Here is a 66,534-nt window from a genome sequence, read left to right on the forward strand (position 1 = left end):
ATATTGCACTTTCATTTGTCAGGTGGCCAGAAACACAACTCCAAATCAATGCTAATGCTAATGTTGCTCTGTATCTGTTGAATGTATAAATTGCCGACGGTTTGCTAACACTTCTCAATGTGATCATAATATGTCAGCTTGTCGGGCAGCCCCCAAGTGGCCAAAAAGGGAATTAATGCAGCTTTACATTTCCAGTCTCATTTACTAATAAGTAGACGTACTTCTGTTATTTATGATTTGGCAAATTTGTAACTGGACTCTTGGGAAGCATCTCACTGTTGAATGTATGTCAAAAAGGCAGTGCTGCTTACACAATCATGGGTCTGTATTTAACTGTCCAACAAATAGAATATACAGTAAAATTACCCTCACAGGGGCCAATTTTCCGCAAGACAGTATTTTTACTTTTAATAGTATATTAAACTGATAATACTTCTACTTATGAAAAATTTCAAATGCATTGCTTCTTTATCAATTATAACAAGAGTAACACACTTGTGACCTCTATGAAGAGTCATGGGTGGTCTGTTACGTTTCGTGTTTAAACAGGATTACCTCACTTCAGGGGAGGTTCCAAACCACTAAGTGTAAACCTTGCATGCCCAGTGTTGCCAGCAGCACAGACTGTCATGGTAACCCCACGGGAGCTGAAAAGGAAAGGTTAGCAGTACAGCAAAACTGCCATCTTAAACATAAGCAACATGTAAAGATCTGTGACCAAAAAACTGAGACATCTTTATACTTAAGGCCGAAACCTGTCTGCAAAGAAAGAAAGAAAGAAAGATTTCGTCTCTTGCATCATCTGGCTTACTGAACGTTGCACAATTAAAAATTCACTTAAAGAGGGATTTCCTCTTTTTGTCTTTCTCTCTTTCAGTGAAAGCTGCAGAAAATGATAATAGTTGGACTCTTTTGGCTAAAGTAGGTCATGGGAGCCAACTGTCAGAAGCAGGAAGAGGGAGATGCGGAGCTGTAATATTCCAGCTACAGTAGGTCCCCTCAGGTCAGAGCTATTCCCAACACAGAGCAGCCACTGACGCACATACTACAGCACTTGTCTGTGTGTTGTATCGCTGTGGACAGAGACGACATCTGTGGCCATACAGCGGAGGTGTATGTGTGGGTGGACTGTCATTGTATTAATGATCAAGGCACAGGACAACGCCTGTGTGTTTGTAGCAGGGCAAATAGATTTGGTCGGTTTTAGATCATTCTTCAACCACTTGCAGTGACCTCTTTGGCTCTAACCCTGACCATCCTGTCCTACATGCCCACTGCAGCTTTGATATCAGACATACACTTTCACTGAATCACATTATGACCTACAAAATGATAACATCACAGACAAGCCTAAGTAGAGCTTAAGTTGACAGACAGCAATAAACATTGACTGAATTGTTGCTTGGCCAGACCACCACACTGCTGGACTGCACCCAATGTTTTGCTGCAGGGAGAGCTCTTTATAAGTTTGGCATAATCTCGGCATATATTTGAATTGTAGCTCATACGGTATATTGCTGAAAAAAGTAGAGTCATGTTCAGTGATATAAGAATTTGCATGCTAAGCCTCAGTGTAGATGAGCCTATTTGATATTGAAGTTATCTTCATGGAGAGTAACAATAACTTCAGATCAAACCAAGAGAGATGTTTCTTTTAAACTCTCTAAACTATTTGTCTTAGCAATTATGTTTGGTGGCTGAAAACCCAATAAAAAATACTTTATCACATTACCAAATCATACTTCCTTACCAGGAAATACAAATCAAAAGGAATCACCTACTGTATGTAAACAGAAAGTCACTGTAGCATCACACACTGTGACATAACTTCCAAATATAATTTTATTAGGCGCAAGCTACATTAAACTTGTACAAAATCTTTTGTAAGCCTGGGCATGACGTATTTATATATGCATACAGACAAAAATATGTAAGTAACAGCTTAGCAGTGTTCATTGAGAAAGGGGAGAATTATCCGATTATGCTAACCTAAAGGCATTACCTGCCATTTAGTCTAATTTTATTGGCTTATTGGCTATTATATATATTAATGGTGTTTTGACTTCAGGTAGAAAAACATTCCCCACAACGCAAAATTCTTCAAATGTTGGATCAAGATGCCTTCTCAAAGTTAATTAGATAATTTCAGAAATGCATGATTATCAAAAGTCCCTGAAAAGCTCACATTATTGCAATACAACATTTTCAACCCAAACGGTGGGAAATGCCTTTTCAGTATCTCTAATATCTATTAATTAATTGCAGTAAAACAGTGTTTAAAGTTTTTTCTCATACTTCTGTATATAAATACTAAGCTGCCAGATGACTCCCTGTGCAGATGAATTATCTCAGCTTTCCAGTCGGTGGAGCAGGACTCTGTGATCCTGAGCCTCAGTGGGCACCATGCTGGCTCAGAGGGGGATACTGTTTCCTGGGGTTTGCCACACAAGGCATGTACAGACAAGAGACTGAAAGAGAAATGGATTTGTGAAATCTGACCTGGCTTCTAGTCCTGCAGCCTTTTCCTCGAGCTCTGTATATCATGCTAGTGCCCTGTGTGAGTGCGAGTGTGTGTGGTGGGGGTGTGTCCTCTGTTTCACCCTCTAGGCAAGAGTTGAAAGCTTGTACTGTAGAACTGAGATAGACTTCATGTCATCAGTACGATAATATTATGAGATCTCGTCAGAGCTCATATATGAGTATTTGATTTGATTACAACAAACTTCATAAAATTAAATACAGGTGTAACTGTGTGGCTGCAGTGTACAATCCTCTGACTTTAATATACACCCAAATTAATTTTTTTTTTCTTAGCATGAGCAATTCAGCATAAGGTAGATGTGTTAATTGTATAATGCTCCAACCTGTCAGATGTCAGTCAAATGTCAGTTAAGTGCGAACTAATGCTAACTGTCGACTGAAAATTTAATGTTCCCACTAGTGTTAAAACAAATCAAATAAACTATGTTGGTCACCAAGCAGCATGTGGTAAGTATAGTCATTTAGTAACAGCTCCAGAGTTTGGCTAATGTTAATGCTGGTAAGCTAGCAATACTGGATGCTACTTGGGTTACCCCTTACTTTTACTAACTTTTATATGTGTAACGTTACTCAAAGTTACTAAAATGAGGTGTATTCAACTTACACTGCTTAAAGACATGCAACTTAAAAAGTTAAAGCCCATTAATGCCGCGTAAAGAAAGACCGGTCAATATAGCTATTAGCCAAAGGTTGACCAAACTAACACTCCAGGTAATGTATTTGGCTCAGTTTTAGTCCTTGTTTCTTAGATTACCAAAGGAATGCTCTTCTACTGGTATCACACTGTCTCATGCCTCCTTTAAAATAAGCCCACGTGCTGTTTCATGCCTTTACATATTCTGGTTTATTTGTTCACTCCTTAAATCTCAGGTGTTGTTACGATGAGAACATCAAAGAAAAGCCGTTTGGCAAAGTCTGGAGTGAAGGCTCAAAGAGACAACATCAAAGCTTTAAGACCATTCAGGGATATTGTGTCACCTCACACAATTACACAACTCCCTGCCTTTAGGATTTATTCAAATATGCATCTAAACCTAATGTTGGTAGCTTAAAAGGTCTCAAAATCTGTGAAAGCACATGAGCAAGAAACTCCCATAAAATCTAAGTGACTGACATCTCATTGCCCCAGAGTAAATTTTCAAGATCCCAACCAAAAAAACAAACAATAGCTGGTGAGCCCAGCAATTAGTGGCTTTTTCATGTAATTGGTAGTCGGGCTCTTTGTATTGCACAAGGAAAAGGAACAATATGAGAGCAGATAAACTTTTCCAAAAGCAGCACAACAAACTATCAGATGACAGGGATTTAGTCCAGTTAAACACACATGAAACTGCGAAGCACTGACACATAACACATCTAAAAGACCCTCAAGGCTGACACGTCGAAGGAAGAGTTATTTCTACAGGGGTTGCGAGCGTAAATATAATTCAAGGTGCTGCGAGGAATTCTGACAGCCGAGTCCTGTGGTGTTAATGATCAAGGCATTTCCAGGAGCTCCTCACTTGTGACTCAAAGCAGCTCTTTATGCTCTCTGACCTGACCCAGTTAGTCAAACACTGGTTTATTTAGACACCAAACATCGACCCTTCATTCCAACCACGGCACCATCGATCTCACACTCAACTGTATTTTTACTTTCATTAAAGTCTGCGGCTCTCCTGCGGGACACACTATTCTCTCTTACTTGTTTTAGCACAGTGCTTGCTACTTTGCTTATGACCCACATGGGTAAACTAGTAGAGCAAAAATCGGGCCCTTTTATTGACTCATAGGGAGGAAGAGGGAGTTAAAGAAGACATTGTGTTTATTTTGGTCTCTTTTTTATTTCATTTGGTTTAGCCATTTTTTTTTCTTTCAGTAAAGGGGGCTGTGCATGTGTGTGTGTGGTAAAGTGTGATAATGGGAAGAAAACAGAGTTGTGTATGGGCTAACGTGTGTAAAACCAATTAAGGGCTCTGACTGTAGTTTCTGTGAACTCTGAATAAAACTGTTCAGGTCAGGTGGGGCTTCGTGCAGAGGTTATTTTGCAGGGACCCGGGGGTAATCATCAGGGATGGGCTGAGACTTCACAGAGCATCAAACCCTCTGAGTTGAGTGATTGACAGTTATTTCTAGCTCCTTTTTTCAATGAAAAATCTGTGTTTCTATTCAAGCTTATGTTGACACAAAACCGACCTGTTGCAAACGATAAATTGTCAATAGCCATTAAATGCAAGCGAACAATCAGTAGTGCACATCTCTCACTGTCTTGTCAAAACCCTCAGACTCATATTTTTCTGGTTTTCATATTTCAGCCTCTCCTGTACCTCGATGATTAAGTCTCTAAGATTATGACCTTTAAGTTTGTGAAAATCCTCCAAAACCCACTGGAATCAATAACAAATGCACGCCGGTCAAAGCTGCCTTTATATTATCTCATAAAAAATACCGTTTTTATCTGATAACAATGATCTGCAGCAACTGTAGCAGCAGCCAGTAGGCCTGGTTATCCCAATGACCTGAAAAGCCAAAATTTTCATCGAAGCATCTTTAAAGGGTCAGTTGACCCAAATAACAAAAGCTAACAAACAAAAATACGTATTTTCTCACCTACTTCTGGTGGTTGAGAATCCTCCCTCCAGAGCCCTATCGTGATAATCTGACTGAACTGCCATTTCATTTCGCTTTATTCATTCAGCCTGACACTGTCTTCATGTTAGCATTTTTCATGTTCATATACTTCTGATGAGGGAGTAGATGTCCTGCATTTTCAGTCAGCACAGACAGTCAAGTTTGATATTTTTCACAATGATGAAAGAAATATGTCAGTTTAAGAGTTGTTATTCCTCTACATGGAGTTACAGTAGCACAAGTACTTTAAGTACCATCACATCCACACTTTTTTTCATTCTCTGTCACTATTTTTATAGTGACAGAAATATAGTCTAGTTTGACAGGTAGCTTGCTATGAAGGAAGATGACATCCCCATTCATAATCTTGCCCTCTCAACTTTGTTTGGTCGACTCCAACCAGGGAAAACATACGAACTACTGAACAAGTGTAAGATGTGGGCAGCGATACAGAAGTCTGGAACATGGTGTTTACTCTGGATATTCCACAGACCTCATAGCGAACATAGCTAGAACCTTGAACAAAATGAAACCAAAAATATGGCTAAGTACTAGTAAAGGTGAGTTAGAGAATATATTTTTGTATTCTGGGTTAACAGCACCTTTAATCCAGATTCAAATCAGCCTACCTACTATTTACGGACTACCTCAGTATACTCTGTGGTGACCTCTGTGGTGAAATGTGTATATGTACACGTGAACCACATTCCTAAATACAGAGGGTACAATCGGTTCAGCGTGTGCCCCAAATTTCATGGCTTGAAAATATTGTTTCTGCAAAGCAACTGCTTTTTGCTTTGACTATAATGAGGGTGCACTGACTGAGGCGGGGATAGTTTAAACACATTGTTCCCACAGAGTAAAGCTTACCAAGGCTTTTTGCTAATTTATACGACCTGAACAGGAGTCACTGGGTGAGGAGGAGAGGCAGAGAAAGGGAGGGAGAAAGTGTGCTTGTTGCTGGCTATCTACTCTGTTCAAGCACTCTTACATTTCTGCAGCCAAGCTGAAACCAGTACTCCTTTAGTCATAATTTCATTTGCTACTGAAAGCAGCATATGAATGTCAAGCTAACCATGCCATATCAAACTTATTGTCACTGTGAGTGCAGAGCTGAGAGCTAATACCTCTGATCTCCCTTTTTAGTACAGTAACTCTTAGGTCCAGTGCCACATGGAGGTTATGCTTGTAGCTATGGTAATATAAAGTTCGGTGCTTGCTTCAAGGCCTCTACCCTTTATCTCTACACTCAATGTATTATTCTGTGTGTTTTTACAGCTATTTTTTACACTACCATAAAAAAACAATATTACATGACTTAAGACCAGTGATTCCCAACATTTTCTTAGCCTTTCTTGCATCTTGGCTCAATAGGCATGTCAATGTCGGACAGTCGGTCCAGATTGAAATATCTCAACAGCTACTGGATGGATTGCCATGGAAGTTGGTACAGAGAGTCAGGACGAATTGTAATAACTTTGGTGATCCTCTAACCTTTCATCTAGTGCCACCATAAGGTCAAATCTTTAATTTGTCTGATACTTTGGTTCATGACCAATTCAGAAAAAGTAATAACATTCCTGTCATCCTCAGCTCTACCTGTGTTTAGTGCTAATGATCAAATGTTAGCATCATAACAGGCTAAACTAAGAATGTGAACACGGTAAACATTAGATCTGCTAAACATCGGCATAGTAGCATTGTCACTGTGAATATATTAGCATGCTGACGATAGCATTAACTCAAAGCTAGCTGCTATTGAGCTGTAGACTCTTATTTTTTTCTTGACATCCCTTAATGCAAAGCCCTGTCTGCTTGTGACAGCTTGTTAGAGGCTGCATGTCCATGACTTGAATTTCAATTGAAGATTTTCCCCTCTTGTGTTGAATCATGTTGTTTGAATATATAATTTTGAATTTTTAGTATTTCACAAGAATTACTAGGAGATTTGGAAATCATCAGCATGATTTTCTGTATTTTCCGCACCAGGAATCATCTGGAGGCATCTTAATTTCATCTCACGACTCCTTGTGGGGTCCAGACCCCCTAGTGGGAACCACTGCATGAGACTATTGCAAAATCACACATCCCGTACTTCAAACTGAGCTCATTCAGTGCTAAATTCTAATTTACTGGGTAGAAAACCTCAAAGATTTGCAGATCCACTACTAATGATGAAACTAATGATTTAGAAAGAAAATAGGCCAGTGGTGGTAAATTTGCATTTAGCACCACTAAGAATGAAACACTTAAATATTCAACACAATACGCACGGTCTATTTTCCATGACTAATCCAAACGCTAATAGGAACAGAAAATATAAGTGATCCATATTCTGCGACCTTCAGCTGCATGTATGAATAAATACACTGATGCCTGCTGGCCAGCGTCTGCACGAATCCGTGCACTGTGATAGGCTGGTTTGTTGCAGGGAGTCATCTGGCTGCGTACCTCCTGGCTGTGTTGTTTAAAGAGAACATCAGATCTCAGTCAGAAGTGGGTCAGTGGAGGCATTAACATACATTACACACCAAATGATGCAATATCTGGGAATATCCTCCTGCTCACTGTCCACTCATCATCTGAGGAGCTGCTGCAGAGCACCCAAAGCCTGTATGGAGCTTTGATATACTATATCTTAAAATGTATTAACACCATAGTGTTGTAATGTGTGCAGTGCAAGCAGATGATGTGCAATTAAACACTTCTCTGAGCAGGTTAAAAGATAATACATGGCAGAGCACTTATAAAGCTCTGAGTGTGTGTGGTTGAGTGCTGAAGAGAGTGTGAATTTGAGAGGAACCATTTACACTGAATAGAAACTGTGAAACTGGTTATTACATCAAAGTTAAAGGAAGAGTTAGAAATTTTGGGACATTATTGAATGATAACAAAATCTGCCATTTCCGAAATGACAAAGAACATTTTGCCATTTTACAAGGGGTTACATGTCGGACTATTTCTCAGCCCAAATAATGGCAAAATGTTACTTTCTACGCTTTGATTTTTGAACAAATTAAACAAAAACAAAAAAAATTAATTAATAGTTAATTTCTGAGCTCTAGAGGTAAATGGATTTTGTTACTAATGGACAGAGCCAGGCTAGCGGTTTCCCCCTGCTTGTAGTCTTTATGCTAACTTAACTGGCTGCTGGCTGTAGCTTCGTATTTATCATACAGGTATGAGAGTGGTATTAATCTTCTCTTCTAAATCCAATGCCAGAAAGCAAATAAGCATATTTCCGAAAATTTCAAACCTTTTTCTTTAAGTTGAGGGAGCTTAAACACATTGTCATTTGATACGCAGAATGTCATGATAAGTGCTGAGCGGATCTATGAAGCATCATTATCCATAATGGTTTTGCCACAATCTTGGTCAGAGATTAGTTTTAAAATGGCTGCACAAAATAAACAATATTCAATTATTACACAACCTGACAGCATTTCCCCCTTTTTGTCTGCCTGTGAATAATCATAAATCAGGTCCTGCTGGCCGATGGTTCTACTGCTCATCATTCTTACCAGGTCCAACTGACCGCAGGTTATGATTACAGCTGGTTTTAAAATAACAAACACTCACACAATGTTCATGTTCAAAAGATTTTCTTGTGGTGCATAATGCTTGGTTAAAAACATCTGCCGGTTACACAAGAACGCCCACACTGCAGAGGGCATGGCTCCTCTCAGCTTTCTGAAAAGGGTAAAAGTTGAAAAATCCATGTCCGAAATCTGCACAGAGCTCCTGCAAAGGGGGAACTGGAGACCAAAAGCGTGAAGTTCTAATCACAAAAATTCATCAAACTGACTAATTGTTACAACCACTGCAAGTATTTTCTACTGCACAATGACTTTCACTCGTGGTATTCATTTCTGTCTTCCTCTACAGTAAGAAAAATCAATTATTGGGGATTTTTTTAAGCATCAGTTTGTGTATCAGAGCCTACTCAACCACACAGCAAACAACCCCACCTACACAGCTCCAGAGATCCCTCTGGGCCTCACTTCAACCATCACTTTTTCCCTCTTCTTAACCCTGATCACAACCACAAGTCACAAACCAACCAGCCTGACTGTGCTTTAATCCTCGAGCAGCTGTCTTGGCCCTGCAGCCCACCTGTAAACCCACGCCTGCTCTCACACTTCACAACTGACCCTTGGCAAGCCTACCGTCCTCGTAGAAGACATCCTCCGCTTCTTCACGCATCGTCTCATCCAGGTCATCCTCTGCAATGTCGGTCTTAGCCATCGCTATTCCTCTTCTTCTTCTTCTCCTTCTCTCCCCCTCTTCTCCCTCGGCTGACTTGTCGGAGCTTTGCAGAGAGTGACTGGGCTGTAAAATTGAATCAACACCGGCCCGGCCTCTTCGCTTCAGGCGACAGTCCGATCACCGGCTGGCTCCCTGCTCGAGCAGGAGAGGACTGGGACTGAGCTGAGCTTCAGTTCCCTTTACGAGGATGTGTGTGTGAGTGTGTAAGTTCCAGGTGAAGTGTGTGTGTATGTGTGTGTGTGTGGGTGAGAGAGAGGACTCCCAGCGACCTCCACTAAGTTTCAGCAGCAGTGCTGATTTCATAACATCCTGTACAAAGCTGAAGTGAGACTGTGCTGTTTGGAGAGCACTTGTATGCATAAGTATGCGCATGTGTGTGTGTGTGTGTAAAATATAGGGAGGGTCAGTAGTGTGTGTGTGTGTGTGTGTGTGTGTGTGTGTGTGTGTGTGTGTGTGTGTGTGTGTGTGTGTGTGTATACATGTGTGTGTGTATACATGCGTGTGTATGTCCATATGCACAATATTGCTCTCTGAAATGAGTCACCTCAAGTGCCTGGTGATTACAGGAATAATTAAATTTTTTATTTTGAGCCAGTGAGGACAGGCAAAAAGAGTGTGAAAATGTGTGTGTGTGCGTGTGTGTGAGTGTGTTTGTGTGTACATGGCATGCCATGTGCGATGTGAGGCTGGCTCTACTTGTCATTCCTTCACAGCTCACTAGGAATCATGGGACCACACTGATTGCTCACTTGTTTTTTTCACTTGGCCCACATTGAGGAGGCCCCGGGGTCGCTGATAACGTCTGGTGTCGTCTGCTGCTGCTGAAAGTCCCCATGGTGCTGCTCAGGATGCAGTGAATAAACACACTTACCTGCTCCGATTCAGACACTGCGGGAGTACCTCTCACATAATCATAGTTTTTACATTTGAGATGTTTGCTTTAGACCACATTTTAGGCACATCTGTGTTTCTGAAACATAACGATATGCCAAACCCTGAGCTGCAAAAAATTTCTAGAAACCTCAAAGAATCTTCTATCATTTTGGACTGAAACATATTCAGTCTGTACCACATTTTTTTTAAACCCATTTCCCAATTTGCAAGTTTTCTCTTTAGGCAAACAAAAATGGAAGCCAGAAGTCCCATATGTCCTTGCTTGCCTTGTATGATGCATCACCAAAATTAAAAGTTTTATTATCAGGTTCATTTAGCAACGTATGTTAATTATATTTTCCATAATTGCATACATAATAATGCATTTATATTTTTTAGTGTCATACAAAACAAATAGGAATGTGTCACCTCCAGCTGTGACTTGAACGCAATCATCAAGTCAAGAGTCTAATATGTAAAAATGATGATTAAATGAAGGGCACAGACTGGACAATTTCGAAAGAAACGCTGTTATAACTGTGCTACATAAAGTATACTGTATCTAGGACCAGAAGGGCCTACGCTTAGTAAGATCACTGAGGCCTTCTTGGTACAACGACTCCAAAAAAAAAAAAAAAAAATGGGTGCAACTTGTGAATAAAACTCCAAACTCTTGTCGTGTGTAAATGCCAATTATGGGCAGGGGGACTCTACTTTTTACTTTGAAATAAATTTCAGCTTTTTAAGAGGTTTGTGCCAACCCCCGGAGGCCCTTACCAGTCTCTCTAAAGCATTTCATGTCCAGTCCCAAATTACTGGTAACATTTGGTCCTGTCTCTTTTTGACCTTTATTTTATTCTTAGATTAAAAAAACAAACAAAAACGGAGCCAGACACAGAACTTTCTTCCTCTTTTTCACATTGTGCCTCCATCTGTCTTTACTGTGTAGTTTCTCTGACTAACATTCCATTTAGACAAACCAATTCCCACCAAAATAGAAACTAGGCCTCAAGTCAATTCATTATCACTTTTCCTTCAGACTTCCTCTCCCTTGCCACTGCCTCCCTTTAAGGCCGAAACTCAAGGGAACGAACCTGGAGACAAACTCATTTTCGCTGAGGCTAGTCCAGACAATTCAGACACATCACATCTATCAGGAGGTGGGATGTGGGTCTGAACACGTGTAAAGAACATATACTCTGGACTGAAAGTTGTTTTGGGCAGTTTGCTGGGTTAACAGCTCACAAATTCATAGATGAGAGAGTTTCCTATATGTCTCAGATTATTAAGGAGGACTGTGTGAGACACAGATTAGAGTTAGGTGTTATATTGGTGGTTATATTGGTTAGACAGAGTGTGTGTGTGCATCTGTCTAAAGCAAGAACCAAAACTGTGACGATGGCTAAAACTGGAACCAAAACTGCTTTTAAAAAAGGACTTGGAACTGCTTTGGCTACCACACCCCAAAACACTCAACAAATAGGTGAATTTACTGATTTCTAATGTCCCCTTTGAACATCTTTTACTGGATTACTTACAATTTTCTAAAATATGGTTGCAGCATGCCCCAAGACACACTGCTGCTTCTAAACATGAAGAACAGTAAAAAAACATTTGCACGTGCACTAATGTGTGTGTGCATATGAACGTGTGCATTATGCTGTTCAGAGGTGGAATTGTGCTTCTCCAAGGACAAATATAAACGCCTCTGTGAACCTACAGAATTTCACAGGGAAGGGTGTTTATGAGCAGTAGCTACAGTAGCATGCAGAGGTTTGCAGAGGAGCCAACCTGATGGATTACTGCAACTCCTTTCGGGAAGTGGGTTTGAAACAGAAACGAAAAAAAAAAAAAACTGATACAAGTTGTACTTAAGTTGTACAGAAGAAACAGCCACATGAGCGTCTCCGTCACCTACTTGGAGAAGCATAATTCCAGCTGTGTCCTACACTGGTATAAGAGCCTCTTGACATGACAGTATCCAGAAGAAGAATCATGCAAACTAGAGCTTAAACAATTAGTCTCTTAATCAAGAAAACTGTCAGCTATTCTGATAATCATTTAATCGTCATTCATTTATCATGCAAAAAGACCAAAAATACACTGCTTTCAGGTTCCAGAACTCTCTCAATATGCTGCTTTTCTGGTTTATATCGTTGTAAACTGAATATTTAGGGGGTTTGGACAGTTGGTCAGACAAAACAAACAATCTTAAAATGTCAATTTTGGCTCTGAGAAATTAAAATTTTCTGACATTTAATTAAATGATGATTCAATTAATCAGAGTTAATCAACAGATTCCTTCACAATGAAAATAACTGTTGGCTGCAATCCTAATGGAACTCACACACAAACACACACACACACACACACACACACACACACACACACACATCGCAGCTCTCTTTGACTGTGTTTCCACAGAGCAGGGTGAGACAAGTAAACACCCAGCTGACAGTATGAAAAGAAACAGCATTCACACATGTCACTAATCCGAAAGGAGTAGTGGCAGACTACAGAATACAGTGTACATTAAAAACCAGTGATGGAAGAAGTTTGCGGCTTTAGAAATCAAAAGGGATTCATCATACATCTAGAAACTTCCTGATCAAAGTGAAGCAGCAACTTTCCCAGCGGCAACAGGAAATAAAAGACAGTGGTGAAATACACTGTACAGAAGAAGAATCTAGAAGCAAACAGATGCTGTGATCCCTTCAAGTGAAGCAAAATTATTCCCGTAAATTACTGCCATATAATATTTCTCCAAATGTTCTACTTGCAAACAGAGCTATACTAAAAGATGGTTAAGGATGCTTATTTAAACAGTTACAATAAATGCTCACTACCAATCTAGTGGTTCACAGCAGACAGCAGGGACTTAGTGCTCTGATCCTAGAAACATGATGCTGGGAAGGAGAACCACTGGTCATACAGACAAGTAAACAGAAAACACATTCAGAACACTCACACAGGCAAAGCAAAGCCCACTGTCTTATGCAGATACGTCCCACTCCCATCTGTTCACTGATATAATCATCACATGTTCCATGTTTATCATGATTTATGTGCAAAACATCTCTTCAATTAAACCCAGAATTACATTATTCACAGCAAAAACAGTGGACGCAGTTATGAAAAGTCCAAGTATTCACAGACATTTCAACAACTTTTTAATTTTTTTTCCTCCTCAGTGGCAGGTCCTCACCATGGGCTATTTTACAGGCAGCAGTGCCAGAAAACGGGGTCAGGTTTGGGCTGCATTTGCCCTGCTGCATTTCAATGACTGGGTACATTGTTGTCACCAGCAGAGAAAACCCCCTGCTTCGGGAAATGCAAACGCATGCTGCTGAGATGCTAACACAATGGCACACACACACACACACACACACACACACACACACACACAAACACACACACAAACAGACACTCACACGTCCATAGAATAATACTGAACATTCACATACAATTCCACCAAAACACGACACAGACAAACAGACAAGTACATACACACACTCAAACACACACCACACACACAGTTGTTACTCCAGCATTGCAAAGAGTAGCACAATCAGACCCGCTCAGTACAATGGTGTTGTTTGAATGGGGTCAAACAATGGAGCTCTTTGGCATCTGAATCGAGCCAGATGATGAGTATCCCAGGAGGCTGAATAGGTGGCTTCAGCCTCCTACACGCTCACTCTTCTGGCCCTGACAATATGCATCAGTGCGCCGCCTGTTACTGTGGACTAAAATATCAGTCATTAGCATGGAAGGAGCAACTCATTAGCATCCAGGCTAATTCTATGCACTGATGCGCCAATGGCCATAAAATACTAGAAAATTAGAGAAAGTAATTAGCATCAAACAACTGAATTCCTGTATTTAGATACTAACATTATCTATGGTCTTTCTGTTTTTTTGATTGGCTGGAAGACTCCTACAAACACAACATCTCTACGTACACCAAATTACACAGAACATCCAATCAAGTTAACCTCTTGCAATTTACAGTAAGTTTCGCAGCTAATTCAGATCATAAAGTTTGATATGTAAATCCTTCCCCGATTAAACATCAAAAGCAATTATATGTTAGTTTGTCAGATCAATTGGTAAAAAACAAGTTAGGCCTGCTGTGTACGGTTGTGTTCGAACTGACATCATGTCCAAAAATAAAATTATCGACGTTCACAAAAAGACGTGTTATTTTCTGCTTTCTAGGGCTGCAGCTAAATTTGAGGTCATTGATTTCATGTCCTTTTTTTTCTGGTAATTTGACACTTTTAACAACAAGGAAGGTGTTTAAATTCTACCAATAAAAAGTAACACTTGCTGGATATTTAATAGGCTGATTCAAGAATTTTTTTTTTCAACTCTGTATATTAAAGTTTGAGTAGTTTCAGGCCAACAAAAAAATCAATAAATGGAGGCAATTTCTCATTAGAATTTAATTTCTCGCAGCGTTAGTTGAGATTTAGATCAAAATTATTGATATTTGTCATGTTGAAAAACATTTACAGTCTATATTTTCAAGAGGTCAGATTTCTGAGATTACCAAAATGTGACTTTAAGCCAATGTATAATACTTGCTTATATAATAATAACATGATAAACTTTTCTGTAAAGCACTTGTCAGTAAAAGAACTGCAGAACATGTATACATAAAGAAACAATCAAAGAAGCAACGATAATATAAAAACTACAAGCCTGAATAAAGAGAGGGGAATACATCCAAAAACACAGATATTGTTGCTACACAAAAAAACAATTCATACATCCTGTGGAAACTGGATTTCCTAGTACAGGGAACTTGAGTAAGTACATGTTGCAACAGCATGTCACCCGAGGCCCAGACAGCTCAGAGATATCAATTACATAAAGAGCTGGGTACGAGAGAGGAAGTTTAAGGAGGAGACAGATGAGAAAGCTACTCGAAAAGTTCTTGATGTCAGCGTGACTTCCTCTGCCAATCTTTCACTGATAGGGTCAGATGGATCTGAGGCGATGGGAAAGGAGGGAGGACAGAAGTATAATGACCTTTTTGGAACATGGTGCAAGGACTCTTTAGGTCACCTCACCTTTGATAATTCCCACAGACTGATGTGAGTGAGAGTCAGAGAGGATGAAGGCTGGACAACATAAGAAAAATAGAGGCAGGTAAAAAGAGATGTCTCTGGACATCTTCTCTCTTCGCCCATCGTTCCCGCTTCGCTCCCTCCACCCAGGCCACTGCCTCTTTTTCTCTCCCTCTAAGAAGGATGACAAAATGGGATGATTGTGAAGGGGTGCCTGGTTACCCTGGTAACAATAATGAGGGCATTGCGTGGTAAATCCAATTTGCCATGGCACTGTCTGACTCATTCGAGGTGCACGTGTGTGAGTTAGTGTGTGTGCGTGTGTGTGTGTGTGTGCGTGTGTGTGTGTGTTTGCGTGCGACACGCTGTGGCTTCGTGTGTCTGATGGAAGATGACCATAATGTATCTGTAGCCCACCTCAAACATACTCATGCATGAAGACACACAAGCACACACACATACAAAGGCCCACACATGCGCTCCAGCTCCCTGCAATGTTTTTACAATGAAGAAAAACCAGAGATTACTGTGGATCTTGATGCTACTTGCCTAAAATCTGGAACGGTACAGTACAGTCAGTCATAGTCATATGGAAGAAACATGCAGGAAAAACCCCTTTTATCCAAATTTCAGAGCTGAGAGTGGCTAGAATGAATAAAACTGAAAGCTGCTGCATAAAACACAGTGCAATCAGTGCAAAGCACTGATTGAAATGCCTCATGAATACGCAGAGTCAAAGGTATTTAACCAGAAAATTAGTCTGTGCAAACAAGACAGCATCAGAATGTATTAACTTACAAATGAGCCCTGTACTATTTCAGTTCAAACTTCCCAGTTTCTTAGCAGCATCCACTCTCACATTATTCAGGCAAACCATGTAAACGGAGCTCCACCTGGGCACACATGCAGCTTGTGATTGTTTGAATATACTGTTTGGTTTAGCGTGCCGGAGGAAGCATGGTGAGATAAACGCCAAAGTCATGTTAATAAAATGCCAAAAGTAAAGCTTCAGGAGACAAACTGGTAGATATACCTACTGGAAACATATCGATATCTTTTCATCTTTGTGTGGTTGTAAGTCCTGACTCTGCGGTACATTATGTTAAAGGGTAGTCCAAGCAGATGCCTCCTTGTCGGTGTGAAGCCTACAACTCCTTCTGTGCTGCCACCAATTTCTATTTTTGTGTTCTCTCCCTGTCTCTCCCTGCCGCTATTGTATTTTGTCTTTCTCTGTTCCACAATTGGATCCTTTTCTCTCGCTCGTTCACTCTTTGCCTTTCTGTCTCTGTACCAGAGTGCACAGAGGGCATCAGACAATGGCAACAATACAGCCGCTGCACTCCAGCTGTGCAGACTGGCACGACACAGACGGCAGTGCCCATGTTGTGCCCTCCTTCTCCCGGGTACACCTGGAGGGAAGAGATATCAGGGAGCTGGGGCTCTCTATCAAAGGAATCATCAGACCACAGCCATATCTGTGGCTCAGTATCAAATTTAAACTAATATTCTCAAGACAACAGAGGATGAGCGCAGAAAAACAGCTTCATTCACCGATTTGTCTCAGGTGGTTTAACCGACTGTTTGCTAATGCTCTGCCCCACACAGCAATCGTCAAGCTTTACTTGTCAGGAGTTTGGAAGGTTGTGTCTTTTTTTTTTAGTCTTTCCAAAACCAAAAAAGCAAGAACAAAATTATAAGGAATCTATTACGTGTGTTTATCTGCTCTAAGCAAGCTGCAACTGTTAGCTTGTCCGGCTAACTAGTATACTACCTAGTAACCGAGCATTACTTCCAAAGCCAAGGAACAGATGATCTGCCCACGTTAGTTTGGGACGGGTTACAGGTTACATTCAAAATAAAGCCCCTTTCACAACTAGTACATATTCTTTGTCTTTCCCAACTCTGTGAAACCCAGTCTTCAGAGTTGAGGCTGATGTCAGCAGCTCTGCCCTGCTCTTTATTAGATCAGGGGAAGGATAAACTCCAGCAACCCCAGCCAGTGTTGACTACCCAAGATAGCGTGATTTTTGCCAAAAGCATCATTTAGTTCTCATCCTTAAAGCCTTTTCTCCTGTAGCATTAAAAGTGAAAACATACTGTTTTGAAAATACATACAAATATATAAGTCAAGCTGCCAAAAAGGGTTAAAGAAAAAATACTGTAACAGTCTTATATTACATCTTTCCTTATCATACATATAATACTAATACTACACCGTACAGTACAATACAAGAACTATTTATTTCCTCTGCATGGCTCAACCGGTCAGGATGACTTTTCACCTCTTGATGTGCAGCTTTAGCTTTGCCATTTAGCACCATTTTATGTATGTAGCCATCAAATGCATGTTTAACACCCCTTTTTACAGGCTCCCTTGTTTTCTAAATAAGTCAGCTGGAGACATTAAAAGTCAACCAGACACAGCGTTTTCAACCAACTCGTTACGCTAACGTTAGCTTAATGAGCTAGCTAGCTACAGCTGATAGAATCTGCCAACAACAGTTGTCATTTCAGTCAGCGGTGTACTTCTGTCTGAAGATCCATTGTTTAACAATTACAAAGAAGTCCGAGTGGTAAATCTGCCATTATTATTACTGCAAACTGCATATCATTAAGTATTACATAATCTTTCACTATTTTTGACAAAGAGCTGTCTTTCTGATAGGAATATTCAAAAACTAAATTTGGGTTGCTGGCAGGGTGGGGCAACAGGGTGGAAAGAGCTCTGAAAACCACAGTTTCCTCTCCCACGCCGCCCAGCACATCACTGAGTCCTCTAGCTTACATTACAGCCAACACCTGCTAGCTGCAGAATGGGGAAGTCAACTTTCAAAACCAGAAAAACACAGGCAACTGATGCAACGTGCCGCAGATGGACAGTATTACCCATGGTTATGACCTTAGTATTTGAGCTATAAAACTCGTGGCAGGTTGCATTCGCCTTATACACAAAAATCTGGATCCGATAGATAAAGTCAGCAGTGAGGGGTGGGATGCATTTATTGATTTAAACATATTCTACCAAGTGGATAGGAAAGGAGGATATCACAACACAGCTTCTGAGAAATAGGGTGGGGACTTGGAAGGAAGGTTGGGCAACAGTGTGTAAAATAACATTGAGTGCCTATTGCAGCTGCATTTCTCTGAGAGTACAACAGAGTGCACACATGCCACAGTAACCATAAGGGGTGTCACAGTTAGAAAGAGGGTGGGGGGTTTATTCATAATCGGAGGATGACAGAACTGGTCACTGTAAGTGTTTCATGTGTAGCCTTTCTGCCAAGATGGTCAGAGGAACAGGGGCAGCAGGAGCAGGGCTGGAAACTGTAGTGACAGCTCATTGTAGCGCATGAGGGCATTTAAAAAAAAAAAACTAAAAAATCTCTGTATGTGTGTATGTAAGCGTGTGTTTTCCTGTCTGGATTTGCATCAAGTCACTTCAGAATGATGACATCTGCCGTGGCTTCACATCTGTCCTTCTCCCTGCAGTACTGAAATGTACCAACCATGTGTGACCTACATAGATCTACATTTTTGTCAATGAGCAGTTGGTTCCTGAGATTGGATTTTTTTATATTAAAAACCACCTATAGTCACAACTTTTTCAGATATTCCATGCAAATCCTTACACGAATTAGTGATGCATCATGCTTTGATAAAAACAGCAAAAAATATATAAGTTAGATGCTGATGCTGGGTATCATTTAAAATTTTTAGAAAGCTCCTCCAGAGCGACAGACGACATAAAACTCTTTTCACAGACAGAGTGGTGCTCCCAATGACAAGTTAACTGACCTTTACGCATGTGTAAAATAGTTTGAATGGCCCTTTAACAAAATAAACCTTCTCAAAACTTCTCAAATATACAAACCAGCCATAAAAGAACCTTATGTGGATAAAATAAGTCTGACTCAAATGAAGACATTTCAATCTGACCAAGGATAGCCAGCTTTCAGCAGAGTTTATACCCTACACTACAGACACAGTTTAAAAAGTATTAAGGCTTGACACCCAGCTCTATTCACAACAAATATATTTAAATTTTGTTAAAAGAAATATACTTTAGCTGAGTGAGAGCGAGACAGAGAGTCTCCCAAAACACTGGAGAGTCGAATCAAGGCCTTCTTTCCGGTTCATCAGCATTTGAATGTTTCTTCTCATTGGTGAAGCCAGCATGGGTTTAACCAAGGCTGCCATCTCACTCTATTGCACACTAGTACACACACACACACACACACACACACACACAATTATCTTAGTCTGGCATCCTTCTGAGGGGAATGGACACTCAATAAAGCCACATCCTGGCCACCATGAAAACCCAGGAGTTCTACTGAGAAGCACAAAGAAGAAACTGGCAACCCAGTCCAAACCCAGTGACATGGGAACCATGAGCTCATGAGCAAGTGTTGCCATATACTCAGAGGATGCCAAATCTTCCAGCCTTGGCTTGAATCACTGAAACTGGCATAAAGTTTGACCAGTCAGCCTTATGCTATTCAGCAAGAAGTTTTCTTTTTGTGTCTTAATGAAAAGATCGAAATGATGCGATGGTGGGACGCTTTTTTGTTGTCTACGCAGTGTGTTTAGTCTTTGATAGCAGCGTCTCTGAAAACCCAAAAGACTCTAAATGACGATCTGGCAACTAGACTATAAATTCTGAGATGAGAACCTGGACCTCCTTTGAGAAAGGGAAGAGACAGAGCCAACAGATGTCGAGAGAAGAAAAAGGACATTGGATCAATTTCTGTTATGGAATATTCAATTTTGTAACATAGACTTTCCCTCAAACTAATTCATCCTGCTGCAGAGAGATATTAAAATAAACTCTTCCAGGAAAAATGAAACTGCATTCATCACAGCACTACATTCTTTTCTGGCATTGAGTTTGTTGTGTTTTTAATCATGAAGTTGCTTTGAAAGTGTTTTTTCTTTCAAACATTGTACCTTTTGAGTCTGAGTAATCACGAGCAAGGCTTGCACAATGCAAAAGCCAATGGGTACAAGGTCATCCTGAACTTTTGTGTCATTTCCTCTGGATTTTAACAACAACAACATGACACTTCATCGATTCTATTTGCTCAGTCCATTATATGGAGAGGTCAGAGGTCAGGCTCGGTTACAGCACAGCCCCCACGAGGCTGGTTGGTATTAGTGTCGTACTCAGTGTTGCTTTCGGCAGTGTTGGTTATGGGGAGTTGATTCTGAGACCTCTCAACATTAACTGTGTTTCCAACCATCTGTTTTTGTGCGCATTTTCATTTTGGTGCATAAAAAAACAAAGTAAAAACATTTTTTTTAAAAGATGGAAAAAGTCGAAATATCGCAAATTTTTTTACACTTGTTTAGGTTGAATAGTTGGTATATCAATAAAAAAAAAAAATGCAACAAACTGCAGTGGAAACAGACTAATGCATAAATAATGATGTACATGAAGCATGCAACTTAAACATCACTCGAGGGCAGTGGCAGATGAAAACATCCGATCTGTGTGGAGGGATGAGGAGACTGTAACATTCCCCACATTAATACATAAAACAAATATTAATACCATATTTCTATCACGTTTTCCACATCGTTTTCTATCATTTGAGGTTTAACTGGTGCTCTTTCAGTTCAGTCGTGTCACTGCAATGGTTTAACTGGGCCTGACAGAGGCTCTAGCTCCAACAACTGACTATCTTGATGTGCCCAACTTCTATTATTTGCAACAGCAACAGTAGTGGATGGAAACACACATTAATACACAATTTCTTTTGCTGATTTTCTGGAAGTTGGGTTAAAATTTGCTTCATATTTGGTGGTTTTCAGCTCAAAAGCTCAAAAAACTCACTGTACACTTCCTGCTTAGACCCAAATAACAGACAAAGTTAGTGCCCAGCTGGTGAACATAGTGGAGCATTTAGCAGATAAAATGCCAAATGTTTCCCTCAGAACAGAACTCAAATGAGATACAATATTGGACTTAAATTCACGAGGTAGCCAGACACAGTACTTCAAATTAATGTTGATGTTTCCCTGTTTCTGTTGGAGGTGTAAATATACCCTAACAAGCCAACCGCAGGACACATAAATATTAGTATTAATTAATCCTGAAATCCAATGAAACACTTCCATCCAAAAGGACTTGGCTGGGTCTATTTTTATTTTTTTTTAAATCTGAAGGGAGTTAAATGAGCTCTGTGAAGGATTTCAATTGTATAACTCTGCGTCTGACTTGGAAATTACTGTAGATTCCGTCGAGATTCTTTCCCACTCTGCAGACGTGAGTGAAACCCCTAAGTCGTGCCCCCATTGGGACTGAGTCTCAATATTGAGATTTGGAAAGGAGTGAATCAACATCTTATACAAACCGGAGACAGTACTTCTGTCTAATGCCAAAGATCTGGATTGTTTATCTGTCTCATGATTATAGTTAAAATATTCTTTGGGAAGTTTTGGAAAGAGGAGACATATCTCAAAACCTGATCAAATGAAACAAAAACGATCAGCGTGGTCAGATACTTCTGGGGATAAATGTAATTTGGATGAACTAACCACTTAATAGTTGTTTTTTTTTACTGTTATACAGTATTTTGACAGATAGAGTATAACACAATTGTCAAAGGAGTAACTTTTACATGTCGGAGTTTATAAATATTGTGATCAGTGACTGAAAATACTAGCATATATGGAAGACATGCATTCAAACACAAATGGAAATGAGAGATACACCAGTGATAAATAACTGCAACATGTGCCCACTTTCTTTGGGAAATGCAGGCAGCTTGTTATTTTGTTCTCCGTCTCTCACTCTTTCCTTGTCTCTCTCTTTCCATTAGTTCTCTCTGTGTTCATAAGCAGCCCACGCAGCAGCCCTGCTTGTTGATTTTATTGTGTGAAATTACAGCGAAAAGGCCAACATGATTCCACACTCACATGTGCCCTGACAGCATGTGAATTGGATTGTTTGCCGGGCGAAGAGAGAGGGATGGAGAAACGAGCAGATAAACAGAAGACAAAAAAGACAGAGAGAGAAAAAAAATACGTGTGTGACAGAAATAAAAGAAAGGGATATGAAGAAGGGAATAAAGTACGGGTGAGCAGTGAGCGAGCATCATTACAGCTGACAACTGGAAAATGAGCCGAGGCAATATGTAATCTCCTCTGATGTAGTTTTACATCTCAACACCGCCTCCTGCTTCAGTGGCAGCAGAGGCTACAGCAGTGAGGAGGCGCGTTGCTATGGAGTGGGAAGATTTTCAGAGTGAGCACCACTACAAATCTGGGTGGAGAGAGGAGAGGAGAGGAGAGGAGGCAGGGAGGGGGATAATGAAGATCTGAGGGGAGGGAGGGGAGAAATAAGGGGAATGGGAGCGAGAGGGAGGTCGCAGGGCTGGAGGACGATAAGCGAGAAGAGGGGCTGAGGGAGACACGAGAAAGAAAGAAGGCAATAAAGCAAATGCAAGGAGGGCAGAGGTGAGGGACAGAGAGGTGCAGAAAAGAGTGGATGACAACAAGAGAATAAAGGAGAAGAGAAATGTGCATGAGTCAGGCAGGTCACAGAAAAAGAAGAACACAATCCGATAAAGTGTTTTATTTTTAATCACCTCCATTATGGCTTAAGGAAAAAAAAAAGAAAAAAAAGGCAGCCTGACAGATTATTAGTGTGAGACAGTTTTGACTGTGCATGTGGTTTATGCATCTCATTAGAAGAAAGTAAGTATTTCTCGTTTTCAGCTTCTGCATTATTCATAAAATCAGTCGGAAGATCCTATAAGTAGCATTTCTCCCTCAGCTTGGTGCCAGAAAGAGGAAGACTACATTGCAATCGGAGGAGAGGAACAGGCAGAGAGCTGTTTTTTCCTCATCTTAGCCACACTACGACATTGTTAAGTAGAAGAGAAGTGCAGTCATGAATATTGCTTCACTTCCCTCTGAGCTCGGTAGAGGAACATACAGTATATGTGTGTGTACGGTATGTTTTTGGTGAGCTGAAGGGAAGACAGTAAATTACATTATCACACTGAGGAGGCCCCCTACTGGTTAATACTGGGAATACAAAGGTTTAGTCAGGATGAAAACAGACACGACACTGTCAACACTTTAATTTCTGGAGAGAGGAATTTTAAAATACATAATTTTAAAAAAGGTATATTGAACTTATTTGACAGTTTTGATGCATTTCACAACTACCTGCAACACAGGCGTGGTGGCCAAGTGGTAAGGCGTTGGTCTCGTAAACCAAAGATCATGGGTTCAAACCCCATCCATGCCTTTAAAATGCCCAGGTTGAGTCATGTGCATTGCAAGTCTGGACTTAAGTCCAAGCACTACACAAGCTTAGAGAGGAACCTTAGACCAAAATGTAGAAACACATGAAAAAAAAAAAACTCAAAAACAAGTATCTGAAAGTAATACACCATCTTTGGATGGATAAATTATCCATTTGATAATAAAAAACCCTTTGAGAATAGGAATTATGAGAGAAGCATGCGAGAATCAGTTTCATCTTAAAAGAGTTCAAAAGTGTTAGTATAAGATATTCACTAAGTCAAGCATGAAGCGACTACTAAAACAATGACTCTACTGACGAAACGGCCTTTTCTGTAATGTTGGTAACGGTAACAAAATGAATATATGCAGTGTTACATTGCATTGGATTTATTCAGCAGAGGATTTTTGTCCGCAGCAACTTACGTTTTTCTGGAGGGATTTGCGGGAGTTCTGGGTGGTGAACCTCTAACAGCCACTCGAAACTACAGCTCAACATGACATTCATTTGGCAGACACCGTTCTTAAAAGCAGTTTACATTTTCTCCCGTACATATGCATCAGGAGCAGTTCGGACCTCAGTGACTCGCTTAAAGACAAATCGACATTTAATGGCCACCCGACTATAACGACTGAGCTCCAGCCTCCACAGTCTCCCATCTTTCTCTTACAGCTTATATTCCTAGGTTCCAGTCGCCCTCAGTTGTGACTGGAATCCGCTGAACTGCCCGTTAGATTCGCTGCACCATTTTACAGGAATGTGTAAGATGGTCATTTCTGATGATAGATATTAAATTCTCCAATTTATTCCCTTACTGTATATATCATACTCCAGCGGATAACAACCACCATAGTAGAGTAGGCCTGTAGGCATTAACAAAGGACAAGTGGGCCGTCGCAGTGACTCAACTCTGAGAAATACCTGTAGATACGAACAACTTTCTAAATTTAAGTGAGTGGTTGCCAAGGCTACTGCAAATTAATGCACGTGGGGGATGAAACGTACTTTAATAATACATACACAAGTCAACAGAATAATTTAAAATTTTAAACTTCAGAAATATGTACGAAAACACTGATACTAATTCCCCTAAACTTACAGAGAGATTATTCAACACTTTTAGCTATGAAATGCATTGACTTTAAGGCGAAACAGACTCCGGTAAGATGAACACGTAAAATACACAATCGGGGTTATTGATCCTGAAGGAAGTAAATGATGTAGCCACTTTGAAAATGAGATACAGAACAATAAAAACATTGACTGACTAGATAGTCTGTGTCGTCATGGTGCATGCAGTGTAACTGCAGTTTACCTGCACAAACGCAATAAGAGGCTTTATGAAGGAGAGTAAAGATCAACCTCATGTTGTTCACCGGGACACAAAAGACAATGTAATCCACCCGGAGAAGATTGTTGTGTCCTGTTAGCTGGTCAAAGTGCCATTAAGGTTATAATTAAGGGTACCATTAACTGGATGGAGCCTTTTTCAACCTCCTGTTTTAGTTAGTTACTATTTTAGCCTCCATTTGACTGGCAAAAAGCTGATGAAAGCCTAAAATGCTGTTTTTAGCAGTAGTTTGGTGGTAATACAACTTTGATACATGTATCCTATCTGTTGTGCTGTACAGGTACAAAGTCATAGCTTAGGTGTTTGTATCTTTGTTCAGAAGTGCTGTGCAAATAGAAAATGCAGTTACTATGCGTTCAGGTTCTCGGCTCTGTGGTCACTTTGGGTAAAACCCCGCAACCTGGGTCCATTTATTCATAAATACTTAGCTAAGCAGCGGTGGACAAAGCCACCAAAGACTTCTCCTGAAGAAGTAATCAGTAACCTTCAATTCGGTGCATCCTCTTTAAAGTGCAGGCTTAAAAGGGGCACTGCTGCCATAAAAAGGTCTGGATGGGAACATTTTCTCTTACAGAAAATTGAAACTGCAAGAAATTCAATTACGGATATCAATTATAAGGGAGTTTTGTTGTTGTTGTTGTTGGTTTAGGCCTAATTTAAGCGGCTTTCCATTTTTTCCCTCAAAGGTTTAATGGCAACAACATAATTACATCATTTAAACAAGAGCAGTGTTTTAACTAACAATAAAGAAATTTATTGCATTAGTTGGTGCCCTAGTCTGAATAAAATTAACTACATTTACCAAAAATAGCATAACATCAAACATACAGGGTCCGTGGTTTATTGTAGAGTGTAAATGTGAGTAGCTATGGATTAATATGAATTTAAAATGACAATTAATGCTACTAAATCATTTTCAAGCTGGACTTTTGCACATCCGGATGTATTTTCAGTGTTACCACATATTTCTTTTAATTTGAAAATACAAAAAAGATGAAGCTGCTTATTCAGCATTAACTACAACAGTGACAGCCTATTAGTAATATTTGATGTCTTTGTACATATCGTGTTTTTCAGAGAGTAGCCTGATTTTGTTATTCTGTTACCACTGGCAAGAGCAGAGGAAATATCCTGAGGGCCAGAGGTGATTTTAGGAGTTTATTTTTAGCCATTTGTGTGCAATGGGGAGAAACTGTTTAATAATGCATCATCTGGTGCAGCAGAATATCTCAGTGCTGTTTGTTACTTTTCAATTTCACTACATTTTTATATAATTTCTATTCAAATTACAACATGTTCTCTCATTTATGTGCTGGCAGTCCGCCGGTAGTTATCAGAACTCACCTGTGAAACTGTAATGGGTTTCACTGCCTCCATTAAACAGCCTTGATCAAAATACCTTCCAGAAAAATTGAATTCTTACAAAAGGATGTGCTCTCTTAAAAGCATCAGCGTCTCAAGTCTTTTCCTTGACCTAACCACCGGATGTGGGCTGAGGACAGAAGTTGTACTTGCTAAATCCTTTCATCTCAGACAACTGTAGCCAGTGTGCACTCAATCGATCCACACGCCTAATGTACCGTGGTGGTTTGCATGTAACATTACACACACGTTCTCCCCCGTGTACATGTCCGTGGTTCGTATACACGGGGTCAGCAAAAATCTTTTAAAGAAAAGGCACAGAAAATGTCTTTTTCCTCCTCAGGAAATTACAGTTTGTAAATGAGGCCACAAACCAAATAAACCACCACTAGACCCACGTGAGGGCTGTAATCCATTCTCCCTACAACCTGATCCTACACAATCAACACAGATGCTATTTCAATTACACATTCGCTGATCAAGTCTGACCAAATGGACTGCAGTGTCAACTGACCAGCATCTCTGTGTGCGAGTCCATGGAGGGATTACTGAACAGGCCTACCGGGTACTCGCTCAGGAGCACAAAGGGTCAGCGGGCCCCTGGGCCGGAATGAGTGTTATCATTTCTCGCTGGAAAGTCGGTTAAACAACTACCAAGAGACTTCAAATTGACCGGAGACACAAAATGACCGCAGAGAGGCATAAAACAACCACAGAGACCCAAAACAACCCGGATGAAAAAACTACAGAGAGATGCAAAATGACCTCAAATAGATACAAACCGACTACAGAGATGGAAAGAGGTGTGAAACAGCTACACAGAGACCTGTCATCTGTAGTCGTTTTCTTGTTTCTTTCAGTTTGGCTGTCTTGCTCATATATAGCAGGTGTGAGGAGCCTTTTATGTGTCTGTGCCCGGGGGCCCGTTGTCTCATAATGCGTCCAGATTTTATGATGCTTGCAGACAGAAGCCGTGGGAGTTCATGTCACAAATCTGCATGCAGCCTGAGACGTAATTTTACTCCAAGGCTGATGCGTTTCCAGGACAGTGTCTCGCTTAACTTCACTCTTATCTGACACCTTGTACACTGTGGGACGGGGTGTACAGTAAGTGGCGTCTTCTTGGTGGAAAAAGAGGCAGAACCACTCACTTAGTCACATTATGAATTTGAAACACAGCACCTGGAGGATTGTGCAATATATTTACTGGTTAAAATCATTAAGCACCGTTAGAAACAACAGGTAAATGTGTCTGTTATCTGCGGCATGGAGCACATGAGGATTATCTCAGAGCAGCAGCAGAAGCAGATAGTCTGGAGGAGTTACTAGCACTTCACCTGACATGACTTCACGGAGAGCTTCTCGGGTTCACAGCGACACTTAGGACAATTAAAAGCGGACCCAGAAGACAGATATTTTAAAAGGAACACAAAATATGAGGACGGAGAAAAAGCAACTAATACAACTCAAGATTACAATACTCTGGACTTACTCACATACACCTGAAAAATATTCTATAACATCCACTAATTCCGATTCATAGCACGGCCGCTTGCTGCACTTACGATTGAACTCCCTGCGGCAGACGTGAGGCCTCCAGGGTCGGTTTCGTATCCAGTTCAGGCGTCGGGGCAGCTCCATGATGCCGAGCAGGTGACAGCGTGTAACGGCCACTCACCCATCGAAGAGCAGCACCTCAGTTTTTCTGCCCATCCCCAGGACAGATACTCCCTCCGGAGCATCAGTGGTTCCTAGTACACACCTAGCAGCCTGGACCTTTTAAAGAGAATACTTCACTTTGACTACAGCCTGTCGTTCACTCTGTAGGAGAGAGCCCTTACAGTAGCTGTTGTGGTGCTCGGCTACATTCCCCTTCCACTGCTTTATCTTTTATGCATGAGTCAGTGGAACCCTACTCCCTCGGTTCTGGGGAGGGACAGAGTCAGGCCTCTACCTAGGAACGAGCACCTATCGACGTTCAGTACCTCAAATGCGGATTGCACACCCTGGTGAAATGTGACGCCTCTGTACCGAGCCCACGGGAGGCAAGGTGAGTGGACGGACAGGCGGTGGGGCTTTGCCAGCCACCTGAGGAGGCCGGACGGTAGACGGTCAGTCAAAGTACACCAAAAAAATACACACTATCAAACCTTTATTAAAGCACTAAAAAGCTAATGACGCAGAGAAAAATAATTGGAGATTTCCGAAACTACAAAGCAAACACTACTCTATAAAAGTATTAGAATAAAGTCTACTGCAAATATTCAAAATTTGACAGTAATATCAGATATTTGTTTCACTGAATGTTGCTATGATTTAAAAACTAATTTTCTTTAAGCATCGTTTTACATTCAATGCTACAAAAAAAGCTCACAAAGAACGAGGGATAAATGTAAAATCTACACTATTCTGAATGAATGCATTTATAAAGATTTCTCCTTGTGGCAGTTGGTAATGTGCACTGCATAGCTAACTGCATGTTGTTATCTTTATTGACAAAATCATTTTACTGCTGCAATTCTGATAGTTTCATTATTAGATTCTGGTCAGGAAATCTAGACTGAAATACTGATTCACCGACAGAGCCATGTTTGGTTTTTTTGTTTTTTTATTAAAAAGAACTGTGATTCAAACCCTTGAGATGCACTTAAAAAAAAAAAAAATTAAAAATGAATCTTTCAGATGTTTTACTGCATTAATCTGCTGTTGCAGCAACAGATCATCAAGCTGCAGTTTTGACAGGTTTAAGTGTTAGGAGACCATGACCTCTAGTGGCTGTCAGCTGCCCAATGCAACCACAGAGGTTTGAGACATTTGTGTTGAGTTCAGACAGAGAACAGTACATAAGGTCAAAGTCAAAGTCACATAAGTGTTTACAATGCACATTCTGCACTTGCCTTTATTTAGATAAAAACACACAGCACACTGCTGCCTCAGCTTGGACAAAGGACTTCCTCCACTCAAAAGCTTTCCATTCGTGCTGTCCATGTCCAAAACATAATAAATAAAAACAGTGAACAAAGCAAGCACCTCAGACACAATTCTACAAATACACAGAACACAACTTTGTCAACAAACACAACCCAACCAGAACACAGACATTTGGTACCTAATGGAACACAACAGATTTGTGTTACACTAACATTCAAGTCCTGTGTTTTCTTAGTATTTAACAGTAATATGACCGTATATGGAAATAAATGGAGAATATTCTTTAGCGCAGATATATGACGATTGACTAGTTTGGTTTAAATGATGATGTTTACCCCAGAGAAATTAACATTAAACAAATATCTGTGTGCCTGTTCTGGCTGGAGTTGTGGAAGTGCTCAAGTAAAGACACTAAATAGGGTTCAAGCTAAGGCCCTATTATTTCCAGCTGTCAGTTAACAGAACTCAACTACAACATCTCCCGGGGGGGCGATCAACAGATGACGACAACCTGAAGAACTTTTGGCAAACCTTACAGCAATGTGTGTCAGTATGATTGTGATCAAGACACTGTACGCAAAGGCTACATTACAATATCAAAAGCAGACCATATTCACAGAAGGCACGTACAGTTAATGAGGACTACAGTACAACACAAAAATCAAAGTTTGACTTGTTTCTACCTGTAGTTCAACATCATACAGTTATCATTCTCACACTAAAGATCAGAGATACGTTGCTACAGGCTCACTACTCTGTGAGCACATAGATGGTTTGACTCTCAGGCTTTGTAAGACCTTTGGTTATGCACCGTGAATAAATGGGGTCCAAGTTGGTGATCTATTCAAAAAGGCAATATTTCTTTAAATATCCTGCCTCCAATACAAACTCTTAAGACAAAGTGGGTAAAAAAAAAAAAAGATAATAAATATCAGCAAAGATGATGATTTGTGCACATCAGCATGGTTGATCCTGAGGCTTTCATCTACAAAGACCCCATTCTGAAAAAAATCATAACCTGGAGGAGTCTTCATCAGGTACATTTGCTTAATCTAGAAACAGTCACAACAGTATATGAGTTTAAACTTTTAAAACCTTTTTTGATATCAGTGACACTTGAGACACATTACTCTCAAATGTGTGTTTGTAAATGTATGAAAATAGAGAATGAGGTGGCAAATGACAGAAACAGAATAAACAAAAAACACACAAGTTATAGATCAACTCTTGACTGACACAAAAAAACTTGTCACTCGACCATGGAAGTTAATATTAGCTACCACTAGGAGGCACCAGAAATCAAATATAGCCCTTAAGATGCAAACAAAGAATTTGGCTGAAACAAGAAAACATTTCACATGGTTTACTTAGGTGGAATAAATACAGGATATACGTGGTGACACATTTATCATCATATAAGATTATCACTCCTTAAATAAAACCCCTAAGAGTCAACGGACACATTACAACAAGCTTAAACAAACTGCAGGAAACAACAGCACTTTGTAAATAATCTCTTTCTCCTTAACTAGCCAATTTTTGCAAAACCTCTACACCTGATCATTTGGTCCTTCAGTTCAGTAATAGAGCAGAATTAAACGTTCTATAAACAAGGTAGTTTTACAACAAAACAGAATATGTGCAAAATTGTCACTGTTCATAGCGCTCTCTGGACTTATTTTCCGGCTGTCATACCGACTGCATACCATTGATGTTTAAACTTGTACATAAAAAGATTAGCACCACCCACCCACACCCACACCCCCAACCCCACACACACACACACACACACACACACACACACACACAAACACACACACACGTAAATTACAGATCTGATCTTAATGCAAACCTATCAAGACCATCACAAGCTTGAGGTCCACACCTTTTTAATAATTCTTTAAAACCATGGTTCCCAACCCCTTTTCTGTTTCCTATTTGAGGTTTTTTTGCTCGTGAGTTAATGAGTTATTTTATGATCTGATTTTATGATAAGGGCCCTGAAAGTGCTCAAACAAGGAAAACTGATCTGCTGACATTTTGAACCATGTGACGAGGGGTCACAAGCTTCAGTTCAATTCATCAACATGAGAGTCATGATACAACACATGAGACATGTAACAGGACGTTTTTGAACCCCACTTGTGTATCGTCTGTAACTCTGTCCTGTTTATGAATAAATCATCTCTCTGCTGAGTCAACTCATTCTGGACCAGGCTGTTTATTTCCATACGTTTTTAGTGTCACCCTAAGGCTTTCAGCTCGCCTGTGTGCTTTTGTGAGTTGCAGTGTATGGGCACGTGTGGAGGGAATTGCACAACCGACACAGCATCATCTAACACCATGTGAATGTGAACAAGAGTTAATCTGTACAGTGCTATTTGTTGGAAGGTTATCATGTACAAAAATTAAATTCATTCTAAGTAAAATCCTGTTCCATTATTCATAGGGCTCACGTTTGAGAGGAGGAGGAGGAAGAGGAATAGAGGTGTGTTGAACTCATTTGTTCTGTTTCTCCTCTTCCTTTAAATCAATCAAGCCTTACTCATCAAAATCCTGATTGTCTGCAGCTTCAATTATTTATTCATCATCTTGGCATCTCTCCATACTCTGTATTTTGGAGTCCTTTGTTGCTCTGTCATTCCATCTTTTCTGGGTCTATGTTGTCGAGATCAATATCAGGCGAGGTCACACAACACATGCACAGTTTTTGGGTGTAAAGAGAGATCTTATCTGCAATGACAGAGGAAAGAAAGGAAAAAAAAAAAAAAATCAAGGGTTGCACTCAAAAGATCATCTTGGAAACAGGAGAAAATACAGTCAACTAATTTTTTAACAGATACTGGTGTTAGTTTTAGAACAGACAGCTGACAGGGCATTAATAGTTTTGTTATGTAGTTCAAGTAATTGAGAGAGGGTATTCCTTAACTACAGGGGTTTTATATTTACTGTAGGAATACACTGCATTACACTCTTTGCACTACAGAACCCTTTACAGTATGTGGGGTCTACACAGTAGTACAGTGAACTTTGAAACACTAATCCTAATCCCTCTTCAGCTCTTAAACACTAAGGAGGCTTTTTTTTTGGTTTGGAAAAAAAAAAAAACACGTCTACAGAAGCTGGTCTATATGCGCAACTTCAGACTACTAAGCTACTTTAAAATGGTTATTTGTAATAAAGTCACAGGGAAACACTACGGCTTACCTCCCATGACTTCAGATGTTATTGTGTATTGTGTTATTGTACTTACTTTGTACAATAACTTCATACTTGCAATTATGTTGTTTCAAATAAAAATACACAGGTGGGCTCCTTTTCTCTCCCCTTAGGAATTTCACTTCAAGCTAGACAGATAGTTTGGTCAGGCTGATATATTGGCCTAATGAACATATACAGTATCTGTATTGATGTGTATGTCAACCGATAAGTGACAAGAAATTGCAGTACAGAAATGCTAAACTATGTTTGAGGCAATTTAGAAACAATGTCAATGTTACTTTACTTTTTAAAGTAGTTAAATGCTGACAGAGGAGTTACACCTTTCAAACACAAACTTAACCTTCCATAACATGAGAGAAAAAAAAAAAAAAAAAAAAAAATCAACTTCCAGCCTCCATGGTCAGTTATGTGACAGGTTACCTGCCATGTTTTTTTTTCTTGGATATCAGCAAAAAATGGTCTGGTTCAAAATGTTGTTTGTACATTAAGTGATAGAATTATAACCTATAGATAATCAGATAAATACACTCAATAAAACACTCTTTTGAAAAGTTGTTCCATCAAAGACTATCAAAAGTGGTTTTGAGTTTCCTGAAACAAACATGACTACTATGCTGACAAAACTACTGCTAGGACATGCAATACAGTGTCATTTCAAAGCCTCTTACTGAGTATTTTTCCGAGGAAGGCAGGTCTGGAGCTGGGTGGCAAGTGGATGCAAAAGTAGTAGACTGGTGCCCCAGACAAAGCCACTGCAATTCCTACCAGAGAGTTGATGGTGTCGCTGTAGAGGGGCACCACCACCAGGAATATGCTGCACAAGCAGTAAACGATTGGGAAGAACAAAGACAGCTGCAGGAAGTGGAGAGAGGACAGGAGGAGGGGGATGACAATGCCAAAATTAAAAAAATAAATAAATAAATAAAAATTAAAAATTTAAAAAAAGAAAAAAAAAGGGGGTAAAAATAGAAGGGTCGGGGTAGCAAAACATTGGAGAGAGAAAAGTAGGAGAATTTAAATAATTACATAAATAAATAAATACATATATTATTAGTTTAAACTGCTCAGTCCATTAACTTTTCTGGTTACTAAGAGAATTAAATAAAACCCAGTTATCAGATCATGGAAAATCATGGACTTAACATTGTCATAACTAAAGCCAGTGCTGAGGGTGGTCAGTCCTACAATGGAGGTACGGTTGATGGTTAAATGTAAATCAAAAAAGGCTCAAAATGCTTAAAAGAGCATTGACAGCACTTTGTCTATGTGACCCTATCTGTTTACAGGACAGACAGCAGCCATTTTGCATCCTGTTAATTTTTATGTTCACTGTTTATTTAGGTTCTTGTTAACCCATGTTATGAGGCTTGTGAACTGTGGATGTTATGAGGAGGAGTTACCTGGAGATTGTATGAGGTGTGAAAGGATGTCATGATACGAAGACTTAGGCCAATCAGGTAGCATGCATCTATTGACAGCGTATCTGTCTTCTATTTTTCCTGTTGTCTAGAGCCTTTGAAGACCAATGGCTAGATATATAGTTTCTTAACATATTTCATGCAAACACAGTCGGTTGAAATGGGAATTAATGCCTTAAACATTTCTGTGTAATTATAATCTATGGTTGACAGTATTGAATGCTGCCTAACTTTTGGGCGTGGCTAGAGCGCTCTTTTGGCACTAGCACTAGTTTACTACAATTTTCATCCATCCAATCAGTCTGCTTTTTTTGGTTAGTTATGACGTGCAGTTGCAAGCAGGGAATGTTTTAAAGGACTGGATTCACTGGAAATGCGATCAAGTTACGTAGGAAATTGTGACATCTAAGACTGGTCAATCTGCTGCCAAACAACAATTTTATAATAAGAGAAAAAAAAATTGGCAATAGCCTGTTGTCCTTTTTACAACAGCAATGTTTGTTGATTAGGGCTGGGTGATAAGAGGACCTAGCAACCTCACTGTGACAGTAACAGTTGCTGTTAATGGTGATAAATTTTTTGTGTTCGTATCTGATATGGTTTTGTTTCAGTTTTCTTGCACTGGTACAGTTGCAAGAAAAAAAATACAGGGTGACTAACTGAACACTGGCAAAGAAAAGAAATTAATTTAAAAGAACCAAAATGACAGTTAATTCTCACTCTACAAAGATGATGAAACTTGTTGAAAAAAAAAAAAAAAGAAAAAAAAAAAAAGAAAAAGAAAAAAAAAGGATATAACTACGACAATTATATGACGAATGTCTAAACAGCCCTGCCCTCAATTGCGTTACCACAGAAATGTAACTTAGAAAAAACACTCAAAAAGGGGCTATGTGTAAGCTTTCTCTGCTGCCGAACGTGGTTCCTTGCCAAAGGGGGGTGGTGGTGGTGATAATAGTCGCTTGCTATGAGCTTGAGCCATTGTTGCGTCTACAAGACAAGGGGTTAGAATATGCCCTCTGTGCAGTGCTACTTCTTCATCCTTTCATGTTGGACTGAGGGCAGACTGGACGCTACAGTAACTCACTATTGGAAAGTGGTATTACAGGACGGGCTCGGGCTAGCTGGATAGCATGCTAACTTCGAAGGAAGAAGAGAAATGATAGAAATATAAGCAAAACAAGAGTTAACATTGGCATTATTTTCCACCGCTGGAGACAGCTCTTGGCTAGTAAAGGAATGAAGTTTGTTGCTGAACTTGCAGGTTTTTTTCTAGACTTGTAAGGTTGGCTATGTATGGAAAGCAAAAACTTACATATAGCACCTTTAAGCATTGTGAATGCTCACTGTGGTTACCTGTCTGAACTAAATTTCATGTCTCTGCACATTTCATTCCACACTGATGTAAAGGGAAAACCATGTCTGCCTGGAAGGCCGAGTCCATGTTGTCCTTTAAAATTCACTTCACAATTTCACTACCTTAACAGGTCGGTGTAGATCAGGGGCTTTGAAACGAAGGTAGATCTGGCTGGCTATTGACAGGCCGATAAACAACCAGTAGTTAAAACTGAAGTAGTTGATCAACTGGAAAACATCAGGCACGGACAGGTAGAACAGAGACATGGCACCCTGGGAAGAGAAGAGAAGACCACACACACACACACACACACACACACACACACACACACACACACACACACACACACACACACACACACACACACACACACACACACACACACACACACACACACACACACACACACACACACACACACACACACACACACACACACACACACACACACACACACAAAATCAGTTTGATGATAACCATTCAAAGACAGCCATCCAGAGGTGACCAAAACTACCAAAAACACACTTTCATTTCAAAACCTGCTAAAATATGTGACACTAACATTGAAAAGCAGGGCAGGAATTGGAGTGAAACGCTGAATGTGGATCATGCACAGGATATTAGGTAGGTGGCCTTCTCTGGAACCAACAAAAAACAACCTGCAGGAGAAAACAAATGGTGCAAGGGTGAAAACAGATCACCATGTTGCTGATAGGTTTTCAGATATTTTAACACTCAAAAACATCACTAGCAGAAATAATCTGCTGTGGAATACTGTGTGAAATATGGAGGTAAATCTGCACTTAAGGAAAAGCTGATATGGATCAGATTAGTGTCAGGTGTGCTTACAGACCTGGAAGCAGCAATGATGGAGGAGTTGAGGCCTCCGTAGCAGGAAATGGCCACAGACAGAGGGATCAGCCAGCGAGCCCAGCCCAGCACCTCATCTGCAAATGTCTGAATAGACATTGAACAAAGTGTTTAATGCTCACATTCATTTACTGGTAAGATCGGTGGCCTTCAATGTTCAAATGCAGGATTACAGAGATAGCAACCAGTAAAAACTATTCATTACTCTATATCTTGTGATACATATGTAAAACACATTTCTATCTTTAGGTGTAGTAATAATCGGACTTGTAAGTGCATTCTGATGTGTGCCAGTTGTTAAAAGGTATTTTAACCTATCTGAATAACTTGCTATTCTCATATAAAATAAAAAATATAAAATAAAAAATATATATAATAATATATAAAAAAAAAAAAACCCACATGTTCCGTGCAATTTGCCTTCTGAGGTACAGAAATATTTCTGACTATAAAGGTCAGTGTCACTCCTAAGAAACCCACTGACATTCCACTTCTTTTTAATAACCTTTTTTTTCTGCTGGACACCCCTAACTTTGGCTTTTAATCTTCTACAGTTATGAATTAAGGAAATACATGGAATCACAAAATAAATAAATAAATAAATAAAGTCAATTTCGTAACAAAAAGATCAATACAGCAGCCCAGGATAATACTATAAATTATAGTAGCTTTAAAATGGGGGTAGGCCCATAAATAATTTTTTAGTGAAAAAAGAAAAACAGCAGCAAAATGGTGCAAATAGTAACATTTGGGAACTCTCTGTCTTTGGCAGAGACAAAAATGCTGTGAAGCAGGGTTTGTTACCAAGCATTATACAAAATAAATATAGATGACATAATTTAATAATTCAACAAGTGCTATCGGGTTGTCTACACATGCTAAGCAGTCTGAGCTGGAATCAGTCAGTGCCAAAAGCTCAACTCAGTGCTGATATGTCATCATACACTTCAATTAACAACTAAAAGCTGATACACAGTTGTAAATTAGACCAATATCCCTGAAAACTCAAAGAAACTTTCTTGCTGCATGCACTTCTAAGTCAGGACTCTTAGTCGGAATGCACTTTAAAAAGGTCTTTGCCAAACAGGGTTTAAGTTAAGAAAATATCAACCTTCAGTGCGATGTTGAGGTATAAAGTCTAATTAGTGTGAAATGCCCAAAGGACGAGGTTTGACATCATCGCTCTCTCCAAAACCTCACAAATTCAGACATGGAAACATAAAAATATTTGCTATATCTCTCAGCTTAAATTCAAGAGAGCACGGAGCCCATGGCTTGTTGACAGAACATTAATGAACCATTAAACTAAATACTTTAATAAAAAGATGATCAAATACCATTGACAACAAGCCTGAATATAACTCTTCCTCTACCAATGCAATAATCCCATCATCAACTTCCCCATGTTCCTGTGCGGGGCGCTAACCTCTTTAGCTGAATTAGGTTCCTGTCATTATCTCAACTCCTACACAGATAACCAAAAGGGAGTACTGAACCAGACACTAGTGCCAGCAGCTGCCAGGCACACTGAAAGATGACAGCAGAAGACAGGAAGTAAAGATCAAAACCTGCTGCCCTTTGAGGCTGAGCAGATGCTGTCAATTTGGTTAAGGCCTTCAGAGGTACTAATAAGCTTTCTGGGCAGATATTAGTACTCTATGCGGAGGGTCTGACTGCTGAGTTGGTTACTGCCTATATACAGCTTCCTTAGTGCACAAGAAGACTGCACTAAGTTGATGATCTTCAGATACTCACCACGGCAACAGCTTCACTGTTGAGCACTTTATCTGCATCCATGACGACGTAATAGGCTACGTTGGTCAAGATGTAGATCACTGTGACAATGGGCATGGAAATAGCGATGGATAAGGGCAGATTCCTACAACAGAAAATGAGAAAGGTGGTTTACGTTCACTTAAAGCACTCATTTGTAGCTTTGATGCAAACCATTTCTACTGAGTGCGATGAAGGCTTTATGAGTTGTGAAATTCAAACATAGGATTACTGAGTTTTAAGATTTAAGCAATTACAGATTTACAGTAAGTAAAGTTATGTAGCCAAGTAAAAGAAAGATCATTAGGAATGAAAAACAATCCTACTTATTGTGAAATCTCTCTGAAATGTCCCACTTCGTACCTCTGTGGGTTCTTGATCTCCTCTGTGATAAAGTTGAGCGTGTCCCAGCCTGAGTAGGAGTAGAGTGCTGAATAAAGGGCTAGGGCCATGTCACCAGGGTCCAACTTGGACCCTTTGAATGAGTTCTTGAAGTTCTGGTCAAAACCTACGGCAACATAGGGTTGGTACATTAACACAGAAAGAAGAGTTCAAATTTTGCCCTCATCATCCCTGACACAATCAATAAAAAAGTATATAAACGCTCCAAGCTCCATCAAAAATTGGATTGGAGTTGTAGCAGTTATTGCCAAACATTTGAAATATTTACCTTTGCCCTGTTTAAAACAAGTTGATATTGGCTGTTTGGGCAGACTGCCATTATTAGCATTCTATTAAATCATTCAATGAAACTGATTTAAATAATATAGTAGTGCCTTATCCCTTCTTTTTTTTTTTTTTTTTGCAAAGTCAGAGCAGCAGTGTTAAAGTGGCATGTTTGACAGAAAGAGTTCCTTTGACATCCTACCTTGTGCCAACTTCACCAGACCAGTAATGATGATGACGATGAGAGCCATGACCTTGGCTACAGTGGAGATGACCTGAAGAATAGCACCCCATTTCACTTTCATACAGTTCACACAAGTCAACAGACCTGACAGAGAGAAAGGGTGATAAAACAGTGGTTAACCAATGTAAACTCCACAGAGTTTAAATTGAATGATGGATACAAGCAAAGATGAACATAAGCAGGGATTAAAATGTGAATTTAAGAACTTTAAGAAAATTTAAGAAAATATGTCTTACTTTATTTAAGATCTGGGACGTGAATACAAATTCATTTCTGCAATCTTTTCAATTTAGTTTTGGAAATACAAAGATATACTGAATATTTGACATGCTGACACAATAGAAGTAGGACAAGGGGGGGAATAAGTAAAGTAAGACCACAATCTCTACTGATCCAAGTCATATCTAAGCCTTTAAGATTTAGCTGAAGTGCTTCTACTTTCAAATCATAGAGTGGTTTGTCCTGTTGGTCTGGTGACAACTGATGCCCTTCTCATGCCAATTCCTTTGCTACAGACTTGACACGTAAGATTAGATTGTGCCAAAACAAACACAAAAACACCAAAAAAACAAGCATGTTTTAGGTTGAAAAAGATCTAGGCTTGCCATTTACTAAGTACAGTAGTAAGGTGGAGTTGAGAGGAAAATGAACAGGTATAAAGTGTAGTTACACATATATCCTTCAAAGTGCAAAGTAAACAAAGACAAGATTAAGCAACTTTGTTTGGAACAGTCACCAATGCACACCACATAAAAGTTTGCCATCCAATCAAATGCAGCCTGCAAGGTTTGACATCCACCAGTAGTGTTGCCAAAAAGAACTACAGAGACATTTCAACACAGTGCTTCCTGAATATACGCGAGGCTCGTCTTTCAGAAATTGTGAGAGCCTGTCCTCCAGTGTTCCTCATACATGCAACAATCTACAGTTGACTTTATCAGTTGTCCAACGAGGTTAACAGGAGCTAGCAATAGCTAGGAGAAAACATGAGCTTAAATCGAACTGTCACTGTACAGGGCACAACACTGCACAAGTGCAGGGTGCAAAACAAAAAGTAATTTTGAAATCTATAGCGTATACAGTCTAACAGTAGAATAAGTTGAAGTAGAATGATTTTACTTGATCCTGTGGCTTTCATAGCATCTTAAGACAACTATACTCTACTATTTTTGCATTTACACCATCTCGTGTTCAGCAAACATGGACCTGTGACAGACCATGGTGTAATGACACAAGCCAGCAAATTAAGACATTTATGGTAAATGATTGCAATTTAAAAGATACAATATGGAAATCAGGCTAGCACTGGCATAAGACTCAAAAGCAAACCACTCAGCTTCTCCAACCCCTCCCCTCACCCTGCTCCGTCATGCTCTACCCAACCCGTGACCTACTTCCTCGTCGTGTATGCTGTCTCAGCTAATGGAGGAATCCGGAGCTTGCTAACGTATGTGTCAGCTATATCAAGTCTAATACTAGCTTGAAGCCTCTGTGCCAGAGGAGTAGTAGACTAACCTGACTTTTGCCTTCTCTGACTGGTTAGAAGGGTGAGGTTCATTCAAAAACTTTAGAAGAGAATATCTCTGCACTGCTGCCAGGCTATTCAATAACTATAAGCAATCTATTTTTGTACCCTACTCTGGGTACAACCTTGAAAAATTCTCCGTTGCACCCCATTACAACAACAGTTTTCTAATGCACCTTGCTGCCAGCGAGTGATGAGAACACAGACCATTTGTGTTACAAAAACTGCTGCACTGCACCTACTTGATGCACTGTGCCTTTTAGAGCGCTGCTGATGGTTAAACTGCGTTCGAACATCACTATTTTGTTCATACAGGGGATGAAAAAAGGTTGTCCTTATTGTGTCCTAACTTTGTGGCCACAACAGATCCACAGTGAAATACAGCTATCTATGTATACTGCAAAAAACATTATTCGCCATACCTGTCAAACATATACACACAGACAAACAAACACCCCCCGAGCCTGTCATGTAAACACATGCTGTAAACATCAGGTTAAGTAGAGCATGCAACTGCGTTTAGTACAGGTAGAGACTTACATATGATGACGGCAGCGATGAGACGGACGGCTTCATAGGGGGCAGAACAGGTGGGGTAGAAAGGCTGGACCAGGTAGTTGGAAAAGGTCAGGGCTATCACTGCCTGACAGGCTGGCTCTACTATCAACAATGACGTCCACAGGCTACAGAGGTATTGATACACATTTGTAATTTTAAGACATAAACATAACATTTAGTTACATTTTAGTAAAAGAACAATGAATAATGCTGAACTTGATATACAGTACTTTTACCATATAGGAAAAGGCCTTTCCCATTTTTAATCCTAGTACTTCACTTGTGTAGAAACTGAATACAACCCATGAATCCTCTGATGTTAGTGGACTGCCTGAACTAATGCCATAATAAACTGACGCTTCGAGAAAGCACCTTTACATATCAAAGGTAACACAGGTCTCACATGGTCCAGACTATAATTCATGTTTGGCAGACTCAAAAGAAAGAACCTGCTGTGTAAGTACTGAGTTTCTATTGTGTGTTGTTTGTGGGATAATGTGTTAAAAGAAAATGTCACCAGACAGAAAGAGTAAAACAACTACATACCGAATAAAAGCCAAGAAGCCTCCAAAGGCCTCCAGGATGTAGGCGTAGGAAGCTCCAGATTTACGGATTGTGGTTCCCAGCTCAGCATAGCATAATGCTCCAAACACAGAAAATATCCCTCCAATGGCCCATACTACCAGGGACAGGCCAAATGAGCCCGTGTACATCAGAACCCCCTGCAGGATAACAAATGAGAGTATTAGTATACCTACAGTTGCATATTTAAAAACTCTACATACAAGAAACTACACACGACAAAAAAAAAGAAACAAAATGCATTAAGATTTAAATTACACATCAGTATGTTCTTGTTTCTGGTTAGGTGCTTTCACACCTAAATTGTTTGGTGCGGTTCAAAACAACTCTAGTGCATTTGCGTGTTTGCGCCGGTTTGTTTAGGTTCATGTGAAAGTTGTAACTTGAACTGTGGTGCAGACCAAACAATGGCACCAAGACAAGCAGTCTGACACAATGGCAATCTGAAAAAAATATATGATTGGCAACCCAAGTGTGAACACTAAATGGGACCACAACAGCTGTAAAAAACAAACAAACAAAAACAAAAAAATTACATTACTCAATAACTACTTATTTCAGATTTAATCGTGTCTGAATAATAGTATACATTTTACAATCAAAACCAAAAGAGCAAGAGACTATGATCATTTTGTCGATCTAGAAAGAAACTGAAATTAGGACAGATAAATTCTTCGGCTTAACAAAGCAGAGCCTCCTACCTTAGGAGAGACGAAGATGCCAGAGCCGATCATATTTCCAACGATGAGACAGACCCCATGGAGGAGAGAAATCTCCTGCTTCAGCCGCACACCACTTCCCTGAGATGCTGTGTCTACCTCAGCAACCATTCTGAAGGATTTACAGCCCTCAGCTTCAACTCAGGTGACAGGGGAGTTATAAAGAGGACAGACTGATTCCTGGCAGCACCAGAAACTGAGATGAGGTGAAAGAACAAGACGATTAAATACTGGGCGAGCTCATAGGCGTAGCGTGGAACAAGCAAAAGAGAAAGGGAGGTGGGAGTGTCACTGGAGGGCTACGACTCTGCCTGTCTCAAACAGCCATTGTTGAAGCAGAAGAGTACTTCTCTGTTGGACTAATCTGTAAGAAAAACAAGGACACAGTATTACATATCTCAGTAGTTCAAGTACGAGTAAGTAATCCTTATTCAGTGTCATTGGTATACACCCCTCTTTCACCTTATGGACACTAAGGGGCCAATAGTGTAACTGCAAATGAGTAAATGAATGAGTGAGTGGACGGATTAAATTAATGCCTTTATGGATTTATGAGGTGCTTTGCATTTAAGAAGCAGTAAGAAGGGGACAAGCCTGCTACAGTTAACACAAACCTTCCACAGAGCTGCCTAACTAAACTGCTGTTTGACGGAAGCCCACTTTAACAAACAGAGAGACCAAATAGAAACATTGCAAAAATGTATCCGACTATTACTAATTACATAATCATAATTTTGTCTACTACTTAATTCAACTGATCAGTTACGATTATTGACTGTGGTCAAAATGCCTAACGCGATGCATTAAGCACAGTGCTTCCGATTCACAGCTTAACTGTCTGAGCAGCCAGAGGAGTCCATTTGAGCACGCTTTGAGCGCTCGCTGCTTCTCGAACACAGTTGTGACTGCAGGTGAGAGAGTTTTCCAATTCATAGCCAACCAGCAGCCAAGTGAAATACAGGTTAACTACATTTACTGTTTATTGATAGTTTTTCCTGTCTGCACACTGGTATTAATTATAACATATTTACTATCACGATTTCACAATTATGATGTTCTATCATCAACCTAAAAAAATTCATTCGGCAGTTCAACTTAAGCCATCTTTGAGTCATGTACCTTCACAAAACCTAACATTGATAACCGCAAATAACCTGCCTTACAAAGTTGGTTATCAAGAGGTGCTATTGCCCCAGGATTTCCCAAAAATGTAAGCACACTCACATGAAAGAGTTGGGGTTTGCTACAAAGAACCAATCAAATGAACCGCCAAAAGATCGAGGGCAGTTTTATTGAACGACCTAGACAAAATTAGGCTACCGATAACTCTGGGGACTTTAAAATTCTTGACATCAAACCCAGCAAACCAAACATCGTGCCTTCCTTATTGTGACTGCTCACTTCATGAGGGCTGGCACTGACAAGGTAGGACTGACCTGAGACACTGACCTAATCTCAATTTAAGTAGAACTAACATAGCTTATCTCTTTTGAAGACAGCTGTGCAAATAAGGTGAAACTGTTTGAACAAAAAAAACAGCTGCATTAACTGGTGCTCCAAAGAGACACATTACTCTTCTTTTTTCTACTGAGGGTAATAAAATTAACTGGAGGAAAACTCATCATAGTTTACGATTCAACTGTGTAACTACATATATTCATTACTGCCAATCACCTGGGCACAGAGGGCATAGCATCCAGATTTTACCATTTTCTAAACCCGAGTGAACCATTTTTCATAAAAAATATCTCTTGTGCAATTTCATCAGAGCTTCTATAAGCATTGGAAGAGCTTGTGGTGATGTCACACGTCAGCTGGGAAAGATTTTCTAGTATATTTTCTACAGTATGTGTATTTTCTTTGTATTAGTTCAGTGGGCTCAGGCATCAGTGCCCACAAAACCTTCTCACATTTGCAGCTGCTCAGTATTTCGGCAACAAAGCCTTCTGAGCCTCCTGCTGAAGCCAGAAAAGCAGTTTCACATGTTGTGAAATTCTAACTTTATACAAGATGCAGGTGAGGGCTCAAATTCAAAATGCTTTGGTTATGAATTTTTAAAGTTTGACCCTCAGAGCCAAATTTCCTAATTTTTGCGATTTGTGTGTGCATTGTAAACCAGTGAAAAATAACTGATTTTTTGAAACATGTTATTTTTCCACTGGATTGGGTTGACATTTGTACTGAACATCCAAGAAATCCTAAGGATAATTTGCAACATGTATTCATATAAATAGTTGTTGGTGAAAGTTTTAAAGTAATCAAATTATAATAAAAATCAATGATTTTTTTTAACCGAACGAAGAATCCTTAATTTTCAAAAATTGATATCTCCACGAGTTTTAACTTTCTTGCAACCAGTGTTGATTCGGTGTAGCATTAATATAGTTCTATCCCATCTAGAAGTTTTTGGTCTATGCATAGAAAGCATGAGTGCGACAGATCTTGCTAAATGTAGCTTCGGAGCTGAAAAACCCACTTTTTAAAAATAAATTGACTGTATATTTTCCCAAAAAGGATTATTTTAAATTTCCCTTGAATTTCTTTTATGGGAAAACACTAATATTCATTGCAAAGAAATATAATTTAAGATATTATATTACTCTTTCATCATTTAATAGTTTTTTGAAAAATAGCTATTTTTTGTATTTTTCACTGGCTGCCGTATTACATTCAGTGGTTTTATTTCATAGGTACATACAATGGGGTCCAAAAGTTTTTGATATGATTTGACAAAAAAGCAAGTATGGGCTAATCCCACCTGAAACAGGTTTGGGCGATTAATTGGAAAATGGATTGCACTGTCAGAAATTAGTTCAGTTTAGTATCAGTATACTACAGTGAAATTTTAAATATTTCTCAAGGCTGATGTGGTCATGTGCCTGGTTCTAACATCAAAGAGACCGGGATTTTCACAACAAAGCTGCCTGACTAAACTGCCGTCTGATAGCCAGATTCTAGTCTAAGAGTGCTCCTAAGCCACAGTTTCTCACTGAAAATAAATCTATTACTGACTGGGGATGCTTATTTTATTGTATATAAAAACATGACCACAGTTTTGTCTTCTACAATTAATAAATCTGAATAGTTGCAACACTGACACTGTATCGCAACTGTCTGAGTAGAAATACATTTGTGTACACTGTAACCATTGTCTGCTTTCAAAACAAATAAGTTCTTTCCAATTGCAAAGCTCACTTTGTGCTCAATTTCTTGTAGAGTAGCATGACTGTCAAATGCTCACATACTGTCCAGCAGTTTTCTTAAGTGTTAGATGAGGGTTTTTAAAAAACGGAAAAAGACCTTAAGCTGTTGTGCGCACAGTTAACAACTCTCTGTGTAGTTTTACCTTAAAATGCCACAGTTGTACAACTTTCTGTTATTCACGTAATCATACACAAGCACAACAGTGAGTGAACACACCAATTCAAGTTAAAATACATCCGCATATGCATTAACTGACAGAAAATAGATTGTAATTCACTGTCTTTTGTATCAAGTTAGACGACCCAGTTACAGACTCACAAATGCCCACGTTTGACTGCTTTTCCTTTTATCTTTGTGACTTTTATTCTGCACAGACAACACTGAAACATCTTTCTTTAGTAAAGCCACACATTTCTTTGCCCATTGCTAGAATCAGACAGTAGGAATGATCTCCTGAGGGACAAGCACCATGTGTCCTATTACTAGACCAATGAAATTATGCTAGCATCTGTTCTGCATGCCTCAGCCAATATGGCAGCTATGCGCCCCTGTTCACTGGTTCAAACGACATCTCTGGAGTAAATGACTGTGATCTCCATGTACACAACGGCCTTTGCAATTTATGTATCCCATCTTCATGAGGAACAGAAAGGGATTGATAAGTTCATTAAACTAATTTTACTGTAAACGCTACAGCTAATCACACATAAAGAAACAACTTCCTCTCACATGTTAGACCGAGGTCTCTATAGTTTAAAGACTGAACATACATTGGTCTGACCGCAGACAGGATGGGGACGTGAACACTGACTACTTTGAGTTCACATTGTTTCTCCACTTTAACTGCAGCGTGTGGCTGAAAATTTAACTTTGCATCAATTAATATAGCTGTGTCTCTACTACTACAATGTGACTTTACAGTAAGCTAAACACACGCTCCAGTTATTCTGCTCTAACTCACCAAATCAACGCTTGCTGTTAATGATCAGCGCCTGAGGGGTTGATAGCCTTGTTAGCACTGGCCTGATACAGACTAATAAGAGGGATAGTGGGTGAAACCATTTTTCACTACATTAAAATTAATTCACTGGTTAACACTGGTATCCATCTAAATAGTGTCCATCTTGAAGCTCTGCACGGCGAAGCATTCGTGTTTGTTTAGCTTTCAGAGCTAGCTTACGCAACTTATACAACAAACATGATGCTGTTGATGCATATGCTAGCGTTAGTATGTGGCTGATATCTGGTTAACGTTAGTGAAAGATTCGTCTACATGCCATTTAATAGCTGCCGACACTTTAAAAGTGTGAGATGAGGTGTGTATCAATATATATATATGTATATGTATATATATATATATATAAGAGACGCGACTTACCTTCGTTCCGTCTTTTTTTTTTCTTTTTTTCTTCTTTTTTTTCCAGTGAAGAAAGCAGTAACACACGTGCCGTGCTTCACGGTCGCATAAGCTAGCTTTAGTCCACAAGCAGTCAACATCTGCAGCTAGCTCCTCCTCATAATCAACCGCCGAGTGATGGTTGGCACCACCCACCGCCGGGCCGAGGAGACAATTATAACAACCTGTACATAGACTCGACTCTTTTTTTTTTTTTTTTTTAACTGTCCTGCCAATGTTCTACTAATACCTGTAATATTTAACCTATAAACGATGACAGTGATATTACTATGCGGTGATCGGCGCACCAATCACCACACGGTAACCCAGAGACACACACGCACACGCGTTATTTGCATTGCCGGTGTGCAGCGGGTGCATCTACGTATGAGCGGCGATGCGGTCAGACAGGTGTGCCACCGTGAGTCAGCAACAATCCGTGAATCAGCCAATCAGACTTGAGAAAGGGTCGTAGCACTTTGTCTTTAACAAACCTATTCACGCTCAGATTAGATTCAGCTCTTTATCATCTCTGTTGGAATCTGTTTCATTAATTGGGAATAAAAAAAAAACCTTTAAAAAAAAAGTTGTGTCAAATTTCATCAATTAAACTATATTGAAAGAATACAACGACTGACCAGATGAAGTCACGTAAAGGAAAATGAAGGGTACAAACACAAATGACAAAGCTTGGTTTTGTTTCTGACATTTCACCTTAGCCTAGTTTTCAATAGGACAGGTACACATCACACTGATAGTAGCAGTGTGTGATTAACATAGAGGTCTAGCAAAAGATAATTTTCCACAGTAGTCTCTTGCCGGGCATTAGTATGATATGATTCAGGTCTATCAAATGCTTTGAATACTTTGAGTTTTTTTTTAAATTTACAGTGTAATACTTTATATTCTGCTAATTTTTGTATATTTTGATTTCATTCATATACTTTATTTTATTCATACTAGTACATTTGACCAGCAAAATCTCTATAGTCATTGAAATCTTTCTTTTAAAACACCTGATTTTATATTGAATTTCCTTAAATGGTTTTTATTCGTTCACTTCATTTGTTCTTTTAACTGCATTTGTTAAATTGCACTGCATTTTAATTTGATTTATATATATATATATTAAGTCACTCTGATCAGTGTGACTTGTGTAAAGTACCTTGTAATTTGTTTTTGAAAAGTGTCATCCATATAAATAAAGGTTGTTTTTTTTTTCCTTGAAACTCTTTCAGCTTAAACTATCTATCTACTTCAGTTGTTCACCTCGAATCTCCGGCATTATTACAAACCCCAACTCAGAGCTGTGTTGTGGTAAATCAGTGACAATTGACAAGATCTCTGGCCACACACTTGACATTTGTGTAATTGTTAAATAAACAGAAGCAACATAACTGCTTTGTTATCTATATGCAAACAGAGGATTCTTGATAAGGAGCCTGTCGTTTGAGGTGGTGTGGACCACCGTGGCACTTTGCGTTGATTACATAGAGCTGGAAATCATGCATAGATTCAGCTGTTAAAGAAAATTAGTACAAATAGACTGAAAGCTGCAAAAAAAAAAAACAACTGGCGAATTAACAGAACAAGTCTTGTGGAATATCTGTGTAAACGGAGCATGGCCTGTACGGTATACAATAAATGGTTTTGTGCTGCTGGAAGCTGTGTGTTGCCAAATAGTTTCCCCCAAGACCTGTATTCCTCAAGCCCATATAAATTGAGATTTGCCGCCACCTAGCGATTGTTGCCTCAATGAACCCCAGCCATTTATTTGGTGGGCAGGCTACGCTTTGAGCATCAGCGTTTTCTGCAGTTAGGAGGGGAGAACTGGTACGATTCGACCGGTTGACTGCGTGCATGGATCACCCGGGAGGCTTTCGGCTTCAGACAGACTGTATAAAGACCGGGAAGCTGGTTGTACAGCTTCGGCCCGACTCTCCTGGAACGGCATCGTCTTCGCACGACTTGCCAGCGACCGTCAAACCTAAGTGTTGTGAAAATGTTCAAAAATAAAGTATCCGAAATCTAAATTGTTATCCTGTCACGAATCACTCTTCCTCTTTCAGCACCATGGATAGAGAGTCTCTTCACTTGGCCGTCGCCAGAGAAATAAAAAAAGAAAAAGAAAAAGGGGCAACACCCACTCTGTTAGCTTTCAGAGCAGGGCCTGAACTCTGCAATGCAAGGGGACACTGCATTTGGCAGGGCTTTGGCAAGGAGAGGCGCCTCAGGGGACCGTGGCAGCCAGTACGCTCTAAGAGGCACACAAGCGCTGAGTACTGAGCCAGCGTGAAGCCAATCAGATTATATGCCAAGACTTCCTGTTATTCATTTCAAAATAAAGCGTTTTACACGCTGGTGCATCTTTAACGTAATCTTTGGGTGTGATGCGGGGTATAACACAAATTGTTGGATGGCATTAGGGTGGCAAATCGCAAAAGAATAAACAAATGAACCTGTCAGCGCGTCAGGTTTATGGTATTAAAATTAAATAAACCTTCATTTAAATAGCACACTTCACAGAGAGTATTACAAAGTGCTTTACAGTGAAAACAAGAATATCTTTTTTTTTTAAAAATACAGATTGCTAGATATAAAAATAAGATGATAATCAAACGAATAACCATGAATCTTAACCTAAAATTTTATGTTTTACCTTATCCTTCCCTGCATACTCCTGTGCAACAAACAATTATTTTCATTATCAGTTAATCTGCCAATTATTTCCTCAATTAATCGACTAATCGTTTGGTCTGTACATTGTCAGAAAATAGAGAAAAATATTTCTTTTTATAACTTTTACAGCTCAAGCTGATGTATTCATAAAGCCTGTTTCATTCATCCAAGTATCCCAACCCCAAATACATTCAGTTTACTATTGGCTTGGCCTTTTTTTTTTTTTTTTTTTTTTTGCTTGAAACTTCAATTATCAATTATCAATCAATTATCAAAATATTTGCAGATTAATTTTCTGTCAGTCAACTAATCAACCAATGCTCTATGCAATGCAGCTCTACACCAAATTGGAGTGGGTAATTATGCTATTAGCCTGCCTGCATGTAGCTGTGTCACTCCACGTGTTCATGATGGGACGGCTTTATGCTTTTATTCTGAAGGCACTGTCTCCACACTTCCGCTCGTGTTCTAGTTATTTCCCGCTGCCTTCACGCAGCTCATACCAGACGCACCAGGCGCACCAGCAGCCCCCGTCTCTGCTGACTCAGTGCCTTACCAGCAGTCCCTGCAGCCCGAGATACAGCATCCAGCAACCGACGCGCACTCCTCCGGTCAACTCGCCCCGGCACCACCGTACAGAAATGGCTAAGACCGCAATCGGTGAGTTTTGCACCTGATGATTTTTTTTCTGAAATAGCTGCTTCGCAGGTTTTGAGGATGGTGAGAGTCTGTGGCGACACCCATGGCACAAAAGGATGCCGAGGGTTGGTGAGAGGGAGCGGCCAAACTCCTCTGCAAATCACTATTAAAAAAAAAAAAAAAAAAAAAAAGCAGCATTTTCATATTCTTTCATCTTAGTCCTAGTTAAATAAGAAAACGTATTATTTTTGTCTGATCCTAAATACAAATGAGTTCTGATCGGTATGAGCTAGTTGAGGATTCAGTTTGCCATATCAGTGACGCATTTTATTTTATTTTATTATTTTTTTTTATCCACTTATAAACAGGCGAATTAAGGAGAATGAATCCATATCAGCAAAAGATTGCGATTTTTTTTCCCCCTCACACAGCAGCGTTTTTGTCGACGCCTGGCTGCCGCACCTGCCCCCTTACTGCCTGACTCAGAGCCGTGCAGCATAATGCAGCGCCAGCGACCCCACCCAACATCTCCGGTCCCTTCAAAGCAAGCCGGCCCCCCCCCTCCCCCCTCCCAGGCTGTGAAATAATATTCCACCGTGACAAATCTCCTTATTAAAACTGGGCCATCCTATGTAGCTCTTCTGTAAATCTAATTTTTGCCGGTGACCATTAAAGGCAGGGATGACAGAGAGAGAGAATAAAAACAGAGCATCCTTATCCAGATTTGCTTTGCAGTCGAGGGAAGAATTTACGACTGGCGATGAAATGTCGTCTCACGAATATCAGACTACCATCCTGACTCCAATCCTGTCATTGACTGTAAATGTGGCCTATTATTTTCAATAACTGCATTATTATCAGGCCACAGTTCAGGCTTTAGTAAAGTGTCACAGCATCTGGTAGAAATAGATGGAGAAATAAAATGAGATTGCATGTTATGGCAGGTGGAAGGCCTTATATTTGTGTCAGCCTATGAATTTACAAATCAAGGCATGATATGTTTTGATCTGTCTTGTTTATTGGAACATGTCACTTTATGAACTGCCTCAGGCCTATAAACACTAGTAGTGACATGCAGGCTTTATACCAAATCAAGACATTAAGGAACGTGTGTTGGTTTTAAGGCGTGTGTACATAGGCTGAAAAGTGCAGTGTGTGTGTGTGTGTGTGTGTGTGCGGCAGGTCTAGGGGAGAGTCTGTTTGTTGTGTGGTTGACTAGGCATTTAATGGATGCAGGGGCATGCAGACAGACAACGTTAAGGGTCCTGCATGGTGTCTGCGCTGAGGGACACAGGCAACTAAACCCTGCGTTTTATATTTATTCCCCTTCTCCTCCTCCTCCTCCTCCTCCTCCTCCTCCTCCTCTGCCTCCTCCTTCCTCCTCTTTCCTCCATTATTTGAGCTGTGGACAGGCAGAATGGGATGGGCAGGGGACCAGACATTCTGGGCGAAAGCAGTCATCACGGCAGTCAGCACTCAGAAGGTCGTTGAGTTCATTTGGACTCTATTTTATTTACGGGAACTCAGCACTCTTAATATTTTAGAATCACATGTGGTATTTGATTCTGCTTTTTCATACTTCTGAGATGGAGGAGCAAAAATTCCTGAGGTTTGGTAAATGAAAATTTACAATTGTATATAAGGACTATAAGGCAGGATAAATACCACTGTATATATATGTGAATCTGTGGCGGTTTAATTTTTCAATTTTTGGAGGAGAACTGAGATTAGTCATAAATAAAGACACTCTAAAGCCTCTACATTGCAAAATGGATCAATTATTCCACAATCAAACTAGTGCTCAGAACCACTCCCATGTGCTTTAAGGCCTCTGAGCACTTTTGCTGCTCCTTATCATGCAGTCTTGTCATATCCAATTAGGTGTGGTCATTCGACTGGTGCCCTAAAATCAATTCCTTTGTGCACAGAAACAGAATCTCCTTGGACAATAATGCCATCACTTTTAAGCAACTGGTCATGTCCTAATCCAGACATATTTCTCACTTTACCATCATTATCACTATTGTCATTGTGGCCCATGTGCGTAAAGCCTGAAAGTCTCGTATTTCGTCCAGATGTATCACTGCATCCCATTGATCAATGCAGCACACCCCCATTACTGGTTCAGATGACTGTTTTTTTTTTTTTAAATGGGCTTTTTGAGATGGGCTGATCGGAAGAAGTGAAATCAATCCAGCGTTGATGGTATGCCATATGCTGATGGTCTTTAATCATTTGTGAAAATCAACATCTGGGTGAGACAGTTTAGACATTTTAGCATCCTAGTTTGGCAAATTTGATGTTATCTATGGTTTTTTTTATACATCTCACATAGTTACCTCTTTGTTTTAGATATTGGGCAGAAACCTTTTTGCTCTTTTAATATTTTGTGACACAGTATAATTCTGCAATTTCAATGCACTGATTGATTAGTCATTAGACAGGAATTTAATAGGCAAGTATTTTGATATTGCTTAATCATTTATGTCCACTTCCAAGCAGAGACTGCTTGTTAGAGCTTCTCAAATGTGAGGGTTTGCTGATTTTCTTGGTCTTATATGATAATAAACTGGAACTGTTTACTGATTGTCAGACAAAACAAGATGTTTGAAGACATCACACCGAGCTTCAGGAAACTTAGATGGGTATTTTTGACATTTTATAAACCCAACGATTTACCAATTGTTAGAAAATTATCTTTAGTTGCAGCCCTGATGTCCTTGGGCGGGTACAGGGTGCGGTTTTGCAAAAAACTTGCCACAAGCCCACCACTCCTGAATCGAAGGACTGAACCCGCCCTTGATCGTCTGGGTGCCATAATGCTTCCTTTAATAGCCAATCTTGCTGTAGTAACACCTTCATAATTTTGTGATTATATTGTTGCGGCTGGTCCTGCAGTAAAGGGCCTGTGTGTGCTTGACAGCGATGCCAAGCCCATGCTGCTGTGAAGCTATAGATCCCAGGAGGGCAGTAAACACTGTGATACACAGGGTAATATTTTGGGGGTGGCCTTAACAGGCAGTTTGTTCATAGCCTTGTCAACGGTACCTTTTATATTTTTTTCACTTTGTGCCTTTTTGCCCAAAGTGACTCTATTCTTCAAGCACCATTCTCTTTTTAAATTCGTATAATGGTGGCATTTTCAAGTCAAGATGAAGGCGGCGTGGTAGTGAGTGTGGTTGAGAGAAATAAGGAAGGACAGGTACCAAACAGAGGTGTGGTGGTTTGTGCTAACGCAGCATTGAAGCTCCCAGGAGATGCTTAGTGTGTGGGATAAAAAAAGAGTAATAGAGTAAGAAAGAGAGACTGGGACTGAGAGGGAGAATACATCAGCAACAGATGAATCGGAGGCTCGAGGATGCAGAAGGTGCTGGGGAAGAGGGATGCTTGCGGGGGTGGAGGCACAGTAGATACTGATGATCCGTGCTCTTTGGCTGATGGATTCAAAGAGGAAGTGCAGTTCGCTGGCTGTGTGTCTGTGGTCGGGACAGGAGGAGCAGGATGCAGAACTGACTGGTTGGAACCAGCTTGCTGGAGTGGAGTGGAAGCATTAAAGTGGTGTCATCCCTGTCTGACATTATGTTGTCTCACCTCTCATTCCCATATTGGAAAAACCATCCAACCCAGCATGTCTTAAAATCAGCCAACATTTATGAACAGACACTGGTGTTTGGACATTTCCTGCTGTGGAATGGCAAAGGATGTCACCCAGGATCATTTATCATCTTTATGAGCCTGATGAGCCGGGGAATGGGCTTATTACTACAGCGGTTACAGAAGAAAAAGATATTTTCTCTCAGGAGTAATAAAGTTGTACTTTAATATTTTTGCACAGTAGAGATTCTCATATTTTTCTATTATGGATATAAAAGTGGTATCTCCAAGGTTCTGAGTTTGAGAGCTACAGCTCAGTTTAAATTCACAGTGAGTGCTTATCTTCCAAGATAAAGAAATGAAATTTAGTGTGATACAGACATGGTAAAAACCAAGCTTACAGTACTCTGTAATCTTAGCAGCCATTTTTTAAACAAAAATGCCAGACTTTTTATGGTCCCAGCTCCTTAGATGTGAGGATTTGCCGCTTTTCTCTGTTTTATATATACAGTAAATGGAATATCTTTGGGTTTTGGACTATTAGTTGGACAAAACAAGACATTTGATGACATTCCTCTTGACATTTTCCACAGTTTACCCATGTTTTATGGACCCAACAATTAACTGATTAATTGAGAAAATGATCGGCAGATTAACCCCATAAAAGACACCTTAAATAACATCTGAATCATACCAAGGCCAGAGCGTTGCATGGGTGGGACACATAATCGATTATGAAAATAATGGTTAGCCCTAAACTAGAAATCTTGACCAAAATTTTTAGTTTAAAAAAAATTACTTAGCACAGAAATGGCTGCAACCAGAGCCTGGCAACCACTAAACAAGAATCTCTGTTGATCTGCTCAGTAAGCACTCAACGCAAATTACCTGTTCCACTGAATTGTTAACTGTTTGAGTCTTGAGCTGTCAAGTGGGGTTGTGTGTGGGAGAAAATGGCTGCTGGGGTCTTGACATATACACAGCACTTAATGAGCGTGTGGCAGCCCTTCAAAAGCTCTGTACGCCCCCTCTTGTCAGCAGAAATGGCGCGGTCCGCTAATTACAAATTAAAGTGCGATCCACCTGAGGTGGCTGCTTCCATTTGGCTGTCCTGGGGGCAGCTGATGGTGGCTGCAAGTCCCGCTGGGAGCTGCCCCCTTTGCTGGTTCTTAATCCTCCTGTCTGTGATTTCTGTTTATATCAGAAAGGTGTTAGCATGATTATCAATCGCACCCGAACAGCCAAGCATTTCCTCCGTCTTTCTTCATCTTCCTCCACCCACGCTCTCCTCATTGACAGTCCTTTCATCTGAGAAATACCTCTTACTATTCAGTTTCTCTACCATACTCCACCTTTATCTCCATTCCTACTCAACCCCTCTCTCCTTTCTTCCATCATTGCTCTGTTTTTTCCACCCCTACCATCTCACCTCGCCCACTTTCTCCTCAGGGAAGGGGTTAACAAGGCCATCAGAGAGTAGTGAGAGCTACGTCTGAGAGTTGATCACATTACTGTGGCGTCTGCCAGTCTGCAGGGCAGAAAGTGAGACAGAGAAGAGAAGAAGAAGAGGGAGTGAGCAGGGAATAAGAGTAAGGAAGAGGATTTGGATTATTCCTACTGTACACTGTACACCACCATGGAGAGGCTCTTTCACACTAAATCTCATTTCTGGTTTTGCTACTGTAAGCCTGCTGCAAATGATGAATCAATCTGGCACATTTCAGCCCTGCAGGCCCTGTGCTGTGGATGATGGATTATGCCATACTATGACAGCTGGCATGCAAATTTGCACCATGAGGCAGGGTACCTTGACAGAACACAGCAGCCGTGTGCGAAAGCAGAATATTTCACACCCTGCAGTTTGTCGCAGATATTTTTTGCCGTTCTCCCTGCAGGGACTTGAGGCTCATATTATAAAGTAGCAGGTGCCAAATACACAGAAATAAAAAAGAAATCAAGGTGAGACAAGGTTGGTTCTTCTTTTCTTTTCCTTTTTTTTCTGTCCACCCTTTGGAACACTTTGTTCCTCCCTATTGAGCAGGGGGCAGGTTGCCAAATACAGCCGTTATGATTTGATGCCAACTGTGCTCCAGCATTGTTAACTTTTTGGACCATAAATGGACCATTGGATGGACACTCATATCGCTGTGTTATGCTGATAAACTAAACCCTCAGCTATTAGCCTCTATCCATAAGCCACAGCCAAAGAAGATAAGGGACAGCCCAAATATAATCGTGGCGTCTTTGCCTTTTAAATTACCTGAAAAGCATAAACTAATCTCTGCTGTTTTTTCTTAGTTAGCTGGAGAATGGCTGAGAGGCAATAGGGCGTTGGTCTGACTACGTTAATAAATAATAAACCAAAATGAAATGCGTAGCTAATGATGTGTGGAGAAGCCTGTAGGGATGGGAGCATCTCGGATGCTGGGGAAATTAGGCCAAGTAAGGACACATCCATCCTGCTTCCCTCGTGGTGCGGTGAAAACAAAGGCCACAAAATCTCCACAAAACCTAGGGGAGTTCAGTATCCACGAGACATCTTCCTTTGATGAGGTTTTCTTTTTGCAGGAAGTGATGAATAATTATTCCTTTACAAATCTCGATCAAGGACCTCCTGTGGAGGAAGAAGTGGGTTAATGATGCTTCATCTTTGTGCATGTATGTTAGCAGTTCACTGGTTTACATGCAGCTCTAAGTGTGCAACAAAATAACACACAGTCCTGTTTCAATTTTCCTCTTCAGCTTACAAAGAGAAGATGAAGGAGATTTCAGTTCTCTCACTCATCTGCTCTTGTCTGTACCCTGAGAGCCGCAAAAACATCATGGGTGACTTTGACGGTACGTGGTTATCAGACTGTAGATTCACTTTTCATCTTCTTCAGGAACCATGCTTCAATGAAAAGCCATGCTGAGCTAACAGTGGGTCTCTTTATTTGTTTCTCATTAATGTGCACACACACAGACATGGACATCAAGCCCATTAACAAGCGAGCCTCAGGCCAGGCCTTTGAGGTCATCCTGAAGCCGCCCTCCCCTGTGTCTGATGGTTCCCACTGCATCACCAGCCCCCCAAAGAGGGACATTTCCCTGGATGACATCCAGAAGAAACTGGAGGCAGCTGAGGACCGGAGGAGAGTAAGGATGTTTCCAATCATTTTCATTGCACCCAGCTGCCACATATCACTTTGCTTCAGTACGTGTCAAGAGCCATGGAAAGCTGTAATGAGGCTTTTTATGATTGCAAAACTAAACCATTTCTGACCTACAACAAAAGGAGAAAGTAAACCCCAGCAAGTTTACACAAGATTACTGGTATGCTTGACTTCCCTGCATATCTACTTTGATGTCTGGTTGTTTGGTCAATTGTGTGTCACATTGACTACTGCAGCAGCAAAACTGCCTTGAAAAATCTCATGCGACACTGGCTAATTCCTGCAGCTCATTGATTCGAACGTCAATGCAGCCAGTCCACCAGCTGACAAATCCAGCAGCACACCAACAGATCAATCACCCAATCAATAACACAGTTTGACATATTTTGTAACACCAGATGTCCAATACTGTAGGTCAAACTGACAGTATATTATATAAATTATAGTACGTGCCATGAGAAGATGAAGGTGGCACGGAGGGAAATTCTATTGTGTCCATATATTTAATGTGTTGAACCACATCTGACTCATGCTTAAATATTAAGAAAAATCATTTAATGGTTTTCATTAAATCACTGTCTTCCTATTGACAGCTTTCTCCCTGACTCATTCTCTCTGCTGCCTGTCCCTCTTCCTCCTCCTCCTCTTCCCCCTCCAGTCCCAGGAGGCGCAGGTACTTCGGGCCCTGGCTGAGAAACGGGAGCACGAGCGTGACGTGCTGCTGAAGGCCATGGAGGAGAACAGCAACTTCAGCCGCATGGCCGAGGAGAAGCTCCAGCTGAAGATGGAGCAAATCGAGGAGAACCGGCTGGCCTACCTGGCCGCCATTATGGAGCGCCTGCAGGAGAGGGTGAGGAACAGCATTTTAGATATACTGAGCTTCTAAGTCCAAGTCCGATCTTGCCCAGAAAATTTCAACCAGACACCAAAAAAGTCTAAAAAAATACTAAAAATTTTATTTAATTATTATACTGTTAAATTATGTTGCTAAAGGATTTGTTTGTTTTTTTTTGTTTTTGTTTTTTTTACAAAAAGGAAGGTCTAAATACTGCTTCAAAGCATTTGCCACACTGCTACAAATTAAAAATCTGGTTGCGAAATATCCAACTCATTACATATATTTATTAGTCTGTTGTATACATTAAGTCTAAAACATATTAACATCAGTGACTGTTAACTTTTAATTGTTGAAAGTAAACTCCAACCAGGTAACTAAACCCAACAAACTCCTGAAAAATATACTGGGGACATCAGTGTCCCCGGTGACGCCACAGCCCTGGGCTGAGGTGCACCAGCTATTTGTAAATCCATTACTTAGTCTTTGTAAAGTTTGTCCTAGGTTCTTACTAGTTTCAAATTAGCGATTTACTTAATCAGGTGATTTTAGCATTGCAAGCTGTAACATAACTTCCAAACATAAAAGTTTTAGAGAGCCATATAATATAACCTAACCGAAAATCCTTTGTAAAAATATGGCTTTTATATGCAAAAAAGGAGATATAGGTGTTTCAGAGTTGGTAGTATTCATGTAATGTAGAATGAGAGGAAAATATCCAATTATGCTAACATAATTAATGCTATTTAGTCATTTAGACTGATGTTTTATAATCTGAGGGATTTATTATTTGTGAAATCTAATTTTAAATAATCCAAATTTCCCATTATTGACCAGCATTCACTCTGAAGAGTCATGCATTAGCAAGTGAACGTTAGCTTTGTTGGTTCAGTTAGCTAGGTACGTAACAATTACACTCGGCAGTTAGGGGATGTAAACATTCAGTAAAAAAAATTGTTTATGTGGTAAAACTGCTTTTAATTTCTGTAACGTATAAATTTCCCCTTAGTAAACAGTTTTAACTAGGCTAAGTTTGAATATAGGGTGTTATACGGTGAAACCATCTCCTGGTGAAGACAGAGGACAGGTGGGAGGAGAGTAAGGGACATTTGAAAAAGTGACACAGCAATGATAGAAGAAATAATGAAAAGAGATACAGGTGGAGATGAGAAAGATGAGGGTAAGGCGGGCTGGTAACTCAGCTAGCACTGAGGTGTTTGACAAGGACAAAGATGCAGTCCTGTGCCTGGAGGGTGGGAGAAAGGAAGAAGAAGACACGAGAAGAGCTTCGGGCTGGAGAGGAGGACAGGCAGAAAAGGGAAGTGAAATAAATCGTCACTGCAAAAGTCTAAGACAAGAAATGGCGCAGTGGGCAAGAAAAAAAATGTCAGGAAAGGGCTGGCAGCAGAAAAAAACATGACATCCTCAATCTATGTGTTTGTGTTTTTGTCAGGAGAGGCATGCTCAGGAGGTGCGCAGGAACAAGGAGTTGAGAGAAGAGTTGACAGCGTGAGAAGCCCCAACAGGCTCTACGTCCCACCTCAAAACCCCCCCATCACCACCCCTGACCCTGAGGAACACCCCCCCCCCCCACCCCACCCCACCCCACCCCACCCCCACCACAGCTCCCCACCTCTCCAACCCTCCCGCCATACTCCCCCATTCTACTATGAAACTACCACAGCCTGAGACACCACCCCGAGACAGTGGGAGGTTCAAATGGGGTTGGGGGTGGAAAACAAAAAAGCAAAAATGATTTGAAATAAGGAAAATTAATGTCTCCCACCCACTCTTCCCAAAAAAAGAATGTTTTTGCTCCGTTTCAAATGAGAAGAAAGAAAAAAATCAAATTGACAAGTGACAGTGGGTATTGGTTTTTGTAAATACTTCTTTTTTTGTTATATACAGTAAGATACAAGCAGCAAAAGTATTGATTGCAGTGTGCCATTTTTATATATAAGTTTGCTCTCCCTGCATATATATATATGGATGTGATAATTTGTTAATTTTCATGTTTTTGTTTGTTCAATTCAGCCCGAGAATCTTTTTTTTTTCTAGATTTCTGTTGTGTGGTAACAGGCTTAGGTGTTTGTTGTGAGTTTGCCAGCTAGCTGATGTTTGCTGTGACTGGTTGCGTCCTCACAAGGCCCGCATCCTGGCTCCGTTCCCTCGCCCCTTCAAGTGGGCGCCTACTCATTTGACCCTTCAGATCTGGAATTGGATCTGCGTTTGGTCCGAGTGATTTTCCATCCAGTTTATGCCAATGTTCCAATTAACGAGGGACATGTGCAGGAAAGTTGGCAGGAGGAAAGGGGACAGTTTGCTTTTCTGTGGGGACTGCAAGCCGTCGCTGCACATCCACTCCTGTGAGGTAGATGGTGACTGTACCACAGGAGAACACTATAGCATTTAATGAGCCCATCCTCATCCTACTTCCCTCCGTCTGCAGCCTCTTCATCTCTCCACATATATACATACTGTAGAAGCACTCACTCACACGCTCTCCACATGGGCAGGCATTAAGCCAATCACAGCACAGAGCTCGGGAGGAGCCATCTGGCACCGGAAAGCTCAAATAACATCCCTGACCAATGGCGGGCCTCTTATATTCCTCAGAAACAAGCTTCCAATCACATTTCAATCACACATTACTGTTATATAAAACACAACTAAGGTTAACGTGCATCCTAAGAACGCAAAGTGCAAAAATCTTCACCTGAGATCAGACTTGTTACTGTGAATCTTACATCGGAGAAAATACCAACAAGTTCCATCTTTCTCCATTTTGTAGAGGCTAGAATAGTGCTCAACATCATCAGCGCCTACTGGAATCATTGCACTTCACTCCAAGACAATGTAAATGCCACTGAAAGGTTGGCACAAGAAAGATATTTAAGCCATAACAGGTATCACTGCAACGAGGATTCTTGAACACAGTATTTCCATCTGTAAAGGTGTATATGAGTGTATGAAAGTATCGGAATAGTTCGTAACCGGGGTGTTGAAGCCTGAGGTTGTACCCTGTCGGTCACACACGCATGGTAGGCCCATAGGTGTGTGTGAGTGTGTGTGTGTATTTCAGAAAGGGCGGGTAGATAACCGAATGTTGGTGCCATGTGATACTGATCCGGTGAAGTATAAACCAACACCATCACAGTGTGTAACAACTGTTCACCACAGACAGTGACTATCCTACCTGCCTGTCTCTCTCTCTCTCTCTCCTCTGTCCATTTGTGTGTTTCCCCCTCTCCAAGTATATCTTTGTGAGCAAGCAGTGGTTAATAAAGATTTGGGGTTCAGTGAATGAAACTGGCTTTGAGAGTGTCTTTTTTCACATACTTAAGCATTAAGGTAGTGCCGCTTGATTTCCTTGACAATCCTGACACACCTTTAACAATATATCGGATGAGAACGTGTTGAGACACAAATAACCGTATATTATTAGGGAGGAAACTAATGATTGTTTTCATTGTAGATAAATGTCTGGTTTTTTTTTTGGTTTTTTTTTTTTTACAATTAATCATTTATTCATTTGGTCTGTAAAAGTCTATAAAATAAGAAAACAATAAAAAAAATGCCCGTCGTAAGAATGTATATCTTTAAAATAAAAGTTAAAAAAAAAATAATTCAACTCATCTGTTTCAAAGCAGACATTTCTACAAATCGCAGCACAAAAACAACAGGTAATTAATATTCTTATTAAGGGCTGCAATCTATTTAGCTTTATCAGCTTCAGGGCACCTGCCATTGTCGATGCTGGCTCACTTTTTGTGGGCTGACCAACCCACCTCAGTGGTAGAGAACCACTGTAGTGGTAGTAATTACATCTGTGCTTTCCCTGCTATGACAAGTCAAAATGTCTGTTATGAAAAAGGCCCATTTACAGTGATTTAAAACAGCAGTGAGAAAAAACTCACATTTAAGACTCTTTAACCAGTGAATGTTTGGTTTTTTGTGATAAATGACTTAAACGGTTAATAAAATATCAGAATTGCTGTTGATTCATTTTCAGTCAGATGACTAATCCACTGATCAAGTAATTATTTCACTAATCACTTCAGAAGCAGTTACTGTAAAGCAGTTTTATCATATTTACAGACTGGCACCTTGTTAATTTTAAGACACTGATATTTTAAAACATCAAGACTATAAGAAAGCTGATTTTACTTATATAAGCAGGTGGTTGGGGAATGGTGGAATGTAACTAAGTATTTACTCAATTTTTTTATTTAAGTACTATTTTGAGGTAACTGTCCTTTTACTTCACTTAAGTACCTGAGTATTTTCACCTTTGTCTCTTCAATAAAGAGACATAAAATGTCTCCACAATGTTGTAGAATAGAAGTGTAAGAGTCTCTATTCTTCTACTTCACCACATTTCAAAGGACAACCAGTTCTTCTTGAGCCATTACATTTATGTAACAGCTATACTTACTAGTTACTAATTTTATATACAAAACATACAGTATGACCAAGTCATAAAATATTAAAAGCCTAACAGTATATACAAATATTACAATTAGCTCCACCTTAGTAAGCAACAACATTAGAATGCTGCTTCCAAGTTAATGCATCAATAATAATAATAACAATAATTTTTTTATTTGCAACAGAGTGTTGTTACATTGTGTCAATGCTACTTGTACTTAAATAAAGAATATCAGCGCTTCTTTGGACCTTCTCAAAACTTCCTCCTCCTGATCTCCAATGTCAAAAGTACCACTTATGACCAGTTGGGGGAGACAAAAGACAAGTTGTCCTCGCTAGAAATGTCACTGACCTTGTGTTTTTGGCTGCAGTGAAGCTTACATCACTACCTGGCCCCGCATCATCCTCGGGCATAGAGGAAAAGGTGAAGGGGAGTGACGAGAGAGATCAAAAGGGAAAGAGAGAGCAGACATTTTAGAGAAACAGATGAAAGAGGGAGGGATATTTTGGCAAGTGAATAAAACCTTGGTCCAACAGACGAAGAGACGGCGTGTAGGGGCTGAGAACAGAAGGTGCAGCTGGTGCAAGCTGAAACGATGGCAAAGAGACAAAACTGTTCTCTGCGTGCTTCCTTTCTCACAGTTTCCCAGTCCCTCTCTCCTTTGATCCCCGTGTTCGTTTTCTTTCTTCCCCCAATTCCCTCCATCTCCTACTCTATGCTCAGTCCCTCCTTCCTTTCCTTCTTCATCCTCTTCCAACCTTCCCTCCCTCCCTCTTTCCTTCTCCTCTAGTTCCCACGGAGCACATGGGGCCAGCCGGGCTGCTATTGTCCAGGATATCCCCTCCTTGTTAATGGTTTCCTGTGCACACACAGAGGGCTGCTGAGAGAAACAGCCAGTCTCATCTGATACCAGGCGTTGCAATGTACTGCGAGCGCACGCGCGCGCACACACACACACGCACACACACGTACACACACACACACACACACACACACACACACACACACGAAAACAACAGCAGCCGAATATGGTACATGCACCCAAAAATACATTCATACCCATACACACTTTAACAAACAGACATGCCAATGCACACTTAAAAAAAACACTGATAAAGCCACAGGTGATGTATCAGAACTCTTTTATTAAAGGGAAGTTGTCAATACCACCAGCAACAACTTTGAAAAGCTGAAAATCTGATTTGTCAGTGCCCGCTTGTGTTTTGTACAACCATAAAATATACACACACATACCTCACAGTGAGGGTTACCAGGAGATTGACAAATATCAGGGGGGAAATGATGAGTTAAGATTTCTAAATGTCTCTAAGGACAATAATGACAAAAAAAAAACTGAACTTTATATGGCCTTGTTTTACTGCAACTGCTTTGACGGATAAAGCATGACTCCATCTTGGCAAATACTGACTAACAATGCTGCTGTGCCGGGCAAATACAAGAAATAATGTGATAAAATTCACCCTAACATCATTTACATGAGAAAAAAAACTAGAAAAAGCTGGTAAAAACTGGTAAAGCATATGTGAAGCTTTGATTGTTAAGGACAGAATTTACTGTAGAGAGGAAACATAACTTGAGGAAGCAAGCTTAAACAATAGAGCACCATATGAGCATCAGAGGTTGTGGGTAAATCATGGTTAAGTTTATTTCAGCCAAGCTGGTAGCTAGCTTCTGTTCCCAGTATTTAGTCAAACAAACACCTGGTTTCGGTTATTCCACCCCATAAAATGCTGTAAAAAGGGGGGGTGACTCTCTACCACCTCAAGCCCTCCTTTCACACCACCCCTCTCTGTGTAACCAGGGCATCAGCACTGGGTGTTTCAGCTCAGGGGGGAGAACAAAGGGGGGACAGTTTCGCCCACGAACTCGACGGACGGCAACTGCTTGACCATCTGGAAAAGCCATTCCTGATAGGCTGAAAACAGTGGGTGAAACTTCTAAAGGGGTGGGCAGGAACACAGATCAATCAACACAATAAATCACGCTTGTTGCTTTTTAGTTGTGGTCTCCCTCCTCAAAGTTTTTTTTTTCTTCTATACAAAACACAACACATTTGCAAGAAAATAAAAATCCTATAGCTAGGTATATCCTCAGTGGGATGTCATCATCATAGAAAAAATAGTACTTTCTTAGCAAGGAAAAATAAAAAGTCTTGTCCTTGAAAGTCCAGCTCAGCTGGGTAGTGAGTTCAGTCTATACGTAGATTGTGTTGAGGTGTTCACTTCAGTCAGAAAGCTCCTATCTCCATACCCCAGGGTCTGTAGGGTTTCCCCACACTGGATGTTGGCGCCGGGGGGCTGATGGCGTTGGTGGGGGAGATGATGGGGAAGGCGCTGAAGGGGAAGGGGAACGCGGAGAGGGTGGACAGGAGAGGAGGGGAGAGTTTGGACGCTGATGAGGGGACCAAGGCGGGGTGCAGGACATTGGTAGGAGTGGCAGTCGTGGGGGGGACCCGGATTGGGCCTTGGTCTGAGTGGGGGGTGGCGCTGCTGCTGCGCCTGCCTGGGACGTGAGTCTCTGCAACCGACGAGGACGATGACGACGAAGAGGAGGAAGATGTGGATGAAGTGGATGTAGATGACAGAGGAGTTTGCGGGCTGCTGGTGGCGCTGCGGGGTAAAGGTGCCAAAGGTGCGCCCTGTTGGTGCTGGAGAAGGAGGGGGTGGGTGAGGTGGGCAGTAGGGGATCCAAATGCAGAGCCCCACGCCAGGTGACTCAAGCCGGAGTGAGCCTCTCTCTGACTGGCGTAGTTGTTCAGGTGGGAGACCAGACGGATCCGCAGTGGGTCTGTGCTGTCCAAGCCTTCGATTATACTCAGATAGCGGGCCGTCTCAGCCAGGCACTCCCTGAAACCCAAGCCACGGTAGTCCATCGCCAGGGCGTGGGCGTCAAAGTAACCTGAGGGGAGAGCAAGTGGACAGCGGTTTAGTTCAAGAGTCAGCTCATCTGCACACCACAGAACAAGTTTGTCCAGAACTGAAGGAGCTGACACGAGTCAATGTGCCCTCGGCTTTGGGCCTGTGAAAGAGTGAATAATCGGTCAAAAAAGCCAGGGCTGTTGAAAAAGTTTAAATGTATAATCTAGACATTTCTTTAATTCACTCATTTATGAATGTATTCCTTCAGTTTTCAAGGAAACCAACCGAACATTGTATTAAACAGTCCAGTTTTTGCCCCCTTAAGCATATGAATGTGATTATGCAACGAGTGAAGTGTGTTTTTCTGTAACAGTTAATGAGTCCTAGACGTACCTTTGCCTCCGGCCGCATGAAGCATCTTCAGATGGTCAACAGTCATCTGCAAAATCTCTGCTTTCTCCAGCTTGGCTGAGCCCTTCGAGTGTGGGGGAGACAAACAGGAGCCGGTTACATAGAGATAGACCAAAAGAGCATAAATGAACAAAGTGGTTTCATATTTCTGGACTGTATTATGTACTCTGCATAAGGGATATTCGAGTCGCGTTGCCTGTTACTGACCTGTTTCTCATAGGCGCTGGGGACCAGCCTGCGGAGCTCGCTGAGACTGTTATTGATCCTGTCACGGCGCCGTTTCTCAATTATCTGAGGAGAGACGGAACCCGTGTCGTTTAGTTATTTGCAGGCTCTGCGCATGTGACAACCGCACAGCTGGGTTTTTTTATGTGGGGGTGAGATTTATGTAGAGATTCTATGAGAATGACTTACTCCTCGACGCCTTTTCCTCGCCTGCACCTGAGTTGATGTAGTGGGAGACATGGAGCCGAGAGGAGAGCTCATGTTCCTTCAAAGAGATGAAACAGGAAAGGGTTCAGTCGGTGTACCCTTGACCTTTTTTTTTTTTTTTTTTTTAATGTTTTACAAAAATTGCATAGCTATTTTTACAGCCGTGTAGTCCACTTCCTCCATCCATTTACCTGAATCACATAAGAGGAATATGAGAAAATACACTTCAGGGCCAAATGACTTACCCATTCTCATCTGCGCTCTCCTTCTCCACTTCAATAGTCTCATCCAGCTCGCTGTCCGAGGAGCTAAAGTCGTGATTCCTTTTCATTTCGATTCGTCCACAATAGTCCTTCAGTGTGCCCGTTGTGTCTGCCAGACGTGCGTCTGCCCAGGTTTACGCGGAGCGCCTCCGTTTGAAGCGCTCGGCTTTCCCACGGTGTCATTTCAACGCTGCTGCCCGCCAACAGGGGCGGGGGCTCGGGGCAAACCGGCCAATCACAGGCCGGCCGTGGGTTTGACTGACAGCGCAGTTGGCCCAAGCGCATCCTAGGGTGCGTTGCCAAGTCTGAGAGGAGGGAAACGTGGAGACATCTCACTCTGTGAGTATTTCTGGTAGCCGTGGAAGGGATTTAATTGAGGTTTGGTCTCAGATGTCTTATTATGAAAACACTTTTATTTTATTGAGAG

At 40.5% G+C, this 66,534-nt stretch overlaps 4 protein-coding genes and 1 non-coding gene across 6 annotated transcripts in view; 2 read left to right on the plus strand and 3 right to left on the minus strand.

Moving 5' to 3' along the window:
* ripor2 (RHO family interacting cell polarization regulator 2) overlaps window positions 1-9,639 on the minus strand; it is a 61,784-nt gene extending 52,145 nt beyond the window's left edge. Inside the window, exon 1 of the mRNA XM_040122002.1 lies at window positions 9,318-9,639. Coding sequence (XP_039977936.1) covers window positions 9,318-9,396 — 79 coding nt within the window. The 5' untranslated portion in view covers window positions 9,397-9,639. The remainder of the gene's footprint in view (window positions 1-9,317) is intronic.
* A 13,908-nt stretch (window positions 9,640-23,547) lies between these two features.
* Window positions 23,548-23,619, plus strand: trnat-cgu. Its single transcript has one exon. It is a non-coding gene; the product is annotated as a tRNA-Thr (tRNA).
* A 5,578-nt stretch (window positions 23,620-29,197) lies between these two features.
* On the minus strand, window positions 29,198-47,159 carry si:dkeyp-120h9.1 (uncharacterized protein LOC566469 homolog). Its single transcript, XM_040121224.1, has 12 exons — window positions 46,777-47,159; window positions 42,177-42,558; window positions 41,440-41,615; window positions 40,876-41,018; window positions 38,769-38,894; window positions 38,264-38,408; window positions 37,883-38,006; window positions 36,111-36,214; window positions 35,820-35,916; window positions 35,380-35,529; window positions 33,151-33,334; window positions 29,198-31,993 (listed from the first exon to the last, which is right to left on the minus strand). The coding sequence occupies exons 2-12, from the start codon at window positions 42,303-42,305 to the stop codon at window positions 31,899-31,901; spliced, it is 1,473 nt and encodes a 490-aa protein (XP_039977158.1). The 5' UTR covers window positions 42,306-42,558; window positions 46,777-47,159; the 3' UTR covers window positions 29,198-31,898.
* Window positions 47,160-50,009: 2,850 nt separating this feature from the next.
* Window positions 50,010-59,206, plus strand: stmn2b (stathmin 2b). 2 transcript variants are annotated; one of them, XM_040121227.1, is made up of 5 exons: window positions 50,010-50,133; window positions 56,449-56,544; window positions 56,669-56,841; window positions 57,517-57,708; window positions 59,147-59,206. In XM_040121227.1, exons 1-5 carry the CDS (start codon window positions 50,115-50,117, stop codon window positions 59,204-59,206), a joined length of 540 nt encoding a protein of 179 aa, XP_039977161.1. In that variant the 5' UTR covers window positions 50,010-50,114. The 2 variants fall into 2 exon arrangements, with proteins under 2 accessions (XP_039977161.1, XP_039977160.1); XM_040121226.1 differs by lacking the exon at window positions 50,010-50,133 and adding an exon at window positions 51,535-51,595.
* A 4,062-nt stretch (window positions 59,207-63,268) lies between these two features.
* hey1 (hes-related family bHLH transcription factor with YRPW motif 1) lies at window positions 63,269-66,247 on the minus strand. The gene is made up of 5 exons (XM_040121225.1): window positions 66,090-66,247; window positions 65,827-65,902; window positions 65,620-65,703; window positions 65,395-65,476; window positions 63,269-65,041 (listed from the first exon to the last, which is right to left on the minus strand). The coding sequence occupies exons 1-5, from the start codon at window positions 66,173-66,175 to the stop codon at window positions 64,371-64,373; spliced, it is 999 nt and encodes a 332-aa protein (XP_039977159.1). The 5' UTR covers window positions 66,176-66,247; the 3' UTR covers window positions 63,269-64,370.
* Between the last annotated feature and the right edge of the window lie 287 nt (window positions 66,248-66,534).

Source organism: Xiphias gladius, chromosome 24 (assembly GCF_016859285.1).
Source record: "Xiphias gladius isolate SHS-SW01 ecotype Sanya breed wild chromosome 24, ASM1685928v1, whole genome shotgun sequence".
Classification (NCBI taxonomy): Eukaryota; Metazoa; Chordata; class Actinopteri; order Istiophoriformes; family Xiphiidae; genus Xiphias; species Xiphias gladius.

Coding starts and splice junctions, on each gene's coding strand:
- si:dkeyp-120h9.1 (XM_040121224.1), bottom strand. CDS start 42,305: ATGGTTGCTGAGGTAGACACAGCATCTCAGGGAAGTGGTGTGCGGCTG. Junction 36,215..37,882: donor ACAGTGAAGCTGTTGCCGTG/GTGAGTATCTGA, acceptor ATGTCTATTCAG/ACATTTGCAGATGAGGTGCT. Junction 35,917..36,110: donor TCCATCATTGCTGCTTCCAG/GTCTGTAAGCAC, acceptor TTTCTCCTGCAG/GTTGTTTTTTGTTGGTTCCA.
- stmn2b (XM_040121226.1), top strand. CDS start 51,535: ATGGGCAGGGGACCAGACATTCTGGGCGAAAGCAGTCATCACGGCAGT. Junction 51,596..56,448: donor CGGCAGTCAGCACTCAGAAG/GTCGTTGAGTTC, acceptor TTTCCTCTTCAG/CTTACAAAGAGAAGATGAAG. Junction 56,842..57,516: donor CAGCTGAGGACCGGAGGAGA/GTAAGGATGTTT, acceptor TTCCCCCTCCAG/TCCCAGGAGGCGCAGGTACT.
- hey1 (XM_040121225.1), bottom strand. CDS start 66,175: ATGAAAAGGAATCACGACTTTAGCTCCTCGGACAGCGAGCTGGATGAG. Junction 65,903..66,089: donor GAGAGCGCAGATGAGAATGG/GTAAGTCATTTG, acceptor ATCTCTTTGAAG/GAACATGAGCTCTCCTCTCG. Junction 65,704..65,826: donor CGAGGAAAAGGCGTCGAGGA/GTAAGTCATTCT, acceptor GTCTCTCCTCAG/ATAATTGAGAAACGGCGCCG.